Source organism: Nycticebus coucang, chromosome 19 (assembly GCF_027406575.1).
Source record: "Nycticebus coucang isolate mNycCou1 chromosome 19, mNycCou1.pri, whole genome shotgun sequence".
NCBI lineage: Eukaryota > Metazoa > Chordata > Mammalia > Primates > Lorisidae > Nycticebus > Nycticebus coucang.
Genome location: NC_069798.1, coordinates 62,357,191 through 62,429,279, shown reverse-complemented (window position 1 = coordinate 62,429,279; position 72,089 = coordinate 62,357,191). Strand labels below are relative to the sequence as shown.

Sequence of the window (72,089 nt, the reverse complement as noted above, 5' to 3'; positions counted from 1 at the left end):
AAAAAATTATAAAATTGCCATATTATTTTATGGGATTGCTGCAGCTTACATTTAAGTCTTTTATCATTCTTAAATATATGTGTGTGTGTGTGTGTGTGTGTGATACATATACATGTATTATAGGTCACATGTGGCTATCCAACATTTATGGAATAGGGCATCCTTTTCCCAATGTTTGTTGTTTTCTGTTTTATAGAAGATTAGTTGAAAATATTAGAGTTGGTATTGGTGACATTTTCTTTGAGTAGTTTTGTAGTTTCACATCTTATAGTTAAGTCTTTAATCAATTTCAGCTTTATTTTTGTATATGTGAGAGATGAGTCTAATTTCATTCTCGTGCATATGAATGCACAAGTTTTCTCAGTTTTCTCAGCACCATTTATTGAAGAGATGATCCTTTCCCCATTGTATGTTCTTCACAACTTTGTCAAAGATAGGTTCACTGTAGATGGATTCATTTCTGGGTTCTCTATTCTGATCCATTGATCTATGTGTCTGTTTTTATGCCAATGCCATGCTGTTTTGGTCAGCACAGTTTTGTAATGTAATTTGACATAGGTAATGTGATGCCTCTATGGTTATTTTTTGCTGGAGATATCTTGGGCTATTCTCTGTCTTTGTGGTTCCATGTAAATTTTAGGATTATTTTTTCCATTTCTGTGAAGAATGCCATTGGTAGTTTGATGGAGATTTCATTGAATCTGTAGAAGCTTTGGGTAGCATGGGCATTTTAGTAATATTGATTCTTCCAATCCATGACTATAGAATATCTTTCCATTTTTTTGGTTGTAACCTCTTCAAATCCTTTCATTATTATTTCATAGTTTCCATTATAGAAATCTTTCACTTCTTTGGTGAAGTTTATTCTTATGTATTTTATTATTTGTAACTATTATAAATAGGATTACTTTCTTGATTTCTTTTTCAATATTTTTTACCATTGGCATGTAGAAATGCTCCTGATTTTTCTATGTTAATTTGACATCTTGAAAGATTATTGAATTTGTTCATCATTTCTAATAGTTTTTTTTTTACAGAGTCTTTAGGTTTCTTTAGATATAGAATCATATTGTCTACAAACAAGGATAATTATCCTCTTCCTTTCAAAACTGGATATCCCTTTATTTCTTTCTCATATCTGATTGTTCTAGGTAGAAAATCCAGTACCATATTAAATAGTAGTGGTGAAAGTGGGCATTATAATTGAAAGTTAATAACAACATACTATAAATAATATAATTTATATTGCTTGTTGTGCATGATTGAATGATGAGACACAAGAATTTGTAATATTATGGTAAAAATAACAATAACAATTAGAATAAAATGTAAAATTCTAAGTTAGCTGCAATTGTGTCTCTCTTTTGTAGGTGTCTCTCTTTGCCATCTTTTTTCCATTTAACTTGATAATTCAAGCCAATGTTCTTGATACTTAAATGTATTATTCTTTTCTTGTTCTACATTCTTGATATTTATTATCTGTTCACTCCTTGATCTCTAGGATCACACATATGAAAAACATGCCTCTAATATATGTTCTATAATTTGCTCTGAGACATCATTAATTACAATGTCAAGATCTATGTGGAAACAAAAACAAGTATGACTCATTCTAAAGATATGATAAGAATAAATATTAAAATTTTCATATCTCTTTTCTGTTTAAAAAATTTGTGGAAATCACATCTAGAAAAACTCTGCCACGAAAATGAAAGTATGTAGACTGTGTCAAAGTGAGGAAGAAGATAGATATTTTATCTACAAGCAGCAGCTGCTGCACCAGAGTCCTGAATCTTGCTCTCAGTTTTTCATAACCCGAGAGCAAATGTACCAGAAGACAGAATTCAAGAAAATTGAATCACACTCTGTCAGGAATCCTTTTGGTTACACATACGTGCACACGCACATATACACACATTTGGAATTACTCTACCTTAACAATCTGTTCAGCACTAGTATGCTTATTTAATTTGTAAAAGACCAGATGTTTGAAGACTGATTTATTAGCATTTTGGTAAACAATGACAGTAAGTATATATTTTTAAATCCTTTATAATTTATAATCTTATGTTCATTGACCACAATAGAGGGAGAGAGGAAAGAGAGAAAGAGAGACAGTGAGAGAAAGAGATAACACAACGATTGTTCATTTTTCCCCACATTCTCCTCAGGGGAATGTTACTCTTAATGTTTCCACAACCTGATGTATTTTTTAGGAAACAAGAGCAGTCTACTATTTGAGTGCACAAAACGACCAGAGTTCCTTTCAGCAACATCTTTCTCCCCCTTTCACTGCACCCTTTGGACCTGCTTTTGGGGACTGACAGGGAAGGTACCATTTAAGAACATAAAACCACAGACCAATATTTTCCCATCTGCCTGTGACCTCCTGCTTTTTTGTCACACAGACTTCCACATCAGGGTTTAACAGTTCCTGGGCTCAATAACATAACTATTTTTCTAAAAGAATGTATTTTAACTGAAATTATTTTCATACATGCAAACACACCCAAAATGATCATAGTTACCTGCAATAACTTTGGAAACCTGTATCACATGAATATATTAATTGTCCTCAGGGGAGTCCAGAAGCATTCTGACTTACTGAAGAACTTCAATGAACTGGGCAGTGTTTGTTTTTTTTTTCTCCTACTATATAGACTTCTTTGTTCAAACCGCCAATTCCTATTTGCTGAGGTAATTTGCAAACACAGGGTTCAACTAATTCTTTCTCAAATGACTAATCTCCTTCTTCCTGAAACTCCCCATTCCTACCCCTCAGGTACCTGGCATCTCGGATTCCTTGGTACACTCAAGGCTGCCCTGCAATCATTATATGTTTTCAACTTTTTTATTACCAGTTACATTGCAGCTTTTTCATATAGGGTAAGATATCCCTCTATTTTGTAGATGCCAAAATTTATTATTTTATTTTTTATTTTTTTATTGTTGGGGATTCATTGAGGGTACAATAAGCCAGGTTACACTGATTGCAATTGTTAGGTAAAGTCCCTCTTGCAATCATGTCTTACCCCCATAAAGTGTGACACACACCAAGGCCCCACCCCCTTCCCTCCGTCCCTCTTTCTGCTTTCCCCCCCATAACCTTAATTGTCATTAATTGTCCTCATATCAAAATTGAGTACATAGGATTCATGCTTCTCCATTCTTGTGATGCTTTACTAAGAATAATGTCTTCCACGTCCATCCAGGTTAATATGAAGGATGTAAAGTCTCCATTTTTTTTAATGGCTGAATAGTATTCCATGGTATACATATACCACAGCTTGTTAATCCATTCCTGGGTTGGTGGGCATTTAGGCTGTTTCCACATTTTGGCGATTGTAAATTGAGCTGCAATAAACAGTCTAGTACAAGTGTCCTTATGATAAAAGGATTTTTTTCCTTCTGGGTAGATGCCCAGTAATGGGATTGCAGGATCAAATGGGAGGTCTAGGTTGAGTACTTTAAAATCTCAAAACTGCAGATGCTGGCGTGGATGTGGAGAGAAGGGAACACTTTTACACTGCTGGTGGGACTGCAAACTAGTACAAACTTTTTGGAAGGAAGTATGGAAAATTTATTATTTTTTTACATTTTCTTTAATTCCTTGACCCTGTGGTTTAAGAAAACTTATTTCTAAACTCCATTAACATATCATCAGAAGGGAACACATTAGGCATTTGTATTTAATCTCACGCCTTTTCCTGATATACCTGGTGATTTTTTTTTTCAACATACAGTCTGATAGATATCATTGTAAATATTCCTGTAACACTTTGGAGTTCAACTTTACCCAACACTCACTGCAGTAACTAATAGCAAGGCCTCTTCCTTTTTTATTGCCATTGATAAAACTAATTAGAATCTTTGCATATGGCCTTGTGTTAGATTTTATTTCTTGTAACATTATTTACACTTTTAGCTTCTGTATTAGAGGACAAAAATTGCCAGCTCACTAGCCAAATTGCACTTCAGTTTAGCCAGCAGGGTATTTGAAAAAGAATATAATCTCATGGAGTGTGTACTCTTACCAGTTAGAGCATTTAAATATCTCACCCCTGGAAGTGAGGTCCCTAAGTAGTTTATTAACAGGAAATGAATGAAAAAGGAATAAATAAATGAGACAATAAATCAGGCTTAGTCAACTTCTTTCTGTCACAAAATAATAATTTTTGATCACTTTCCTCTGTTATTTATACATTCCCTTGGTCAAAACACATTCTCACCTTAAGAATTATTTTCAGTTTGGTGCTGTGTCACTTGAATTTCTTTGGCAACAATTATAATATTCTCTGTTTATATCTTATAAATGCAGAAGAGCTGCTACTAATTTCAGTGTTTGCATTATTTTATTTGTATCATTACTCATGTACAATACCTATATCCACTCCCAGAACACAAAGGTTAACTCATCACTTTTGGTTTAGATTTTTAACATAACAGTATAACATATATGGTAATTATTTATATTTCTGTCTTTCTGAATCAACTGTGACTTTTTCAAGGACAGTAACCATGACTTACTCATTTTCTGAAATCTCTGTGCTAACTCTCTTAGTCATAAATTTACAATGTTGTTTGGAATATCCTAGCCACGCAGTAAATACGGAGTAAATCAACTGTTTAAATGCCCTTTTGCCTCTGCATCAAACATCTGCACAGACATAGTTTTCTTTTTAACTGATCTGACTAGAATATATACTGTTATATAGACAGTTGCTCTAGAATAAAAAGAAAAAAGCATCTTGTCAATTTGGTGAACACACACACACAAAAAAAATGTTAACATTATGCATGCAAAATTTCTGGTGTCATTGGTGTCTTTGTTTTTCCTTTCAAAAGGATGTTGTGGCATTATAAAAAGGGAAACACATAGTGCTGTGCAAATCAGACGGCAATTAGTCTCTATCCCCATTCCTTCCTTAATCTCACTAGGTAAGTTGACTTCCCTTGCTCAGAAATGGATCTGATATAAAAAATATTACCAGCTTCACAATGATACTGGAATATCCTCTATAGTAATAATTAGCATGGCCTTGTTTTTATAATTCAATTATCTCCAAAAGAACAATTTTCTATAATAGATTTCACCTCTATTATCCCTGATAACGTGGACCAGGCAAGGCTCTCAATGGCTCCATGCGGGAGTTCATTGCTTTGCCCTTGAGCACACTTGCTTTAAACAGGATGGATGAGGGATCAGAGGGTCTGGGGTGAGAATCAGTTTTGTAGGAAGGAGTCTTTCCCTCCTTTCCTGAAGCCACTTGTATCATACATGTGTACTCTGATTCTCCCTAATCCCTAATAATTGCTTAGCTAAATATATATTGCTGTTATTATTGCTGAGGTTATCTCTTCTTTTATAATCTCTTCTCCATCTTTTGCATTTCAAGAGCAGCCTTTGAGATAATAATAGTAATAGTAACAATTTTGAATTTTTGAATTCCATAAAGAATTTAGGATCAGTACATGAAACAGTGATTATTTCCCCTAGGGACAAAATTAGGGGTTAGCTTATATTACCACTAAAGTCACTTCCCATTCCTTTTAAGATTAAGAATCAGCAACAGTTCTAGGGCTTTTTGACACAGTCCTGCAAAGCACTGTCATGTACTGGCTACTTTCAAGGCACCTACAAACAAATCCTAATGCTTTTGACCCCAGAACCGTCCCAAGGCCAGCAGCTCACTGTCAGTAAAGTTAAAGTAGACCTTTCCTTAGAGCTCTGGCTACAAGGGTTCTCATACAGAATGAGTTAATTAAGTCTAGTGCTTGGGGAGTTCATTTAGTATGAGCCCATATAGAGGAACTAAGTTAGTTGCTAATGTCAAGAGTCAAAGGAGCAGATCCATAGATGGAAATAAAAAACAAAAAATTCAAATATAAAAATCACATATCTTTATGGTATCTTGAACAAAATTACATTTTTCTATGGGGTTCGTAAAATGCTTTCTGAAGTTTCAAATTTATATGTGCATATATATGTGTGTGTGGGTGCACACTTAAATTTAAAACACACATATATATATCTGCACACACATATATAAACACATACAGAAGGTGACAAAAAATGTATACACATTTTAAGAAAGGAAAAAAACTATATTACAATTGTAATACTCTGGTCATATTTGACTTCTGCAATTTTAAGGTGCTCAAATGTAACTTGCACTCATCTTTTGTTATCAGTACATATTGAGTATTACAGTTTTAATATGTTTACACACATATACATCTACACACACGTATAGATGTACAGATCTCCCAACTAAGTCCTTAACATTTGCAGTAATTTTGGTAGTTCAACTTTTTGTGTGAAGTAAAGATTCTAAAAATATAAATATATAAAACTATTGATTTTTTAAATAGATAGAACGGAGGATAATTAATAGATGTTCAATTTTTACTTTTGATTCGGTAAAATGTTAAATTTGCATAATTCATATGTAGTGTATTTACACTGTTTTCTTTTTAATTACCCGTGCAGTTTTGAAAGAAACGTTCATATAATTTTGACCAAACAGAATTACACAAAAGCACTCTTTATTAATTAAATCTATTTCACAAATCTCTTTCCTTTCACTTTCAAATAAACTACATAATAGCAGAATAAGCTGATAGTTTTAAAAGTACTCAGTTTAGTTTAATTTTTCAAAGAAAATATCTATGGATATAGTTTTCTTCAAATGTTTCTGAAGATTGATTTGATTTGTTTCTCACTCACTTGACTTTTTCCCATCTATTTTAATTCCACTGAAATACAAAACTCCTGAATCCTCACAAGAGCAAGCAATGTAATTAAATCAATGGTAATAGAATATAAAGGTCATCTGATTCAAGGAGATTACAGACTAGGAAAGCTTTTATATAGAAAAAGAATATATGTGTAGAAAATAAGGAAATTATAGCTTTTCTCCTCTACTGTAGGCTTTTTGGTGAATATATAATACTAAAAGTTTTAAAATTTTAAACAGCAATTAATGAACCTGGAATGAAATATTTGAAGCTATTGAACTATACTGGGTTTCATGCTTTAAAAAATAATATGTACTTAAGCAAAAATGAGTCCAAATTAAATGCACATTAAATAATACTATTCATAGCCCAAGTATTAAATGTAAAGATAAGGGCATCTGGAATGAGCAATGGAAATTAACTAAATGAATGGAAAAGGAATGACCATTTGGACCCATTTGTAAGTTCCCCTTAGCTTGGTTTTTAAATTATGCATTTGAGATACTTTTATTCATAATTTTAATGACTTTTTAACATGAAAGAACAGTGTAAAAGCAGAAGGATAAGAATAACAAAGTATATCTTCTCTGTAAGAAGTGTATTGTTTTCCACAAGGCAAAAGAACTCAATAATTAATAGCATAGTTCCGAAGAAATGGTCCCCTGTTGGTATAAAGTGCTTTATGTGCTAAGAATAGTTTTACTCTTCCCCCCAAAATGAGAGGTGCTTTATAAGTTGCCAAAAAGAGAACGATAAGTCAGAGATATGTGAAAAACAATCTCAAAATTTAGAATTCACACATGATTTCTGGTTCTACCCTTTGGACCTCACCACTCAGAGACACTCATCAGATGCTCTGTGAATCAGGACGTCAGCATCATTGACAGTGCTGACGGTGATGGACTGCAGGCCATGCCAACCTCATTCAAAATTTTGGTGGTCTTCATACTATTTTGGTAAAATTAGTATTCTTTTCCTTTTTAATGATGTCTGAACATCTTAAATGGCATTGAGGATGATATTAAAATAAACTGTGAGAGAAACAAGGAAACTGAACTATATAAGCTCAATCTCCATTTTTTAAATAGCATTTATTACTAAATACAGCTAGTTATTAAAACTAAACATTTACATCTTCTTTAGAGAAAACAAAGTTGAAATGTTTGATGTTTTGAGTCTAATATTTATCAAATATTCACAACGTCTTTTACTAAGGATTCTTTTTTTCCCCTCTTTAATGGGAAACAAACCTAAAATTGTAATATAATTTAAATATACTGCTTCATGTGAAATCGTGTACATGTATTTGATAAAACAGTAACATAAATAGAATTATTGTTAACTTAGGGCTCAGCTTTTAGCATCTAAATAACCCCAGGTCACTCGCTTTCCCTCTCTGTCCCTCTCTGTCCCTCTCTCTCTCTCTCTCTTTAGCAGGGAGGCATGTGTTCTAAAGAGACAGAACTCATCATGTTCCAACATTATTCATTATTTATATATCTTCTCCTGTTTATTTAGTTCTGAAATAGTACTACTGAGTCTATGATTGGCTCTAGAACAGTCTGTTTAAACAACTTTCTCCTTGAACCTTTGCTTTCAACCCTATTACTTTCTGCCCCTCCAGACTGTCATTAGAGCCTTCACTCCGATTCCGCCTCACCTGTGGAAGACTCCCATACAACTCCTGCAAATGTCTGTATGGATGAACCTGTCATGGCCTCTTAGCAGCTTGAACATCACATTCCAATAAATGTACCCTCTACTCTACATATGGTCATGCACTGGACCTTGTACAAAATAACTTGATACAAAATCTTGTACAAAATCACTTGATACAAAATCACTAATTACTGTATCCTGTTCTGATTTTCCAAGTACCACTCTTTTTTCATCATAGTTTATTCTTCACATGGTTGTTAAAGAAATGTTTTTGAAATGGTTAAGATCTTATCAGTCCTCTGCTCAAAACTCTTTAATAATGTCCTATCACACCAAGGATATAATCTAATATCTTTATTAGGGGACATTATCTGGTCCTCAGTTACTTCTCCAAATCCTCATCCCACATCCTCTAACTGCCGTCCAGGTGTGCTGGCTTCCTGGCTTTATCTCGGTCCTACTAAGTTCTCCTGTGTCCACAGGCCTTGCACCAGCGGGTGCATCAACCTGAAATTTTCTTGTCTTCTTCTGGCACTTCCTTTGGTCTCTGATGAAATATTGCTCCCTCAGAGAAGGGGTTAGCATTCCAGTGCCTCTGTTACCACTTAATCTTTGTATTATCTTCTTATTTTTAATCCTATGCATTAATAATACGAGATATGCACGAGATATGCATTTGTGTATGTATATTTATTGCATGTTGCTTTTACTCTAAGATAAGACTCTGTGGTGGCAAGGGATTTATTTCTCTGGTTTACTTGTGTACCTTTAAAACTGGGCTTGGCTACAATGAAAAAATAAAAAACAGAAAGGGTAAGAAAAGATAAAGATTCTTATTTCCTGAAAACATCTCCTCTCCTTTCAACTTCCTTGTACAGCTATTTCTAAGGCCATTTGTCTGACACATCTGAAATTTAACACATAAGTTTACTATATTCATAGTTCCTTCTGTGTGCAGCTAGATTCATGATATATCTTTTCAATAGCACTGCTGCAAATACCACAGCCTCCCTGTACTGTGTGCAAAGTAAAACCTAATCTTGTATTGACTTTATAATCTGCTTTCTCTATGACTGTACCCACAAAATTTATTGCTACTATAAAAAATAAAATAAATGTAATTATTTTAAATATTTAGGGGATAGAATTTACAGAACTTGGTGAAAAATAAACTGTGGGGAGACAGAAGCATAAAGTTGACTGGCGTACTGATTTATGTGAGTAGACGGACACAAGGCTTCTTTTAAACACAAGGAAATGGAAGATGTCAGGAAGGTGGAGCACACAAATCTGAGCATGACTGTGAAATTTCAGTTCCATTATTGAGGGACTCAAATGGTACTATTAAGAAGGTGTTCAATTACCTTGATCTCGATATATAAATGTGGGAAATTAACAAGGTATGGATGATTATTAAAGATATAAGAATTTAATGGTGGAAGGGTACTGCAAGAGTGTAGATATAGTCCAGGAACTTTGAGGATCCTTGGGGTTCCAATGCACATATGTAATACAGCTAACAGCATAGAGAAAAAAGTAAGAACATTTTCTCTTCAGGTGCCAGTGTAAATGATGGTTTCAAGAAAACAGAGTGAACGGCAACATCACAGTCTCAAGCAAGATGAGATTTGGGAAAAAACTCATTGGGTTCAGTGAAAGAGACCACATGGTTGTCCTCGGAGAGTCCTTTCAGGAAATGGTGACAGAAGACAGCAAAATGGCTTGAGTTATGTGTGTGATGGATGAGAAAACTAAGGCAACAAGTGCTCTGCGGAGGAGAGAGGATAATTTTCAGAATCGAAATCAGAGATGTATTATTTAGGTAGTAATCATGAGACTTCCTATGGTGTGATCTGTGAAGAAGGGGAGCTTTGTGCAGAAGTAGAGAGATTTGCAAGTCTGATAGCCAAACAGGAGGATGTTCCTGTCTACGGATACATATATATCATAGTACAGCTATTTTTAAGGGCACTACAGTGGCTTATATATTTAAGTTTTCAAGAATAGAAAGAACAAGTTCTCCCTCTGCCCTTCTGAGAGTAAGGAGAAAGACATTTGGGAGTGGAAGTGTGGTCCTAGTTTATAAGAGAATGGAGATGGCTTTTACATTGAGGAGAGATTCGCGGAAGGACTGCAGTGCAGGGTTGACAGCCCCTTTCTGGAATGAGGCCACATCTGTCCATCTCCGCTGCCACCAGCCTGGTTCCAGTACCACATCTTGCCAGAACTATAGCAACTGACTCAATGGGGCTCTCTACACTACCTGCTAACTTGTTCTACTCATTAATAACCAGAGAAATACATAGAAAACTCAAATGTGATATTCATATTACCTATGTTTAAAACTCTTAATAATTTCCTATAGTTATTAAGAAAAAGACAAAAATATTTTAACACAGATAGGGTGATCATAAAAGGTATCATCCAAACTAGGAGATGTTCAACACTGCCTGGGAGTGCTTCTAATAATTGTGCTGGGAAAGCTAATACAAGACATCACTGCCCGGAGCAAAATGGAGTTGATTTTTATCCCACATATTGAGTACTTTAACATTTCCACTTTTCCTTCACATCACATTACCCTAAGCTTCCTTCTGTCCAGATAAACATTTCTTCTTGTTTTCTTGTGCTTGCCTACTTGCCTCCCACTATAGGCATCTGCACCTGCTATCCTATCCCCATGAAACTTGTCACTCTCCCAACCCCTTGCCGTGAAAACAAATTATAGGCTCAGTCTTTGAAAACTAGTCATCATCATACTTAAGAATTGCACTATAGAAAAGGTGCAGGTCAGTGGCCACAAGTCAAGGCCTAGACCATCACATTGAAGTATCCTAACCCACAGAAAGGCAGATTTTGGTCAATAGGTAAGTATAACTAAAATTCTCTTCCGTATTTTTCTTGTGGCTAGTAGAGAAGCTCACACTCCAGGGCTCTCAAGAAGCAAGAAAGAGGTTCTGCAAAGCTCAGGGAAGTCAGGGGAAAAGGACCTTGCTGTTGTAAGCTAGGAACTCTTTATATGGTTATTTTATAGAAATTCTGAAGGTACATTGAAAGAAGCCATGATATTTGCCAGTAATATAGTAACATTTATAAAAAGGCCATGAATGAGATAATGGAGTAAAAAATATTGAAGGTATTTAAAAGGATGAAAATATTTTACAGAAGTAAAAAGACATTGATTGCCTCTTTATAAGTCAAGATTTTTAATTTTTTTAAATAAATAACATAAACTTCAATGGATTATAGAGGGTTTGATACTCCCAACCCTTTCACAGCCTGTTCACATTTTAGCTCAAAGATCAATTCTACTCTAAACAGGCAGGATCCTCTAACAATTCCTCCACACTTCCTGTCTACTTTCATTGTGTTAGGCAAATGTTTTTCACTGCAATTCAGTTTTTAATTATGTACGTATTAGTGTGACTCTGTCGGTAGAACTTTGTTTCCTGCACTAGAACATAAACTCCATGAGAGTTGGGGCCATGTTCTTGTTACTATTGTGTAGCTGATGCTAATCGCAGAGTCTGGCATATGCCAAGACCTCGAATAATATTATATTTGTTGGAGAATGGAATGAATTAACATGAAATGTGCTGGGCCACGATTTCACATATTTCTAACGGATATTTTACTAGAACGAATTGGGACTTCAGCTGCCATGTTGTATGTACAATTAAGCCACCCGATGGCGTAGTCCAAGTAAGGAGGAACTAATATTTCGTGCCAACAGTCATTGTGTGATCCTTCTCGAAAGTGGGTCTTTCAGCCCCACTCAAGACCTCTGGAGATTGGAACCATGACACGTTGTAGTAGAGTCTTTTAAAAAATGGTTTTGTGGGGGCTGGGCGGCGCCTGTGGCTCAGTGAGTAGGGCGCCGGCCCCATATGCCGAGGGTGGCGGGTTCAAACCCAGCCCCGGCCAAACTGCAACAAAAAAATAGCCGGGCGTTGTGGCGGGCGCCTGTAGTCCCAGCTACTCGGGAGGCTGAGGCAAGAGAATCGCTTAAGCCCAGGAGCTGGAGGTTGCTGTGAACTGTGTGAGGCCACGGCACTCTTCTGAGGGCCATAAAGTGAGACTCTGTCTCTACAAAAAAAAAAAAAAAAAAAATGGTTTTGTGACCATTTTGAGATCCTGGCGTGAGGACAGTTTCCTTCTTGAGCAGCCAACTAAGCCCACATCCCAACCACCTTTCTTCTTGGTTCTCATACTCCAAGTTACGATGCACCCACTGGAATCACCCCAGGGTCAAGTATCAGAGAACCAGGGACACCCCCTATGACAAGGGGCTAGTGAATTCAGTCAAGCTGGCTGATGGTAAGCCTGCTTACACTGCCTCACCTGTTCCTTACTGCAGAAACCACTTTGAAGACACTTGCCCACCATTCCCCTTTCTCCCACTGCCTCCCGACTGACCCCGGTGCTTTCTTTGTGCTATACAAGGCGGGGGCTGTGTCCTTCTGTGTGTGCAACAAAACTGCACAACTCTTTCCAGTTTATATCTCTTGATCTGCATCTGGACATAACACACTGCCCACCTAAGGTAACATGGTAAAAATATAAACATCTTGACTAAACCTCCTTAGATACCCTGACCAGAAACATTCTGGTAAGTTTCTTTAATTGTTAGTCCCTCTGTGTGAGAATATGAATATTTGCTTATTTTAGCTGCCAAGTTCTAGGATCACTTGTGAGGTAGCATAGATAACTATATTCCAGTTAACATTCTTCAAAACTATCTTAAAAGCTAACTTTCCTCTTTTTTTTCTATCACATGTATATATATATATATATATATATCATATCTCATATGTACATACAAATATATTTTCCAGACAAATATATCTGGAAGAAGAATTATGCTTGTAATTAAAATAAACATATGCAAATTGTGTTTGGAAATGAGTTGTCTATAGATGTACTTCAGAGATTTTTATATAATCATAACATTTGCCCTTAATTTGATTCCACCGCAGTTCAGTTCTATGAGTTAACTAAGTAGAAAGCATAGGCCTAAACTTCTGGCTGGACCTGATGAGAAGACAAAAGAGAAAATGCATAATTTCTGGCCTCGAGGACAGAATGGTTTAATTAGCTCTTTCTCAAGCTTTTATTGGTAAACTTCATAAAAATGCAAATTTTTATGCCCTGATCAGCATTCTGGTTCAAAAAGGATCCCAAATGGACACGGATACCTGTTTTTAAAAAATGCTCCTAAAAGATTTTTGGTGCAAATAAAACCTAGAAAACTCTTTGGAAACTGCTCTACTTTAAGCCGCACATAGAATATTTATTTTATGAGTTGTCTTAACATCAGAAGAAGCAAATCTGAAATACGTATGTTTGGCCGCGCTTCCAGACAAACAGCAGGATCAGCAAAGCTTTGGGAAGGCTGCAGACGTCAGTAAGGAAGCCGCGTTCAGGTCCCCATGGTCCCTCTGTCTCTCACACATTGAACAAATCAGTTTGCTTCACTGCAGCTCACACTCTTCGCCAGAAAAATGAGGGAACCGACATTAAACGTTTCCTTCAAATAGTCACAGTTTTTTAAATTAGACAATTTCGGAAAGCAAGTCAGTAGATCCAGTGTACTATTTTTGTCACACTATCCTAACATATGATACTTCCTATCGTAAAATGTCTCTCCCCCAGTAGACAAAATTTCAGTATACTAAATTGAGTTAGTCATATATGTGGGTCATTACGTAAATTCTGAGATACACAAAAATCAAGCAACGTAAAATCTTTATGGACAATAACACATGAAGCCCTCCCACCAACACTGATAATCTGAGCCAGGGGAAACTTACACGGGCGAATCAAGAAGGACGCTGTCAACTGTGTTTCTTGGCAGTGAAATAATGGACTATAAGATAGTCTGTATTAAAACTTTCATAGTGACCCATGTATTCATCACATGATTATTAAAATAATTTAATAAAACAAAGAATGCAAAATTGCTTGTCAACTACAAAGAGCTCTCCCTGAACAATCCCCAAAACTCAGCGATGAGAATTTTACCTGCTGCTTTTCATTTGAACTTCTCAACCGCCTTACACAGTTAGGAGTATTCTGGCTTTATTTTACAGGAGAGGACACTGATATTCAGAAAAGTTAAGTAACTTGCACAACATTGTATAGTAATTTATGATACAGTGTCAGGGCTTAAATTCAAACTCAGGACCATCTCACTCTGAAATCCATCCTGTAACCATAAATCTGTAAGAGCTGACCCAGAAGTAAGCTTAGGAGACACATAACAATAGGTAATTGGGAGTAATACCATTACAGGGAAAGAGTAATTCTTTATTCTTTTACTTTAGGATTTCCTAAACGTCTCAGGTGATAAAAACCATTTGACATACTTGCTAAGAACATCAAATCCTAGATTTGATCTCCAACCAAGCAGCCTACATTTTCTGCTTGGAGAATCATTAAGAGCCCTAGGTGATTCTTAACATCGGGACTTTTTGAAAACAAAATTCTGTCCATTTCTTTTTGACTTATTATATATAAAATGATTCCCAACAAGAGAAATGATTTTCATCTTTATTTTGGGTTTGAATGAATCCCATGATAAAAAGCTCTGGGCCAAGATGAGGAATGTGACAACATCATACCCTGTTCTTTCGTAATGAGCCTTCTCTGTGATTTGCTTTGCGACCAGCTGTAGAAAAAATGGCTCAGTCTTACCCCCAAGAGCTGATAGATAAACAGCTGAACTACCACATCCGTTGTTTTTGAGTTTTCTCATTGTCTATAAGAAGTCTCTGGCGAGCTGTGCTGGGAACTCCGGAGGCATAGCAGCAAGAGAGGTTCCAGGATTCCTTTCTGCAGTAGTGGGTCAGCTTGCTTTCTGCTTGGCTGGACTCCAGGTCATGGAACAGAAGGGGTGCGGCTCTGAAAAAATGCAAACACCGTAGAGATGTCTTACAACGTTTAGATTTCTATCTATTATCCAAGCTCCTGAGTCACTACTAATCTTTCACCCTTATCAATTTAAATAAGTGTACTTTAGAAAATAATGGAACCAAGATATAGATGAGCCTTCCAAGCTATTTAAATCTGATGAAGTAATGATTACAATACCAGAAAGAATGGAGTAATAATTCATGCCTTTTATGCATTTTCTATCCACAAGATTATAGAATCTATTTGGCTAAGGTTTTTATTCCCTTGAGGGTTCTCAGTGTCTGGCACAGTGTATTACTGAGCACTCAGTGAATATTTATTGAATTCATTAAGGAAATAAAATTTGATATATTTCTGCAGATAAAAATATGATTATTTGAATATATCATCAGTCTGTAACTGTTCCAGACTGAGAGGAATTATAGTAGTAGATGACTTAAGAGAAAGGACAATACTTTTCTCACTTTAATATGATAGTATTAAAATGGCAAGTTGAATTCCTGGGGTGTTGAGATAAACATAGACAAAATCGGGACATTTATTGTTGTGCATTCAGCTTCTCAATCAAAAATCAAAACCATGAAGTTTATGATCTCAGTCTGTCTCACGTACATATTTTATTTGCCCTCTATGGAGTTTTCAAAAATTTTAAGCTCTTTGTAAAAGTTAGATAATTTTCCAGAGAAGTCCAGATTTGTGGCTTTTCCTTGCAAAACCAGACTATCAGGGTGCTGGGGCCCTAAATTCACCTGGTAACAATCCACTGGCTGACTTTACCTGCTTGGTGGGACAATGTGCGTCTGTGGTTAGCATTCACGTTGTTTGGATAATTACATAGAACATGCTTAGAAAACACTTTTGCACATAATACGTGCTCCAGTGTCTGCTATTATCATTAGGATCAGTCACCAACATCATCACAAACAGTATGATAATTACCTACCAAATACTGTAGGCCTCTAACTGATGATCCCCAGGATCAATGGGACAGCATCTTTCTCTGCTGTCCTCTTTTCTCTATGGCAACATAGCACAGTATAATTTTCTAAAACAAAGAAAGTGCTCTATAGCTGTGTCATTCAACACTATAACCACTGACCACAGTGACTACTGAACATTGGAAATGTGAATGGTACAACTAACCAGGTAAAGAGTTCATTCTATTTAATTTTAATTTCATTGGCTATACATGGCTATTGCTTATACTGTCTTGGAATGCATAACTCTATAGCTTCACTCCAGCACACTTTTTTCTTCCCATCTCTCTCTATCATACTCTGCTTTGTGAATCTGAACCTAATTTATGTCCTATTGTAAGTAGCTGGAAATACTTTTATTATTTCTTAAATTGACTAGTAAAATAATACATATTTATTAATGTGCAAGTTTTGAAATATATATATTGTGGATGGACTGAATCTAGCTAATTAACATGTGCATTCTTTTGCATCATTACCTTTTTTTTGTGGTGAAATCAGTATGTCAAAGAGAAATCCACACATCCCTTTTCTTTACATCATTATACACAATAGCCAAACTGAAATCAACCTACGTATCCAACAGGGATAAATGGAAAAAGAAAATGTTGTGTATATGTACGATGGAATACTAGTCAATCATAAAAAAAAAGGGAAATTATGCCATTTGTGATGATGTGGATGAACCTAGATGACATACTTCTAAGTGAAATAAGCCCAGCACAGAAAGACATGACCGAATGCGCAGGGTACATTTTTAAAAATTTGATTTCCTAAACTAGAGAGTAGAATGATGGTTATCAGGGATTAGGATGGTTGGGTGGGGCAGATGGTTGGAGAGATGTCGGTTGCCCACAGTATTTTATTTATTTACTTTATTATTTTTTAAATTTCAGATTAATATGAGGGTATAAATCATTAGGTTATATGGTTTGCATTTGTTAAGTAAAGTCCAAGTTGTAGTTGAGCCCTTTACCCACACTCAAGGGGTGTGCTATATACCCTAATATTGTGCCCATTAGGTGAGAGCTTACCAGTCACTTCCTGCCTCTCTCTCACTTGAATTTAATTGTGTTTTTCTCCTATGTAGGCAAGTAGCTAGTCAACTATTAGTTTCATATTAGTATTAAGTCATTGGATATGTGCTTTTCCATTCTTGTGATACTTTAATAAGGAGAAAGCTCTTCAACTTCATCCAGGTAAATATAGAAGATGTAAAGTCTCCACATTTTTAGGCAAAACAGTATTCCATGGAATTCATATGTCACAGTTTGTTAATCCATTCATGGTTATACATACAGCATAGTTTATTTATCCATTCATAGGTTCATGGGCACTTGTGTTGGTTCCACATCTTGGCAATTGTGAATTGAGCTGCGATAAACATTCTAGTGCAAATGTCCTTATGGTAATTTTTTTTTTTTCACTTCTAGTAGATACCTTGTAATGGGATTACAGGATCAAATGGAAGGTCTACTTTATGCTTTGAGGATTCTCCATACTTCCCTCCATGGAGGATGTATTAGTTTTCAATACCATCAACAGTGTAAAAGTATTCCCTTCTCTCCACATCCACAGCAGCATCTGCAGCTTTGGGACTATGATGTGGGCTAATTTTCACTGCGATTAGGTGGTATTTCAAGGTAGTTTTGATTTGCATTTTTCAGATGTTTAGAGACAATGATCATTTCTTCATGTTGTCTGTCTTCTTCAGAGAAGGTGCTGTTTAAGTTTCTTCCCCAGGGATAGACGGGATTGTTTGCTCTTTTTTTGTTGATTAGTTTGAGTTCTCTGTAGATCTAGTTATCAACCCTTTGTCAGAGTCCTAGCGTATAAATACCTTATGCCATTCTGAAGGTGGTCTGTTTGCTCTAATTGTTGTGGCCTTAGCAGCACAGAAGCTTTTGAACTTGTTCATGCTCCATTTCTCTATGTTGGTGTTCCTTCAATTGCCAAGGGGTCTTCTTCATAAAAACTCTTCTGAGGCTGTTATCATCAGGAGTTTTTCTCACACTTTCTTCTAGAGTTTTTAATTATCTCATGTCTTAAATTTAAGTATTTTACCCTGAATGAGTACATTTTTGCGAAGTGGTAAGAGATGTGGGTCCGGTTTCAGTCCTCTGCACATGGTTAGCCAGTTCTCCCAACACCATTTATTAAATAGGGATTCTTTTTCCAGTGTATGCATTTGCAAAAACAAAAACAAGATTTTAAAAGGTACTTTCTCTAAGGGAAAATTTCACAGGATCATAAACGGCATTTAAAAATACAGATTTTTTTTTTTTTTTGTATTTCTCTCCTCACCCTATCACCCTATCTTCAAGTGGGCCTTAGATCTTGTATTTTTATTTTTAATAGGCAAATTCTGGTTAATTTTTACTATTAGATAAGCTTAAAATATGCTACAAAAATAATTTTTAGAGGGTAACAAAGAGGAATCAGCTTGTTTATATAACTTGTGGGCATTTTCAAACCTACCCTTCCACTCTACCTTCCACTACCATAACCCACCTCAACTGCTCACCACCAGACACAGTTTTTTGTTTTTTGTTTTTTTTGAGAGTCTCCTTTGTCACCCTCAGTAGAGTGCCATGGTGTCACAGGTCACAGCAACCTCCAACTCTTGGGCTTAAGCAATTCTCTTGCTTCAGCTTCCCAAGTAGCTGAGATCACAGCCATAATGCCTGGCTGTTTTTTGTTGCAGTTGTCATTGTTGTTTAACTGGTCCAGGCTGGGTTCAAACCTGCCAGCCTTGGTGTATGTGGCTGGTGCCAGAAACACTGTGCTACAGGCGCTGAGCCCAGATACCCTGTTTTCAATGTGCTTTTCAAGGGAAGCACCATCCTCTGGTGAGTGCCACTTTATAATACATAATTTTAAGGTATAAGTCATCTCTATTCTCCTAGGATAACTGATACACAAACTTGCAATATCAGCTCCTGTGGTGATATTCAGACTGTGTAATCCTAAAGTACTTTCCTTCACCCTCTGAGTCACGATGGACCCCTGACCCCGCTAGGCCATCATCTTTTCTGCAAATTTAAGAGTTGGACTTCACAAAGGAAAATTTATTTTTGACTGATGTCAGAATCAAGCCAATGTAAACTTGCACTGAGGGAGACTCATGTTGAGTTGTATCCACAAGAAGGAGCAGGTAATGTTGATCTTTAGAAAAAGAGAAGAAGGAAACAAATGCTTGAAATCAAAGAGAGAAGCCTCCCCGCCTTGGCTGGATGGAGAAAGGAACCTGACCTCAGAGTGGCTTTTCCAGCAAGAAAGTATATGGTCTGGGATGGATGTCTCTGGGGTGGAGGCCGATCCTGGCCGATGGAGAGTTACTGGCTGACTTTACACAAAGAGAGCTTGTCGCATGTGCTCCCTGCTAAACTCTCGCTGTTTAGGGAGCAACAACCTGTTCCGTTAATTGTCAGGTAATCAATTTGCCCAAAAACATGTGCAATGAAAGTTTCGTTGTTTCTAGGTTGTGTTCCTTTTTTTCTCTTTTTTGTCTCATAAATTGTTTACCTTTATTGCTTAACTCTATCTACCACCTCACTCTCTCCTACGTGAACAAAAAATTTACATATAAAATAATCAAACTAACAGCAAAATAGTTTCCCTGAGTTATTTTACTACCGTAGTTAGACCTTGCCAGCCTGGAGGATGGTTCTGTTACATAGACATACAGGTGTGTGGGGTAGGAGAAAAGAATAAGAATTATCTTAGAACAATGTTAGGTGCTTGAGGACATTTTAAGGTACAGATTACCAGGATAAATTTGAGAGAATGAAAAATACCATGGACTTTTTGATGCTGGTAGACTAATATTTTTAATATGAAAAACCCTGTCCTAGAGGAAAGAAATCAGATAATAAAGTTGGGTGAAGTGTATGTAGGGGCCTGAGAGTTAGGGGGTGTGCTTTCATTTAACATCAGAAGGGCATTTCTGATAATCATCAAAGTCACATCATTCCAACTATCAGGTGACAATAATTGGCTTACTGTAAATTATGCTGGTAGGGAGAGCCCACGTTTTTGTAGGAAGTGAGGCAGGTGGGTTTAGGAGTATCCTAATCAAGTGAGAGAACCGGACCCAGCTCCAGGTAAACAGAAAGCTATCTTCAAATAATGTAAGTGAGAGCTGGTGTCTGTCCCAGTGCCCTATCAAAATGGCACAGACTGAGTAATTTATATATAGTAGAAATTTATTTCTTACAATTCTGGAGGCAGGAAAGTGCAAGTTCAAGGTGCTGACAGAGTCTCTGTCGAGTGCAGGCTCACTCTTCTAGGTGGTTCCAAAACAGTGAGCCTTGTTGCGTCTTACACGGTGGAAGGAGCAAAAAAGGTATGAATACTGTGTTGTCACATGAGCAAGAGATGGGAGGGAAAGTGCTGGGGTCTGAATGTGTTCCTCAAAATTCGTGTTTCAGAAACTTAATTCTCAATGCAATAGTATTGGGAGGTACGGACTAATGAGAGAAGAATTCAGGTCATGAGGAATGGATTGATGCTGCTATGAAAAGGGCTTGAGGAAGTGGATATTCCCCCTCTTTCTTGTTCTTCTGTTATTTGAGCCACACTGCACTCCGCCTCTCTGGGATGCCTTCTTGATGCATCATCTTTGAAACAGCGAGACCAGGCCCTAACCTGCCAGCACCCTGATCTTGGACTTCTCAGCCTCCAGCACTGTGAGGAAATAAATTTCTATTGTTTATAAATTAACCAGGTCAGTTACTTTCTGTTATAGCAGCACAAAACAGATTGAGACAGAGGAGCAAAAAGGAACTGGGGCACTTTCTTCAACCTCTTTTGTAAGGGCACCAATCCCATTCAGGAGGGCCGAGAACTCATGAGGTTAAGTAATCATTTCTCAGAGGACCCACGGCCTAATATTATCATGTCATATTATCTTCTGACACATGAATTTTGGAGGGACACATACTTTCTAAACCATAACATCTGACTCTGGAATAAACTGCAAAGTAGTAGTAGGGAAGTCCCGGTGATACACAGGACTTGATTTGAACCATCAACAATTCACATAAAATCAATTGTGACAGTCAGTGGGCTAGGCCAGATTTTCTCAACCTCAGTAGTATGGTGCTCTGGGATGAATAATTCTTGTTTTGTAGGGGAAGAGAGGTTTTCCTGTGCATTGTAGGATTTTTAGCAGCATCCTTGGTCTCTAGTCACTAGATAACAGTAATCTATCCCCCCAACCCTAGATCAATTGTGATAATCCAAATTTCTCCAGACACTGCCAAATGTTCGCTGAGAGAAATACTTTACTGGTGTAAGCAGAGGAGGGACAGAGGGAAGGGAAGGAGGAAGAACCCTGGAGAAACCATCCTGTGATCCCTTTGTGAGTTGCACTTTGTTTAAAATTTTCTTTCATAGCAAAAACAAAACTGTACGTAAGCAGATAGAGCAGCAATAAAGCTTCCCATTTATGAATTCAAGGCTTTAGTAGACTTATGGGGAAACTCCTTTCCTCAGAATTTGGCTTTTGGTATTTTCAAGTTTTTATAAACCTAGTTACTGTCACAGTGACTGTTGTACAGCTGGATAAACAAACTCAAGGAACACTCTCACCCACATCTTCATTAGCAACTCTGCAGGCAAAATGCCTGTCATTTGAGATGTTATGTATTCAAAACAATTGCAAAAAGAGTATTTCCAGATTCTACTGCTTGCTTTAACTCTGTGTTTTTGTCTTTATTATTGCTGTGGCCTATTTCTGCTGGCCAATTGTATAATAAGATTTGCAGCTTATGTTTGGAGTCTGTTTCTAAATTCACAGCTGCTATATCCCTTAACTCGTGGACAGATACTAGTTCTAATATTGCTAGAGGATCAATATAGCATACATCTGCCTCCAGTAAGGGGTTCAAGAAATCTGCATCTGAGTGATCACAGCCAAAGCCATATCAAGGAAGGGCTGTGTTATGAGAATAACAAACCTCCTCCCAGACTCCAATGCCTGTGCAGTGTGAAAGGATGTATGTGGTCAGTTCTTGGATATCTTGGCCCCATTTATTAAAAGTCTACAGAATAACTGATCACAGACAAATAAGATTTTAAACTAGGGATTACTGATTACATCTTATAGTTCTGCAAGGTGATATGGTACATATTTACTTTAAGTTCCAAGGCTCAAAACTTGAATCTGCCCATCTTAAAACTGTGGCTCAGCAGGTAGGGCGCCGGTCCCATATGCCAGAGGTGGTGGGTTCAAACCCAGCCCCGGCCAAAAAAAAAAAAAACATAACATTTGTGCAGAATTCTTCCTTACAATATTGTATGACTTTCCAGTCTCAGGTTTTATTTGAATGAAGTCACCTCCAGACATAGTTTCAACTATAAGTTGGGTGGTAACAAGCTTCAAAGAAGGTGGAGAAAAAGCATGTGAACTTTGTTCAGAATTTGAGGACCTACATTAGAACTTTATAACTTTTCTCATCTGTCATAATGAGGGTGAGGATTCATGTTAATAATTCAACAGATATTCAATAAAAAATGCTAGGCTCTGGGAGAGATAATGAAATTTATTTTTTACAGAAACAAATATAGTGAAATGGAAGAAAAACAAACGGAAAGAAAGAAAGGAGTGTGGGAGGAGGGAGGGAGAAAAAGAAAGGCATCTGATCTGGAGAATCTACTCTAGAAACCATTGTTTCTGTTACAAGTTGGGTGGTTGGGGCAGGTTGAAAGATTGCATATAAAGAAAATAGATATTCATACGTGCTTTGATATCACTGAGTAAAATTTCATGTAGATTTAAGATCCTTTTATATAGCGGGAAATCCCCAGAGCAATAGACCGAACTGTTCTTCACTTGCATTAAAATAAGATACGGCTTCAGGATTCTGAATTTAGCAGCTGTGGTATATGTGTCTCTTGCCACACTCATAAGGTTTTTAATGTACAATAACATAGCAGATAGCTCATCCCTTCTATGGCTGGCTGCATTATTTATAATTAGCTAACTTCGTACCATCTTCATGTGTAGAAGGAGCAATAATTGGAACTATCCATTTTTAGTTCACAGGAAACAAGACTATCTTCATTTTTAATAGTGCCATTTACCTACCACCCTTTCTGCCGATGATTTGAATCGTTCAGTTGTAGCTCCTGTTTTATTTTAATGTACTCACATTTCTCCAGTGTGAAAAGATGCCTGTTCACAATGAATTAGGCCCAAAGCTCCTCTGAGAGTGCTGAGGCGAGTTGCTTCCCCAGAGCTTCGGCACAGACCCACGAGGCAGAAGGGAAAAGACTCACCTGTACTTGAATTCATTCATCTGTAAAGTGAAAATATCACATTGATGTTAAAAAAATTATAGGGTGGAAATTAAAATACTGGCCTGGCTGATGTTGGTGTTTATGCACTAATATCGGAATCACCTTGTCCTCCCAGCATGGGACACTCTGTGTCCAGGAATAGCCTTACCCACACACTTGGCTCTGAGAAATGGTCTCCATATTCACTGTATTTGCTAAATACTAATTCCTAGGCTCCTCTCTGTAGAAACTGTAGAAAGACCTGTAATTGGGCCACTCTTTCCCCCATCTCCACTCTCCTCTAAATGAGAATGGTGCCTGTGAATCATCCATTTTTATCGGGAGCCATGGGGAGAAGAACCATCCAGACTTCACAGGTCAGAGGAGAACCCTCCTTTTGGAATGAATCTCAGAGGAGAAGACAGGCCTCTATGTGAGCCCAGCTGCTAAAGGTTCAACTCATTTCAAACACTAATATAGTCCTTACAGAGGAGACTGAGTAGCACTCATGGATCAAGGAGTTTAGAATAGAGTCTTAGAGTCAATCAGGTGAAATAGTACGCCTAGTACCTAGTACCATCTAAAGGGCATAGTGCTGCCTGGGTTAGGAAACTCACAAATTATTTACAGAACAATTTAGGCATCTGAGCTGAGACTAGGACAGTGAAAGAAATTTAATAGACACTTTTCCCTAGAAACTTGAGGTGGTTGGGTTAAGGACACTGTGATGGAAGGAATGCGGTAACATAGTTACTGGAGGGCCAGAGCAAAAGCAAGCTTGGCCATTTGGACTGGGCTAAAGATTCCCCAGGACAAAGTGAAAGGATGATGAACAGGCCAAGGCCACATTTCATTGTCTTAGTCAAATTATTTGAAATTCATTCTGCTAGCAATGGTCTACTCTTTCATTTTTACCAGGAAGTGACATAAATAAGACTCAGTTTAAAAACATTTTAATACATCTTCTTAAATGTTACCAAAACAGTATGGTATAGGAGGAGACTAACATGTCCCTAATCCCTACTTATGGTGGAACTGCACATTTGTGAAGCTTGATCCTTCAGTTACCACTTGTGATACGAGAGGTCAGAGGTTGAGGGGACTCACGTCCAAGTGTAATCCCAGCTGTCTGTGAGAAGTTCCACATGCCCCGTGCAACAGGAATGACAGCCTGCTCTAGGATTAACAAACCCCGGAATCGCACGCACCGGGGCCCAAGGCACTGCCTTCTCCTGCTCCTTTGCACGTCTTCACTGAAAGCCAATTTTCAATTTTTTAACAAGAGGCTCCTTCCACCTATCTCTCCCTATCTTTCCCTAATTATACTGCTGCGCAAATTATTTTCACTCAGTAAAGCTGATTACCTTTATGAGCATCTGGGCTACTGAAGTGGTTCTCATAGATTAATCCGGTTATTCTGATTTTGTCTTTCTAAATGACAGCCCCCCAAACTCTCCCCAAACACGCTCTCTTTGCCATAAAGGGCAACTCCTGTCATCCGCACCCACCCCGGCTTCTCCTATCATTTGCAATCAACCCCACATCCCCACCCTGGCCCTCTTCCAGTTGTCCTTTTCCTTTAACGAAAAGGTTTGAACTAACGCCGGCCGAGGGAGGTCTGGGCTCGCTTTCCCAAACTTCCCCTCTTCCAGGTCCGCTAGTCCGGAACGCACGGCAGCCCCTGCAGCCGGGAACTCTCGCGCCCCAACCTCCTCCCTTCGGAATCCCGCGGGCGCCGGCCCCGCCCCGGTCGCTCGCTCACTTCTCCCCAAGGACCCGCCCATGTCCCCGCCCCCCGGCCGCCTGCCCTCGCCTCCGGCTCTCGCCCTCTCTAGGCCCCGCCCCGTCTCCGCCCAAGCCCCGCCCCTCACCGTTCGCGTCCCGCCCCCGGCCCGCCGGTCCGCGTCGCGGTCTCTCGCCCTCCCCAGGCCGCGGAGCTGGCACAGAGGAGCTGCGGCTGCGGCTGCATCGCGGCCTGGGGACGCGGAGGCTCCGCTGGACACGGAGACCCGGAGAGCGCCCGCTGCCCGCGGATCTGCTTCCCGCAGTCCATGGTTGCCCCCGCAAACATCTGGCGTTGTAGGGGGCGGGTGTGTCCGGGCGGTGCGGCGCGGGTCCTGGCGCGGCTGAGACCGAGCCGAGAGGGGGGTGTCGCCTGTTGGGGCGCGGGGCACGCCGCCAGGGCGCGGGGATCCCTGCGGAGCCCGCGGGGGCCTGGTTCCTGTGCAGAGCAGTTTTCTCGAACTCTCCACCCCAGCCTCTCCTGGGGCGCGTCGTAGCCCGAAGACCCCGTCGGGATCAGGCTCAGGTAAGCGGACTTGGCCGTACGGGGGGTTTTCAACCCCAAACCACAGCCATAGGTCGGGGAGTGGGGAGCGGAGGACGAGGAAGCATGTTGGTAGGACACGAATGAAAAAATGCAACAGGCAGGGCGGATCAGGAAACTCCTAGCGTTAATGTTTCCTGCAGAGAGGAGACTTGTCCAAGACTGAAACTTGCTTAGGTTCCTCCAAACCGGGGACGGGCGAACGGGAGGCTGCTCCCTAAGTCTGGGTCTGAGCTCCCTCTGGCGGCGCCTCTGACGGACGTTTAGAGGAGGCCACAGGTGAGAGGTTGGATGGAGCTGCTGCTCCTGGGCCCCGACACTTGGTCGTGATTCCTCTTCTGAGACGAGTGACTAGTCTCAGTAGTTGTCACTACCAACATGCTTTCTGATCCTAAGAAAGCCAGACCTTCAACCGGAGTAAAAAGAAAGGTCCTTTTCGCTTTACTTTTTTCTGTTCCTGAGTCTTTTGTAACATGAAATAAGAAATACATTTGAACTGCATTTGAATCAAAATATTTTTAAGTGACTAACACAAGCCACCATTAAAATATAAATATTGTCAGGAGATTTACATCGTGTAGTCGCTTGCCATCTGCTAACATTCATTGAGATTCAAATATGTGCGTTGAAAACTATCAGACAACAATCATTTGAGCTAATTTCGATTGTATGTGATGTCGGATTTTATTGTGATTCTAAAATTCTACAGAGCTTGTAGACTATTTCAGTCCTTGGTATATGTGCACTGCCAGCATACCTGTAGCCTCAGAGAATTTCTTTGTTTTGTTTTTTTCCCCCCAGAAAGGAGTGTCATGAAAAAGGAGCAGAAAAGAGACATCACTGTTGGTGAAAGGGGAGTTTTCTTTCCCAGTTGGTGGTTACTTCATGATTGGAAGAGGAATAACTAGGTGGCTGCAGAGATTAGATTTTTATAGTTGTACAGATGAAGCTGACAAAAGACAACGAGGAAATGCTTTCTGTGTCCTAATAGGCTGATGAGTAAGCCTGCAAAAGACAGATTTGAAACGAGGGCAGGCGTTTTGTTTTCTTGTTTTTTCAAACCAAGTAGGACTTTGAACACTTGTTGAGGATGTTTTTCTCTCAAAAACGGAAGAAGAAAACATTTATGAAACAAGAAGTATAAAAATCAGAGAGGTGTCCAACTGCATTCACTCACTCCATGAATGTCAGACCTTCCTCATCTTTTCTGGCAATCACACATAAATGCATTAGCCATGGTGGTTTTGTTTATGCTAGGAATGACCTCATGTGGAATGAGTGATTTTGAATTTTGGGGTGATTTTTCTCTTTTTTACAATATGTATTTTGACTCTTCATGTTGAAAAGATTTATTTAAAGGAAGTAAAGCTGAATCCATAATATTTTTTAACTGTACTACTGTAGCCTGTACATTATGGAGAAATTAGAGACCTTACAATTCCCTGAAGTTTTACTGGAAGCAAAGCTGTGCCAGGGACACAGAGACACAGTGTAAGTTTTCTCCTCTTGGCAACTGCACTTGATTAGAATGAGCTGAACATCAGCAGCATTTCTCAGCCTGTAGGATCTGCGTTCTTTGTTTTATGAAGGCTTTAATGTATGTTTTGTAACTAGCACAAAACTAATGGGAGACACGTTGGGCACTGCGTTTGACGTGTACGCCTAAGGAGAGGAGCACTCCAATGGATCATGGCGTTAATGTTTACAGGACATTTCCTATTCTTAGCATTATTGATGTTTGGTTTTTCTACTTTTGAGGAATCTGTGAGCAATTACTCTGAATGGGTAGTTTTCACAGATGATGAAGAGCAGTTTAAAACACAGAAAGTACAAGATTTCAGACCTAACCAAAAGCTGAAGAAAAACATGCTTCATCCAAGTTTATATTTTGATGCTGGAGACATCCAAGTAATGAGACAACACTCTCACACAAGCCATTTGCATCTTTTTAGAGCTATCAGAAGCGCAGTGACAGTTATGCTGTCCAACCCGACATACTACCTACCTCCACCCAAGCACGCTGATTTTGCTGCCAAGTGGAATGAAATTTATGGTAACAATCTGCCTCCTTTAGCATTGTACTGTTTGTTATGCCCAGAAGACAAAGTTGCCTTTGAATTTGTCTTGGAATATATGGACAGGATGGTGGGCTACAAAGACTGGCTAGTTGAAAATGCCCCAGGGGATGAGGTTCCAATTGGCCATTCCTTAACAGGTTTTGCCACTGCCTTTGACTTTTTATATAATTTATTAGATCATCATCGAAGACTAAAATACCTGGAAAAAATATGGATTATTACTGAGGAAATGTACGAGTACTCTAAAATCCGCCCATGGGGCAAACAGCTTCTCCATAACCACCAAGCAACCAATATGATAGCATTACTCACAGGGGCCTTGGTGACCGGGGTAGACAAAGAATCTAAAGCAAATATATGGAAACAGGTTGTAGTTGACGTGATGGAAAAGACAATGTTTCTATTGAATCATATTGTTGATGGGTCTTTGGATGAAGGTGTGGCCTATGGAAGCTACACGGCTAAGTCAGTCACACAGTACGTTTTTCTGGCCCAGAGACATTTTAATATCAATAACTTTGAGAATAACTGGTTAAAGATGCACTTTTGGTTTTACTATGCCACTCTTCTACCAGGCTTTCAAAGAACCGTGGGTATAGCAGATTCCAATTATAATTGGTTTTATGGTCCAGAGAGCCAACTAGTTTTCTTGGATAAGTTCATCTTAAAGAATGGAGCTGGAAATTGGCTGGCTCAGCAAATTAGAAAGCACCGGCCTAAAGATGGACCCATGGTTCCTTCAACTGCACAGAGATGGAGCACTCTTCACACTGAATATATCTGGTATGATCCCCAGCTTACCCCACAGCCTCCTGCTGAATATGGCACTGCAAAACTGTACACGTTCCCTAACTGGGGTGTTGTCACTTACGGGGCAGGGCTGCCAAACACACAGACCAATACCTTTGTGTCTTTTAAATCTGGGAAACTAGGAGGACGAGCTGTGTATGACATAGTTCACTTTCAGCCATACTCCTGGATTGATGGGTGGAGAAGCTTTAACCCAGGACACGAACATCCAGATCAGAACTCATTTACTTTTGCCCCCAATGGGCAAGTATTCGTGTCTGAAGCTCTCTATGGACCCAAGTTGAGCCACCTCAACAATGTACTGGTGTTTGCTCCGTCACCCTCCAGCCAATGTAATAAGCCCTGGGAAGGTCAACTGGGAGAATGTGCACAGTGGCTCAAGTGGACCAGTGAGGAAGTTGGTGACGCAGCTGGGGAAATTATCACTGCCTCACAACATGGGGAAATGATATTTGTGAGTGGGGAAGCTGTGTCTGCTTATTCTGCATCAATGAGACTAAAAAGTGTGTACCGTGCTTTGCTGCTCTTAAATTCTCAAACTCTGCTCGTGGTTGATCACATCGAGAGACAAGAAGATTCCCCAATAAATTCTGTCAGTGCCTTCTTTCATAATCTGGATATCGATTTTAAATACATCCCGTATAGGTTTATGAATAGGTATAATGGTGCCATGATGGACGTGTGGGATGCACACTACAAAATGTTTTGGTTTGATCACCATGGCAACAGTCCCATGGCCAGTATACAGGAAGCAGAGCAAGCTGCTGAATTCAAGAAACGATGGACTCAGTTCGTTAATGTTACGTTTCAGATGGAATCCACAATCACAAGAATTGCGTACATCTTTTATGGGCCCTATGTCAATGTTTCCAGCTGCAGATTCATTGATAATTCTAAATCTGGGCTTCAGATTTCTCTCAATGTCAATAATACCGAACATGTTGTTTCCATTGTAACTGATTACCATAACCTGAAAACAAGATTCAATTACCTGGGATTTGGTGGTTTTGCCAATGTGGCTGATCAGGGCCAAATAACTCGATTTGGTTTGGGCACTCAAGCAATAGTAAAGCCTGTAAGACAGGATAGAGTCATTTTCCCATTTGGATTTAAATTTAATATAGCGGTTGGATTAATTTTGTGCATTAGCCTGGTGATTTTAACTTTCCAATGGCGATTTTACCTTTCTTTTAGAAAGTTAATGCGATGGATACTAATACTTGTTGTTGTCTTATGGTTTATTGAGCTGCTGGATGTGTGGAGCACTTGCACTCAGCCCATCTGTGCCAAATGGGCGAGGACAGAAGCCACGGCAAGCAAGAAGGCTTTGTCTTCAGAAGGGCACCAGAGAGATCTTCCCGATGTTGTTATTACCTCACTTCCTGGTTCAGGAGCTGAAATTCTCAAACAACTTTTTTTCAACAGTAGTGATTTTCTCTACATCAGGGTTCCTACAGCTTACATTGATATCCCTGAGACTGAATTTGAAATCGACTCGTTTGTAGATGCCTGTGAATGGAAGGTGTCAGATGTCCACAGTGGGCATTTTCGCTTACTCCGAGGCTGGTTGCAGTCTTTAGTCCAAGACACAAAACTGCATTTGCAAAATATCCACCTCCATGAACCCAGTAGGGGCAAACTGGCCCAATATTTTACAATGAATAGGGACAAAAAACGAAAGTCGAGAAGGAGAGAGTCTTTGCCAGAACAAAGAAATAGAATGAAAGGCTCCTTTGATAGAGACGCTGAATATATTAGGGCTTTGAGGAGACACCTGGTCTATTACCCAAGTGCACGTCCTGTGCTCAGTTTGAGCAGTGGGAGCTGGACCTTAAAGCTTCATTTTTTCCAGGAAGTTTTAGGGACTTCCATGAGGGCATTGTATATAGTCAGAGACCCTCGATCATGGATTTATTCAATGCTGTACAGTAGTAAGCCAAGTCTTTACTCTTTGAAGAATGTACCAGAGCACTTAGCAAAATTGTTTAAAACAGAAGGAGAAGGAAAATGTAACTTAAATTCAGGCTACGCTCTCGAGTATGAATCATTGAGGAAAGAATTATCAAAATCCAAATCAGATGCAGTCTCCCTGTTGTCTCATTTGTGGCTGGCAAACACGGCAGCAGCACTGAGAATAAATACAGACTTGCTGCCTTCCAGCTACCAGCTGGTCAAGTTCGAAGATATTGTACATTTTCCCCAGAAGACCACTGAAAGGATTTTTGCCTTTCTTGGAATTCCTTTGTCTCCTGCTAGTTTAAACCAAATATTGTTTGCCACTTCCACAAACCTTTTTTACCTTCCTTATGAAGGGGAAATATCACCCACTAATACTAACATTTGGAAACAAAATTTGCCTAGAGATGAAATTAAACTGATTGAAAACATCTGTTGGACACTGATGGATCGTCTAGGATATCCAAAGTTTATGGAATAAATGCTGCAGGTCAGCAGAAATTTGCACTAATACTTCCCAACCTACTTCGTGGACATGAATTAGAAGAGTTTGTTTATTCTTGTACTGCGTGTGTGTGTGTGTGCGGTCTGTTATTTGCACAGAGAGATTATTTTAAAAATGGGCACCATATTTGGCCTAGCAGGATTTATTTTTGTGTCATCATTTTCTTTGCCTTGTTTCTAAATTTTTTTTCTGCCAAAATGTTTCTGCTACACAGGTGTAGATGAAGTCACGTCTTGGGGGTCAGGGGAGATGGGACGATTGTAAAGGTTTTTGTCTGACTCTTCTTCATCTGTAGCTGTGCTGATCTATCTTGGGACCTCAGACACTGCTAAAGACCTTGGAATTCCTGCTTTCCCCAAGCATCTTTTGCTTCCAAGATGGAATAAAAAGTTCCTTATCTTTTTGAAAAGGTCTTCTAACACACTTACCTTGCACAAAGAAAAAGAATTTCTTTTACTGTGTGTAATGTTCAGTGATATCACTGGGGAAATGTGAAAGCTCCTATCAGAATTATAGGATTTCTTCTGCACAATCTGTACGATGGAAGTACAGACTCGATATGCTTTCTTTTTTGAGGTCAGAAACACTGACCCGAAAAGCCTACTTAAAGTTTCTTATTTAAAAATAATAAGGAATAAATATCTGAACAATCTGAGTACCGAGGGTTGATAGGTTATTTTAGACATGTTTGTTTTAAATTCTTTCTTTTTTGCCTCCCTGAAGCTACAGCTGTTCACCATCTTACCACTGCCATCCTATCCTTTTACTGTCAAGCAAAACAATCGGTAGTTACTAATTGCTAAACCCCCAATATTTGTGGGGATTTCCCCCCACATGATTAATTTTTCATTAAAGACTAAAACAGACTTAGAATCAAATTTATTTTTGTGGGAGTAACACTGTATGACTCAAAGAAAGCAGTGTGACTGTTGCCAGTGTTTTTTTAGACTAGAAACAGAATTGGAAAATTGCCTGGTTTATCTTGCATCCCTTTGAATGAGTTTACAGACTGCCAGTGTCTGCAAAAGTTAAAAGCAAATGGGAGATGATGTCAGAGGCATCTGTTTCCTTTACCATCTGCATCTTATTATAAATGTAGCCGTCATAAAATGTAGCTTATTTTATTTTGGTAGGCTCTGAAATCAAAATGCTGTGCCATCGTAAGCCAGTGGAATAATGACAATGTACTGGATGCGAACTATTAGGCAGTACGGAGACTTGATGAAAATCTCTATAAAGATTGCAGTCTTCTTGATGTTTCAAACCGTAGTTCCCCTAAGCTCTCTAACACTCGGGAGTCTGTCATTCTGACCTAGATAAAAGTGGTTCTTTCTCAGTGGTTTGTTATTATGTCAAAATGTGCTTCCAGGGTGATAAAGCTGTGGATTTGTTCCATTCCAGCAAAACCGAACTTGGCTGTCATTTTTCTTCCATGACGGTGTGAGTGGAGATTGCTACCCCTCCCCCACGTTTACCTCTCATAGCTCTCAGGAGCTTTTCTTTATCACGTCAGAATGCATGAAAATCATGTGACTATCGGTTGAAAGGGCACTGAAGACCTGAATCCACACGACTTTTCTCAAGGGAGATTATTCTCACTATCTCAGGGTTGTCAGTGAGCATGTCAATCCTACACGGATGATAACAATATTTCCTTTACTGGTTAGAGTCTCACTGTTTACTTTCAATTCTCGGGATGTGTGGCCTTGAATTAGATCCAATGAAAAGGTTCTAGATCGGAAGCCATGCTTGGTCAGTCTGATCGTGGTAAGAATTACAAATATGTGCAGGTAACAAGAAAGCAGAAGCTACTGCTGAATTTTAACATGATACAGAATTGCCCCCATGGCCAGGGAGAGCCAAGTAGAGTATGTGGAGGAATGAGGGGTGGGGGGTGAGATGCAGAAAGTGAGAAAGATAGTGATTGATTCTGGGAATGATTATGGAAGGATGTTATGGATCGCAAAAGATAGGCTGAGGCTTCCCCAAATTTTCTTCTCAGTGTTTCCTAACATTCATGCCCATAGAGAAATAAAGTTGGATTTACCTGTCTCTATACAAACCTATCCCACTCCAAGGGAGAATTTCAGACAGGAGCCCTATTATGTAGTTAATTCTAAAATAGGAAGTTTACTGGAGAACACTTCTCTATACAGATTTCCTTGTGATGAATATTAGTGACACATGCATATGTAAGATCTTGTCTGAGACCACCTGCCTTGTAATATGAGCACATAAGAGAACTGATTGTCTCCCATTCCCAGAGTGATCTTGGAGAAATCCAAATAACCTCTACCCTTGCTTTTCTTCTGGCTCATCTTGAAAATAATTAAAGGATGGATTATCACTACCTAACACTCCCAGAAGTATTTATAAAATGTTCTATCTATAAAATCAATCCTTTTTTTTTAAAATTAACTTCCTCAACTCAGCTCTCATTGAGATAAAACTGTTTATTTAAAAATAGTATTATTATTATTATTCTAGAGTGCAGTGGCATCGTTAGAGCTCCTAGCAACCTCAAACTCCTGGGCTCGAGCAATCCTGTCTCAGCCTCCTGCGCACCTGGGACTGCTGGTGCATGCCACCATGTCTGGCTAATTTTTCTATTTTTTTGTAGAAATAGAAGCTGACTCTTGCTCAGTCTGGTCTCCGACTCCTGGCCTCAAGTGATCGTCCCACTTCAGCCTCCCGAAGTGCTGGAATTGCAGACATGAGCTACTATGCCCAGCCAAGGATTAAAATTTTGAAAGGATGTATTAATCTTGCTGATTAAAAAGTAAAATCAATAAATATAATGAAAAGCTGGTTTTCAAAAATTTAGAACAATGCAGTTGTACTCAGGATCAAATAGGCCCTATTTAGATGCGAATTTACTGTAATGAATGTCTGGACAAGACAGGAAAACTGAGAATCTGTTGAGAAGGAAGACAAATCTATGGATTCCTTATTTTTGTAGAATTAAAGCCAATAACATTTGCTGATTTTTAGATAAAGAAAAATTAATTCCTTAAAAGAATGGGACAATTCTCACTTATGTCAAATTCCAAGGAATGGCAGAGGAACTGCCACATTGCCTTCTGCAAATTTGTATAAAGAAGAATCCTCTCCTCCAACACAAACACTTGTCTTAAAAATTTCCTTTTCATGAAAATGTTTCCCTTGCTCCAATTTTGGTTGGTATCATTGATCAGCAGAGGTATTTGTACATCACCAAACATATGAGACCTTCTTGATAAACAAAGCATATTGCCTTGAATTTACAAGTGTATAAACATCAGTGATAATCTTTAAATTGCTATGTTGCTTGTTTTGATTAAGTGGTCATAAATGCAACTTTTCATTGATTAGGAAAAAATGGATGTAGAAGGCCATATATTATAACACCACTTCCGGAGGTAACAGTACCTAACATTCTAATACACATCAAGACATTTCATACGTAGACTATTTACTGCATATGTAAATTTTGACTAAATTCTAATGTGTCTGACTAATCATTATTTCACTTCATTTTGGCAGAGAAACTCTAGATACAGTAGAACTTCCATAGTTGACCACCTCTCTGCATTGACCACATCTTCAAGTTCAGCTAATTTTCATGGACGGACATGCATCACATGGATGTGTCAGTACAGTAGGCCTAGCTCCTGTGTCAACCAGTTTGTTACAGACCCTAGGGCATAAACATGACAGAGGTTCTACCATAATTTTTAAGACTCAAATAACTGAACTTTTGCACAGAGTCTAGACACTTTAAACAATAGATTCTAACATTCTTAAACTTGAGATAGTTGAGCTACCATTTACATGGGCTTATGTTGTATTACTCCAAGTAACACATGCATGTTCCATTGATTATTTCTAAAAATAGACTCAGCTAAGTTTAACAAAACGTGAAGTATTTTGATTGCTTTTATTTCACATCTTATCCAGTTATTCAACAAAGAAAAAGATAGTGTGAAGATTATAAACTAGTTTGTGAGACGTATATGTACAGTAAGATTCCTCTGTTAATACAAAAATAAAAAACTAAAAGCAACTTGGCTATGATTGGGATAATTTTGCCATATCCCTTTTTTTTTTAGGGCTTTGGGTCATGGTGTTAGGATTTTTTATGGTTCCAGGGGAGCAGAAGTTGGAAACTGATGGGCAGGTTAAATACTGATAACCAGTCCCACAATTTCAGCTGCTAAATTTGGGCACCCCTCACCTCTCATGTCAGGCAATTCTTGTCTCTGTTCCTGTAACTTAGTTTCACGTCCTGACTCTGAAGCTTTCTAATGACCAGGATATATCTATACTAATAACCGGTGTACTCTGGTAAGTTGCTTTATTTAGTCTTTATATGGCTGAAAAGAAGAAACTTCTAGCAGATTTCTTCAGGTATTCTAAGTAGGTAATGCACAGAGTTGGCACAGAAAAGACACGTATTTTTAGTAGGATAAGGACCTATCCAATATGAATTAATCATTTATTTTCGACATTTTGAATCATAAGATTTTCGTGTATCTCTTTACAATCCTTAGAACAACCCTTATAGCTATTTTTTACATATAAGTGTGAAACCCCAAACAAGGGATTAGTCCAAAGTAAAAGAGCTGATGAGTGATTTGACCAACATTTATTCATAATTTTCCAACTCTAATCAGAAAAATTCTAATGGATTCATAATTCATTCATCACTTCTCCCATTCACCATATTTTGGAGGTTTCTACTGTCAAGGTGATGACTGGCATGAAGGTAGAATACAAAAAATCAGTTAACTATGAGCCTAGCCTATGAGGATTGGTTCATCTCTAGAGACTCCAAACCACTAGGTTTTCATCCATAAGAGGAGAGGAGAAGCCCTGGAGGTGATGATTTGGTGTCAAGGAAATGCACCAAAAAGTGGTAGCTGACTTGTACTAGAGACATGGTTTATTTCTGAAACAGGGGGTAGTTATGAGGACGAGGCACAGCTTATCAAGTTAGGGGGAGATTGGGTAAATTTGGGGGGAGCTGATCACTCATCTTGTTTTCTTAATTAGGTTTTGAGTCCATAGTTGTCCTAGCACAACCCCATCAATGAGTAGATCTTTCAAAATAAATCTAGGGTTATCCATGAGTGCAAATGAGATCAAGCCATTTACACTCACCTGCAATTCCCACCTGCTAAGCTACCCCCAGCACATTTATAACAAAGATATTTGGTCCACAGTTGAATATCTAAGGCTGCCCTGAAGACAGAATGCCTGGGTGTGGTTTGACTGATAATGAGTGAGCCTCATTCGAAGTAATGGCAGCAGAAAAGGTAACGTGGTGTATTTAAATCAGCCTCCAGCAGGCTCTTCTTCTCCCTCTTCCCTCCCTAAGTGTGTCTAGGCCTGGAGTGCCAGGCTGCTCTCAATCCTGGAAATGCAATGGGGAACAAAGCATGCCCTCAGTGTCACTGCTAAAAGAGCAGTATAGACTCTCCCTTTCCTGCATGAAAATCCGGCATCCCTCTACAAACAAGACGAGTGCTAAGACTCATCTTATTCATCACATGATGATCCCAACCCTTTACTACCTAAGGCAAAAGATTTCTGCTCATTTTTATTGGTATTTGTTTATTTTTTAAATTATGCATTCATTTATTTATTCCTTTCATCCCAAAAGATTAAATTTGCTGTTGATTTGTTCAAATTACTTGTGTTTAAAATATAGCTATTTTAACTTTGTTGATACGTTTTAATGTGATGCCTTAAGGCAATATTTCACAAAACATTGGAGGGAGATTTATTTCTATGTATAAAAGTAAATGATACAACCAAGAAATGATGAAATTCCTTTCATTAGATACTGTTTATAAGACAGGTGCATTAAAAAAGCCCAGCTATTCAAAGTTAACACCATGCCAACAAAATAGATGATTTTTATGTTCATTTTAAACATTAGCCTGACCCCCCTGGCTAATTCAGTGCTAACTGGAGCACCACATGCTTACAGCTGACCGCTGTGCACCAACTAACTTGTGGTTATTTCTCTCTAGATTTATCAAAGAAAACTGAGATGGACACACATGCAGCTGTTTCTTTCTCTTTTTCTGAAGAATAACTATAAAACTATCTAAAATATTGCATCATTGAACACGTGAATGGAAAGATCAGAGTTTGTATATGCCTATAAAATTTGACACAATTCCAGTACCTTAAGAGATATTTGTGATTTTCTCTGTCTGAGCGGGTTTTACTGGTGGGTTTTGCACACGTCTCCATTTTACCCTTCCCCCATTCCCTTCCTTTATCTGAAGGGAGACATTTCCATTAAATACATTACCTATTTAACAAGTTTATATATGATATGAGCTTTGGAATTAGAAATGTGTACAAATGCCCTGGGTCATTATCTGCTAGCTCTGAGATCGTCGGCAAGCTTCTTAATTTTAGATCTCCAGTCTTTGATACGAATCTTCCTCGAAGTTGATGTAAGGATTAAGTGTGAAAATTAACAGAAAAGTATTTATTTCCTCTTTGTGACCACCTCCAGTTCTCCAGTCTTACTGACTTGGGGGGTAGGGTAGCAGAGTATGTTTACTTTAATTCTATTACTGTATGTGCCCAAAGAGAAGGCACACTCATATGTAATGTGATGTATTTTTCTGGTAAGAAAATGTTTTCAGTTAATGTGACTATATGTAGTTAAGATATGTAGACAAAATAATCAGACATTACTTTAGTATTTAATATATTCATTGAGTTTCACCAATCTGTAAATTAATAGTTACACAATTAATATATTAATTTAAAAATATTGCTTTTTCATGCTCATATTTTAAAAAACAATTTTATTCAAACTTTATTTTAACATCTTTGTTTCTAGAGCTAATTTTTTACTTTCAGTGCATAGTTTATTTACTTCCGGAATTTATGGAACTATGGAAGTTTCTGAATTCATCGTTGATGCCATTATTCAATTTCATTTTATGTCACAAGTGCCATTTGCATAACATTAGACATAACTTCATTGTCACACCTTCATTTGGTAGTTATTTGTTATCTTCTCAATTATAAATTAATTGTATTTTTTCTACATTAATTTTCCCACTTATTAAGTATGCATAAACCTGGGTGTGTCTAAGAGTATGTGTGAACATTGTATTTACTCCACTGGGTATGATGATGGGATAAATGGAAACCAGTTGGAGGAAGTGTATTCATATTACAAATTAATGTTCATGTCCATATTATTACTTACCTTAAGGTAAAATTGTCTAATACATCTATAATTAATGTTTGTTAATTCACATGTCATTCACACATATTCTTTTGGTTGATGTAAAATTCCATAGTACCTCATCTTCTGGTTGGTGCTTTTTAAGTTTGGATGCTTTCTTTCTCCTATGGCTGTTGATTGGCACCCAGGTACAAATTCTGGTGCCTCTAGATTACAGTGGAGAGAATGAGAGAGTTTGTTCCCCTGCCATAGGACCAGTTGTTGCCATAGTGCTATGATAGTAGGTCACACACCCCAGTCGCCAAGACTCCTTCTCTTTTCTTGGATATTTCTGTCCACACCCTTTATTGGTGATCTGTAGACAGTTAGAAACCATTACTGTATTCACACTTGTATAAGCCAATTCTACTACCACTACATATTAAATTGGAGGTATTTGAGTGTGCAAAATGGATTGTAGTAATGTGTTGACAATGAAAGGTGTACTGACCCTGGCAGAGAAGTTGGATTCTCATCCCTATATTATTGATAATTTGCTGTGGTCAGATCTTGGATTCAGAATTAGAATTCATACACTCACACATTATGCAATATGCTACAAAGTATATGTAATATAAAATATGGTTAAAAAAAAAAAACATTAATGTACCCTCCCAACAACCCTAAGAAGAGCACAATTAATACTAGTGGTTGAGCCATCCACCAGACATACCATGCTGACATACTCTGCTTCTCCCAAACTTCCCAGAGAGAACGTGTCCTGGATATTGTGTTCACCACTTCCTTGATTTTCTTTATAGCTCCATCATCTCTGTCTTAATCAACATATTGTATAATTCTGCATGTTTTTAAACTTCATTTAAATAGTAACGTGCTGCATATATTCTCTTACAACTTGTTTTTCTTTGTTCACGATTTTCTTTTTCTAATGCATGTGATGTTTGTAGGTGGAGGTCACATAGTTCCACCATGTTTCAGAGTATGCCATTGTGTGAACATATCATACATTATTTATCTTTTGGCTTGTTGATGGATTTGGGGGATAGTTCTAACTTTTGTTGACTCGAGCATGTTCTATTAAAATTCTTAAATATCTTCTATAATGTACATGTACAAAAATTGTTCATGTACAAAAATTATTATATGTGCAATAATGTTTTGGTTTGTACCCAGAATATTCCCACCCACACACAACCCACTTCATCTTCCTTTCTAGAATATATCTCTAGGGCTGAAATGTTCAGGGTTAATATGATGTAAACATCGTCAACTATTCTAGGTAATGCCAAATTATCTTCCACATTGTTGGTATAAATTGAAACTTCAGTTAATACAAAAGAGCTTCTGTTGCTCTAGATTTTTTCCCCCAGACTGGACATTTTTGGACTTTTCAATATTTTTCTGTCTAGTGGGATACAGAATGTCACATTTTGGTTTTCACTGATATCCCTCTGATAATTGACTTAGAGCATCTAAGCACAAGTGCACATGCATATGTATACACACGTATCCCCCCACCAACACAGTAGTCTTCATCTTTACCATTTGTGTTTCTTCTGTGAAATGAAATTTAGGTCACATCTTTTAACCCTTTTTATTTGAGTTAAATGTTTTGTTGGTGCATTCATGTTTGTCTGATATTATGAATACCAATCCTTTTTTGGTTATATGTATTGTGGATGAGTTTTGGCATTTATGACCTTTGTGATTATCTGTAGATACTCAGATATTCTTAATTTCAAGGTAATCGAATATGTCAGTGTTTTCCTTTATTATTTATACAAGTACAAATATTTTCTAAAAATCTTTCTCTAGGTGTTGTCCCTAAAAATACTCTCTCATATTTTCTTCTCAGCACTTTATTTTTTTTTTTAATAGATGTCTATTGCTGCCTGACCTCATTGCTATAAACTTAGTGGCTTAAAAACCATATGCCTTTATAGTCCCACAGATTTGTGGTTCATGAACAAGCCAGGGCATAGTTGGTCTTGTGGTTTAGTGTTGTTCAAGGCTGTAATTATGCTGTTGGCAAAGGTAGCAATCTCATCTGAGACTCAACTGGGGAAGAATATGTTTCCAAGCTTACATGGTTTTTGACAGGATTTAGTTCCATGTAGGTTGTTGGACCAAAAGTCTAAATGTTTTTATGGCTGATGCCTAGAGGCCACCCTCAGTAGCTTATGTGTTGCCCTTTCCATAATAGCAACTCACATCCTTAAAGCCAGGAAGAGAGAAATTCTGCTAACAATTTACTGTAATTACAAAAGTGACACCCATTATCATCTCAGTATTCTGTTCATTACAAGCAAGTCACAAGTCCTACCCACACACAAGAGGAAGAGATTATACAAGAGATTAAATAACAGGAGATGAAAATAATTGGGGGCCATTTTGAAATTCACCTGCCACGGATTTTCAGTTTCATATTTAAATATTTGATCTATTTCATATTAATGGTTGTGTCTGTAGGAGTTTTTTTTTTTTTCCTGTATGTACAACCTATTGTCCTAAACTGAAAAAGACTGAATAACCTTTTCTTTCCTACTGACCTTCAAAACTGTCTCTACCAAATCAAGTCTCTCTATCCTGTATGAGCCTGTTTCTGGGCACTCTGTTCTATTCTACTGGCAAATTTTATAATGCCAATGACAACACCACACAGTCTTAATTACTGTAGTTTTATTGTTAGTCGTGAAATCTGGCAAGGCAAATCTTTATTTTCTTTTTCCTAATTATTGTCTTGAACTGTATGTTTTGGCTTTTCCATGTGCATTTTAGACTTTTTTGCACTATTCCTCAAAACAAACCAACAAGGTAGTGAAACATTTTAATTGTAAATGCATTGACTCCTTTGGGAGAATTGACCTCTTTGCATTGATTAGTCCCTATTCATGGGCATGATATGCCTGACATTTTATTTAAAATACTTATTAATTCATTGCTAGATTTCAGTCAGAGCACTTTATGTATTGTTGTTACAGTGGATGATATTTATTTTTAATTATATGTTCTAACTGTTGCTAGCACATAGAAAATGCAATTGATTTTTGTCTATTTGTATTGTATCGGGGACCTTAATAAATCTTCTTGATAATTCAATAGTTTACTTTTAAATTCTTTTGAAATACTTGCGCATATGGTTTTGTAGTGTGTAATTAGTAAGAATTATATTTCCTTCTTTCTAATTTTATAAATTTTTAATACTCTTACTGCACTTGTTAAGCTCCAGTGAATAAGTAATGGATTTGGTAAAATACCTGGATTGGATGTTCTTTTGATATTCCTTATGTTAATAGAGTGCTTCTAACATTTACCCATTTACAAAGTGGATGTCATATGTATTTCTTAGGTAGGTCTTATTATGATGTGGTATTCCTTCTATTGCTAGTTTGATAAGAAGCATTTATCATGAATGAATGATGAGATATACTTATTTTATTGAGATAGTCATATGATCCTTTGCCTTTATCAAGTGAAAATATTTTTTGAAATTAAATTCAATTTGATTTGCTATGATGAAATCAGCCTTGGAGTGATTCATTATATGGGTTATATTTGTTAATAATTAGTTTGAGATGTTCACATCAACATTTGTACTTGTGATTTGCATATGATATTATTTTCTCAGACTATACTTTTCTGATTTTTAAAGTCAACATTGTATTTGTTGTATAACATAAGTGTAAAATATTCTATTTGTATGTTCTTTAAAGAGTTTATGTAAGATTGTAGTGATCTGATACTCAAACGTTCATTAGAATTCATCTATAAAATCATTGCACCATTGTGTTTTCTTTTTGGGAAGATTTTTAACTGTGTAAAATTTTATTTAATGCTAATAGAATTATTTATTCATCTCACATTGTTATTTTGAAGTCTGTTTTGGCAAGTTTTAAAGAATTTATCCTTTTCTTTTAGGTTTTCACAATTATTGACCTACATTTGCTCAAAATATATTTTGTTGCCTCTCAATTCATCCCCCACATATTTTTCCATATCTAATATTGAGTATGTGTGCCTTATTTCTTTGTATTTCTTGACTGGAGTTTGCCTTTTATATAAGTCTTTTTCAGTGATTAACTTTAGCTCTTTTTATTACTAAAGTCTACTTAATGTGCATTTGTTATTGAATTAACTTTGATCTTATGTATTTCCTTTATTCTATTTTATTTTTGTTAATGTGCTATTGATCTCATAATTTGTATCTTCTTTAATGAAGTATATGACCCATTATTTTTTGTCAATGTCCTCCAGCTCAAAACCATTGGAACAAGTTATATTTATTGCTTATTGCGATGAGAAGCTATTAAGAAGCAAGACTTTACTGTGGGTTGGCTGCCTTCAGAAGGTGGGGGTAATTGTCTGACTGGGTATCTGAATACATCTTGTCTAGAAGAAGGGAAGATTAGAGAGAGGCCAATGCTGTAATTAGCCAAAAAGTAGCCATCATTCATATTACCTGGGAGACAGGGATGTACCATTGTTTTGTGGTTTAGAAAAATGTTTATTATACTTTTTCTGTATACAAACCTACTAAAGAACAGTCTTATTTTGTTCTTGGTCTGTCATGGGGACAGAGAAGTTGTGTTCGTGTTCAACTAGAGGACGCTAGGTCTGGCTGAGATTCACAGGCCAGCTTCTCAATGTCAGGAGCTTTTTCTTTTCTTATTCTCATTTTAAAATTTTTATTCTTTTTATTTAGTTAATTTGAGGCTATTAATTTATCTTAAAAACTGAATTGCTTGTAGTCCACACATTTTAATATGTAGTTTTCCATTATCCCTTCTCAGTATTTTTTGAATGCCAGTGTGGTTGCTTATGTAACTATGAATTCTTACATTTACAGAGTTTTCTAGTTATCTCTCATTGTGACATTCTCTTTTCAGTACAGTTAACTTTCCTTTGTTGTCACTTTTAGCCAGACATGTAATTGTTTATCAGATTTTCACACATTTTGTGGCCTGATGTTTCTAGTATACATCTTAGAAATCAATGGGCCCCAACCTTCTTGACACTACAGACTGGTTACATGGAAGACAATTTTTTCATGAATGGGGTGGGATGGGGTGGGGAAGTGGTGGGGCAAGAGGTGGTGTTCAGGGGGTGATGCTGTGAGACTCCATTCCTAACAGGCAACCATACCCTGGGGTTGGGGACTTCAGTTATAAATAGAATATAGCTAGATTTTTATTCATATCTTAACAATCATTGTCTTTTCTCTGGAGTGTTTCATCTATTTATATTCATTATATTCATGGTTGCTACTGATGTACTTGGATTTATTTTTAATTATTAGCAGGTACTCTATTTAAATTTCCTTTAGCTGTATTCTCTTTTAGTTTTCTCCTTTCTTCAAGTATTTTGAAATGATTAATGCTTTCCACCATTTTACTAGTTTAAAAGCATTCATCCTAGTTCTACTTTAGGGCTTATTATAGGAAAATACATTCGATATTTGCTTATTTATATTTATTCATACATTTACATTTTTATTTCTATTCCATAACACTGACCAAGACTTTCTTTTATGACCATTTTTTTCTACTTTAAGTATACCTTTAATATTTTCTCTTTTTTCTGGTTAAAATGTGCACTTATTCTTGCAAGATTAGTTTGCTATACATGTATATACAGTTTTAGGTTAATAGCATATTGAATACATTATTCTATTTACCTCTTTTAAGTACTTCTGTGTTCTCAGTGAAATAGGAAGTGCAGTCAACAGCTCAGAAAAAAAAGTTGGGAGAAGAGATTGGAGGAGAGAAAAGGTATAAAACAGTCATCTAGGAAAGTGAGAAAATAAAGGAGATGAGGAAGGAAAATGTCCCATTGCTGCACAGCTCTAATGACCTGCTTTTTTGCTGTGCATGTCAAGTAAGAGACCCGGTTTCCCCTAGCTTTACTCAACTGCATCTATGCAAGTGTGGAAAATAGAGGGACAAGATTGCCTTTTTTTCTAGGAGTGGGATGACAGAAGAAAAAATATATACGAGGTTAAATGCTAGGGATTGATTGTAGAGTGCAAAGAGGCTTGTGAGGAAATGAGGATTAAGAAACACTGTTATAAAGGATATTAGATTCATGTGGCATCCAGGATTGCTGGAGTGGAGTTACTATACTAGCTGGTAAGTCAAACTAAACTATTCACAGCTTGTCATTTTCATAATTGCCTCATGAACCAAGTTGGTTAGTAAAGTTCAAGGCACCATTGTTGCATTCCAGGGGACTGAGAGGAAGGAGGATAGGGCCATATCCCGGCTGCTGTCCTCTTTTGAAAAAAGTCTTCCAACCAACACTTCTACTTTGTTGAGTCATAAAGTTAGTAGGAAAGAAAAAACATTGGACTTAGATGAGGACAATTAAAAACCAGCACAGCAGAGGCATCAACCTCTAGATCGAGATTTTCATGCCCTGGCATGGTCCCTGGTCTCTGCATTTTTTAAATGTTCATCCTTCAGAGGATCCCTCTGTATCCATGGTGGAGGGCCACTGTGTTAGGCAGGTCATATTCCAACCAATTATAGTTGTATCTGGTTTTTCAAAGTACTTATGATCTATAAAATTATTGCAGACCCTGAACTAGTGAATAAAAACAGCAAAAAATTAGAAAACATGAGTTTACTACAAACATGTAAAGATTTATCTTCAATGTAGAAAACATGTTGATAAATCTCCACTGCACCATTGTTCCCAGGGGAAATAGAAAATGCGGGTTCTGGAAACCATTCGTCACTACATTTTGTTTTTATCAGTCATCAATAGCTAACCTTGTTTTATGTGTGTTTCTTTTTAAAGACATATAATAAATATTTTGATTCATTATCAACATTGAATTTCTGGACAAGAGCACTGTATCTCATACCTGAACAAAGCGTAAGACACATCACACTTTCTTTGTACCTAGGAAGACAGAACTTCATCATTATACTTTGGGGCCATTTTATTCAGTAAAATCCCCAAGAAAGTCACCAAAAAGTGTGAAAACTATGGCACCATATAGGTCCTGAAAAGATCACTCACAGAAAAGCTGAAGGAAGAGGGCAGAGAATCACCTGGTTACCCTCAGCCAGAGAAGTGCTTGTCAGATGACTGAAATTACTTGCCACTCTGTGTATATCCACACATGACCATTCACAGTCATTATTGACTTGGGGGTAACAAATTTTAATACATACACAAATTAGCAAGTACAGAACCTACAGATAATGAGAATCAACGATACTTGTAGGCCTTTCTCCTAATCTAGTGCTTTGCTTTTCCACGGATCACCACCCTGAACACCAGCTCCAACATCCACTTCCCATCTGTGTACCTGAGCTCACTCTGTCCCACTTTAACAAACAGAATTATTCTGTCTGCCTCTACCTTTAAATAATTTACAAAAAGTTTTTTTTTTTTTCTAGTCTTGTCCTTTCTCTTATTTTCAGCATTTTTTAGAGTGACTTTCTTTACTCTCTAGTACCATGTTGAGGGAGGGGAGAAATGTTAGAAAAGTTTTTTTGCTGACTGAAAATACTATGTATTCTTTGAAGAAAGTTTTGAAAATACAGAGAAATATGAAGAGAATTCAGAAAAATCCTTCTCAGAAATATATACTAAGATTTTATGGAATATCTTTTCACTGGCAGGTTTAAAAAGAGACGTGTAGATAAAGTGGTCTGAAATTGGATAAGAATCATAATCTACTTTTCAGTAATAAAGTAAATGTAGACTCGGTAATATTAATTCTAGTGCTGCTATTGAGCTAATTGCTAATTTCTTTAGATATATTTCAAGTTGATTCTTCTAATAGCTATCTGAAGAAATTATTAGTATCTCCAATTCAGTAGTTAATGTGTAAAGAATTCTGCACAATAAGAATTAATCTTATTTTTCCCTATATGCCCTAAAATTTATTGCAGATAAACTAATAGCTAAAATGTAAACACAGGCATTTCAAATTGCTCTGAGGAAAAAATATTTTATATAACATAATGGTAAAAAGACAGGAACAATTAAGCTTTATACTAAAGCCAGGAACCATGTAGGACAAGATTTAAAAAGTTATTGACATATTTTTAAATCATTTTTTATGTCCAAAACCAATAACAACAAAATAGCACTTAAAAAGAGTGCCAAATTAAAAAATATGATTTTATTACAAACATAAAAATTTAATAACTTAAATGTAGAAAAAAATTACAAATCTTAAGTGACAGATTAGAATGAGAATATTCCAACTTTTAAAAAGAGATAAGACCTATATAAGGCAAATAATCTTTGATCAAATCAAGTAAAAACACTATTACTTTTTTTCTATTCTAAAACTTGTACCGTAAACTCCAGATTATTTCTCTCTGAAGTCTATTCTCCCACTACTAAATGGAGGGAAAAGAAATAACAGGAAAAAACAAAGTCTGGAATTCCTTGGAAGTGAACCAAAGTTTTCAGGGCCTCTTCCAAACACAGAATAAAGAAAGACTTAAAATTTCCAAATTCACTGCTTCTCACTGGTATAAAGTATCACTACAGAGGACTGGTTCTGCTCAACTAAACAAATGACAATTGTCTACAGAGGCCAGAATCACATGCTTATGTTATTTTTGTACAGTTCACATTGATGTCCTAAACATAAAAGGCTATTTCACTTACTTCACTTTTTTTGCTTCTTTTATTTCAAAAGCACGGACCACTGTTACTAGCTGTGGAAGAGCTGCCTACGTTGTTATGTTCATATTGCACAGAAATCAATGACTCCTCACACCTCCAACTTCTAAAAACCATTTGGCTATTCTTTTGGGTTTGAAGTGGCAATTATAGCAAAGTGAAATAGTAGTAAGGACATTAATTTACATTATTCCAAGAAATAATGAGAGAAATAACCTGAGCAGAGAACAGCTGCTGGGTTTGTCAGGGACTGGACAAACCAAAAGCCAAAAGTAAGCACTTAACAAACTTAGAAAAAAACACTATTTTGTTTGTGTGTTTCTGTGTTTTAAGATAATTGAGAATGAGAAATTGTAGTGTATCAAGTAGATATTTGTGAAGCGGTGTCAATCTTGATATCCTACTTCAAATTCTGTTCTGTGGACAGCATTCTTCTCCCGATGGTGGTGGGCAGGGACTATGAATGCAAAGACAGTTGATTTCTCTAAGTACATCCTATTAACTTTTGGGGGCCCTGTTTTAGTTGCTTTTATGAAGGGAACACTGCAGGATGTCTACACATGTCTGGGAATAAATGCTGTTAAGCACTCACATTTTGTCCTTTCCTCAGATGCTAAAGCAGACCCACATATCCATGTCCAAAGTTAACCAGAAGAGGGGCATTTTTTATTTTTATTTTTTTATTTTTTTTTTATTGTTGGGGATTCATTGAGGATACAATAAGCCAGGTTACACTGATAGCATTTGTTAGGTAAAGTCCCTCTTGCAATCATGTCTTGCCCCCAAAAGGTGTGGCACACACCAAGGCCCCATTTAAATGTGGCTCAGTATAAGGAAAGGTGTTTGGGATGTGAATTTTAAAATCTTAAGAATGTTTTCTTAACTTTCTGTATTACAGTATTTCCAGAGGTCATTTAGTGAGGCATCAAGAAAAAATTTGGAAGTCATTATTTCACAGGGCATTTTATGTTTTCCCCGTCTTACAGTTCCATTGACCTCTGTGTGTAGTATCAAAGAAAAAGGCAAAAGACAAAATGGGCACAGTCTCCACCAGCGTCTGCCTTCCTAGCGTCCTTCGTAGATCAAAGCATTTTACAGTCATCAATGGGAAGTCAGAATTCCTTAGCATATAACAGAGAGGTGAAGGCAAGGCTTGAGTGATATTACTAAAAAAGAACAGGAAGCCTGGGAAAAGCCATTAGGTCATTAAATCTGAGAAGTTCGATTTTGAATAAAAAGTTTATTTTATTATATGGCAAAGAAGAAGCAGTACAATTAACCAAAGTATGCACCTAAAGTGTCAACACAGTTTTGCCATCTTAGCAGTAGCCTGTTCATGTCAGCAGAGAAAAAGCCTGGAGAGCGATTGGTAATGAAATTGGTAAATGTGTTTTACACAGCTTGTTGAGAATCAGATATTTTTTCTTGCAAGTAGTGGTCCAAAGCCTGGAAGAAGTGGTGGTCAGTTGGTGCAAGGTCTGGTGAGTGTGGTGGGTGATGGAGAGTCTAAAGTCCACCTTCTGTCGTTTGAGCAGTGTTGTTTATGTGACAGGTGGTCTTTCAAGAAGAGTAGCCTGGCTCTGTTGACCAATCTCGGACCCTCAATATCAAGCATCCTCCTCATTTCATACAATTTGTTGCAGTCAACATCTCCTGTTATCGATTGACCAGGTTTCATGAAGCTGTGGTGCATAACACCGGTGCTGACCACACAGACACAATTACCCTTTTTGATGAATATTTGGTTTTGGACTGTGTTTGGCACTTCATCTTTACCTAGTCATTGTGATGAACTGATGAATGCTTGTTATTGTAAAAAAGGAATCCATTTTTCATCCCCCTTTATGTCATGACAGCAAAGAAAGGCGAGCTTTGAGATAATTTCTCTTTTGATGCTCATTTAATTTATGTGGAACCCATCTAACCAGATTCTTTAGCTTGCTGATTTGTTTGAACGATTCAATATTGTTGGAATAGTAATGTCAAACTTCCCTGCTCTTTCACACCTGGGTTGAGATGGATTCTCCTTTACTGCAGTTTTCAGCTCATCCTTATCCACCTGGGTCTCAGGTAGCCCACATGGCTTTTGTAAGATTAAAATCACCAGAAGGGAACTTCTTAAACAATCCATGTACAGTGCAGCCATTAGCTACATCCTTCCCAAACTCTTTATTGATATTTTGAGTGGTCTGAGTTGCATTTGTTCCATCATGGAACTCATATTCAAAAATAACACAAATGGAAGAATATCAGAAGCCAAAATGGTGTGTTTGAAAGAATAAGGCACCTTCAAAATGAAAAAAAACAAAAAGTGTCAAAGTAAAATGTCAGAGACATCAACTGTCAAACTTAGTACTTAAAGAAATAAGATACTTCGTATTAATAACCTAATATAAACAAGTTCTAAATTCTGGGAATGCCAATATTTGAGAAATTTAAAAACCAGACCAGGGTATGCAGGGATTTAACTGAATCCCCTAAGTTTTGACATAATATTTTCATTATTACAGATTAAATTATTTTCTAATATTTCAGTAATTTTTTTTTTTTTTTTTTTTTGTAGAGACAGAGTCTCACTGTGTTCCCTTGGTAGAGTGCCATGGCATTACACAGCTCACAGCAACCTCCAACTCCTGGGCTTAGGTGATTCTCTTGCCTCAGCCTCCCGAGTAGATGGGACTACAGGCACCAGCCACAATGCCCGGCTATTATTTTGTTGCATTTTGGCAGGGGCGGGGTTTGAACCTGCCACCCTCGGTATATGGGGCCACTGAGCCACAGGTGGTGTCTATTTCAGTAATTTTTATGCATACTTTACAGTTATAATTCTTAATTTCCACATAAATGGGAATTGGTAGCTGTGGTTTTTGATAGCATTGTGATAAAAAATATGCTATATAGATTTTTGAAACTTACCTTATGATTCTAAATATGTCAATACTTAGAAATAATTAATGTGTTCTTGAAAGCAAAGTCCATTCTTCAGTGGGTGGCTTCAGTCTTCCCTATACATCCATGAGTCAGCCACATTGTATATATTGTGTGTGCGTGCACACGTACCCATTTCTTCTAAACAAAAGAGGTGTTTTAAAAACCTACTAAGGCAACCCTCCCAGACCTCCAGAAGAGCTGCGCCGCAACCCGTGATCGGCACCCTTCCGGACCTCTGGAAGAGTTGCGCTGCAACCCGTGATCGGAACCCTCCCAGACCCCGGTAAGAGCTGTGCCAGGAACTGCTACTCCACCCGCCAGGCCTCCCCATGCCCTCACCAGGAACTCTGGGAGCTGTGCAACCCCATGTCCACTCTCCTGTACCCTCCCTGTCTCCACACCAGCCCGCTCAGGGGCCAGGGACTCTGGTAGCCATGTGCCCTCTGGAGCCATCCCTGCCTCTGCGCAGAGCCCTTCTCCTGGGCAGAGACTGTTAAACACTTGGGCCCTCTGTGCCAAAGTCACTGGGTGCCAGGCACACCCAGAACCGTGTGCACCACCCCTCACCCTGTTGCTAGATCCGGGGGTGTCGCACTCCGGAGCTGCTTCCACAACCAGAACTCCCTGTCTGGGGCAGCCCCAGAAGAGCTGAACAGGGTCACTCCCTACAAATATCCAGCAAAAATAGAGTGATCCCACTGGGGTATCATCTCGGAGAGACACCACCCCAACTCAGAGGATGGCCAGAGGCAACGGTGAAAAACAATCATGAGACAAAATCAAAGGAAAACTCTGGCAATATGAATAATCAGAGTAGATCAACTCCCACAAGGAACAAAGGGGCAGACATAGCACAAGACAAGATCCCACACACAAACAAATAGCTGAAATGTCAGAAATCGAATTTAGAATCTGGAAAGTAAATAAAATCGAATTAGAATTCCAAGCAGTAACCCAAAAGATGTTTCAAGAATTCAACGAAATCAAAGGCAAAATAACCAAAGATTTTGACACATTGAGACACGAAGTTGCAGCCCTCAGAGATCTGAGAAACACAGTAGAATCCCTCAGTAACAGAATGGAGCAAGCAGAAGAAAGGATTTCTGACATGGAAGACAAACCTTTCGAACACTCCCAAACTCTCAAAGAGGAAGAGAAATGGAGGGCAAAACAGATAACTCTCTAAGAGTGATCTGGGATAATTCGAAGAAAACTAATATTCATCTTGTAGGGATCCCTGAAAGTGATGAAATGGCTTCACAAGGTACAGAGTCTCTTCTCCATGAGATTATGAAAGAAAACTTTCCAGACATGCAAAGAGATTCTGAAATTCAGATAGTGAACAGTTTCAGAACTCCAGCATGACTGAAACCGAACAAGACATCCCCCAGACACATCATAATCAATTTCACTAAAGTAAATATGAAGGAGAAAATTCTGAAAGCAGCCAGATGAAAGAAAACCATTACCTACAAGGAGAAGAATATTAGAATAACTGCAGATCTCTCTGCTGAAACCTTTCCAGCTAGAAGAGGATGGTTATCGACTTTTAATCTCTTAAAATAAAATAACTTTCAACCCAGGATCCTGTACCCAGCTAAACTGAGCTTCATTTATAATGGAGAAATTAAATACTAATGACATTCACATGTAGAAGAAATTTGCCACAACCAAACCAGCTCTCCAGGATATTCTCAGACCTATCCTTCATAAAGACAAGCATAATCTTCAACCAGAAAAGTAAACCCGCCTAGAAAATTTTGATTAAATTCCAACTTCCATAGTCGCAAAAGGATTAAAAATGTCCACCCGACTCCCAAAAGGCTTATCAATATTCTCAATTAATGTGAATGGTTTAAATTGTTCTCTAAAGAGGCACAGATTGGCTGACTGGATATAAAAACTCAAGCCAGATATCTGCTGCATACAAGAATCTCATCTTACATTAAAAGACACATAAAGACTCTAGGTGAAGCGATGGTCATCTATACTCCAGGCAAATGGAAAACAGAAAAAAGCAGGCATTGCAATCCTATTTGCAGATGCAATAGGCTTTAAACCAACTAAAATAAGGAAGGATAAGAATGGACACTTCATATTGTTGAAGGTAATACTCAATATGATGAGATTTCAATTATTAATATTTATGCACCCAACCAGGACGCACCTCAATTTATAAGAGAAACTCTAACAGACATGAGTAACTTGATTTCCTCTAGTTCCATAGTATTTGGAGATTTTAACACCCCTTTAGCAGTGCCAGATAGATCCTCCAAAAAGAAGCTAAGCAAAGAAATCTAAGATTTAAACTTAACCATTCAACATCTGGACTTAACAGACATCTATAGAACATTTCATTCCAACAAAACTGACTACACGATCTTCTCATCAGCCCACGGAACATACTCCAAAATCAACCACATCCTAGACCACAAATCTAACCTCAGAAAATTAAAAAAAAAAAAAAAAGAAAAGAAAGAAAATATTCCTTGCATCTTCTCAGACCATCATGGAATAAAAGTTGAACTCAATAACAACAGGAATCTGCATACCCATACAAGAACATGGAAGCTAAATAACCTTATGCTGAAGGATAGATGGGATATACATAAGATTAAGAAGAAAATCATTAAAAAAAAAGAAAGTCATCAAATTTTTGGAACAAAACAACAATAAAGACACGAATTATCAGAACCTCTGGGATACTGCCAAGGCAGTCCTAAGAGGGAAATTTATAGCACTGCAAGCCTTCCTTAAGAAAACGGAAAGAGAGAAAGTTAATAATTTAATGGGACATCTTAAGTAATTGGAGAAGGAAGAACATTCCAATCCCAAACCCAGCAGAAGCAAAGAAATAACCAAAATCAGAGTAGAATTAAATGAAATTGAAAACAAAAGAATTATACAACAGATCAATACATCCGAAAGTTGTTTTTTTTGAAAAGGTCAATAAAATAGATAAACCTTTGCCCAACCTAACCAGTAAAAAAATAGTAAAATCTCTAATTTCATCACTCATAAATGGTAATGATAAAATAACAACAGACCTCTCAGAAATTCAAAAAATCCTTAACGAATATTACAAGAAACTTTACTCTCAGAAATATGAAAATCTGAAAGAAATCAATCAATACTTGGAAATACGCCACCTAAAAAGACTTAGCCAGAATGAAGTGGAAATGTTGAACAGGCCTATAACAAGTTCCAAAATAGCATCAACTATACAAAGTCTCCCTAAAAAGAAAAGCCCAGGACCAGATGGCTTTACGTCAGAATTCTACCAAACCTTTAAAGAAGAACTAGTACCTATATTACTAAACCTGTTCCAAAACATAGAAAAAGAAGGAATACTACCCAACACATTCTACAAAGCAAACATCACCTTGATTCCTAAACCAGGGAAAGACCCAACAAGAAAAGAAAATTATAGACCAATATCACTAATGAATATTGATGCAAAAATCCTCCATAAGATCATAACAAACAGAAACCAACAACAAATCAAAAAACTTATACACCATGACCAAGTGGGATTTATCCCAGGTTCTCAAGGCTGGTTCAATATAAGTAAATCCATAAATGTAATTCAGCACATAAAGAAACTAAAAAATAAAGACCATATGATTCTCTCAATTTATGCAGAAAAAGCTTTTGATAATATCCAGCATCCCTTTGTGATCAGAACACTTAAGAAAATTGGTATAGAAAGGACATTTCTTAAACTAATAGAGGCCATCTACAGCAAACCCATAGCCAATTTCGTATTGAATGCAGTTAAATTGAAATCATTTCCACTTAGATGAGGAACCAGGCAAGGTTGCCCATTGTCTCTGGCTCTTTAACATTGTAATGGATGTTTTAGCCATTGCAATTAGGGAAGAAAAGGCAATCAAGGATATCCACATAGGGTCAGAATAGATCAAACTTTCACTCTTCACAGATGATATGATCATATATCTGGAAAACACTAGGGATTCTACTACAAAACTTTTAGAAGTGATCAAGGAATATAGAAATGTCTCAGGCTACAAAATCAACACCCATAAATCTGTAGTCTTTATATATACCAACAATAACCAAGCCAAAAAAACAGTCAAGGACTCTATTCCTTTCACAGTAGTGCCAAAGAAGATGAAATATTTGGGAGTATACCTAACAAAGGACATGAAAGATCTCTACAAAGAGAACTATGAAACTTTAAGAAAAGAAATAGCTGAAGATGTTAAGAAATGGAAAAACATACAATGCTCATGGCTGGGAAGAATAAACATCATTAAAATGTCTGTACTACCCAAAGCAATATATAATTTTAATGTAATTCCTATCAAAGCTCCATTGTCATATTTTAAAGATACTGAAAAAATAATACTTTGTTTTATATGGAATCAGAAAAAACCTCGAATAGCCAAAACATTACTCAGCAAGAAAAACACAGCAGGAGGAATCATGCTACCAGACCTGAGACTGTACTATAAATCAATAGTGATCAAAACAGCATGGTACTGGCACAAAAACAGAGAAGTAGATGTCTGGAACAGAATAGAGAACCAAGAGATGAATCCATCTACTTACCGTTATTTGATCTTTGTCAAGCCAATTAAAAACATTCAGTGGGGAAAAGATTCCCTATTTAACAAATGGTGCTGAGTGAACTGGCTGGCAATCTGTAAAAGACTGAAACTGGACCCAAACCTTTCACCATTAATAAGATAATGGATAAAAGATTTAAACTGGATAAAAGATTTAAACTTAAGACATGAAACTATACAAATACTTGAAGAAAGGGCAGGGAAAACTCTTGAAGGAATCAGCCTGGGTGAATATTTTATGAGGAGGATCCCCCCAGGCAATTAAAGCAGTATCAAAAATACATTACTGGGACCTGATCAAATAAAAAGCTTCTGCATAGCCAAGAACAAAGTAAGTAAAGCAAGCATACAGCTCTCAGAATGGGAGAAAATATTTGCAGGTTATACCTCCGATAAGGGTCTAATAATCAGAATCCACAGAGAACTCAAACGTATTAGCAAGAAAAGAACATGTGACCCCATCTCAGGCTTGGCAAGGGACTTGAAGAGAAACTTCTCTAAAGAAGACAGACTCACAATCTACAAACACATGAAAAAAAGCTCATCATCCTTAATCATCAGAGAAATGCAAATCAAAACTACTTTGAGATATCACCTAACCCCAGTAAGCATAGCCCACATAACAAAATCCCAAAACCAGAGATGTTGGCGTGGATGTGGAGAAAAGGGCGCACTTCTATACTTCTGTTGGGAATGCACACTAATACGTTCCTTTGGGAAGGATGTTTGGAGAATACTTAGAGACCTAAAAATAGCCCTGCCATTCGATCCTATAATTCCTTTACTAGGTTTATATCCAGAAGACCAAAAATCACAATATAACAAAGACATCTGTACCAGAATGTTTATTGCAGCCCAATTCATAATTGCTAAGTCACGGAAGAAGCCCAAGTGCCCATCGACCCACGAATGGACTAGCAAATTGTGGTACATGTATACCATGGAATATTATGCAATATTATCTTAAAGAAAGATAGAGACTTTACCTCTTTTATGCTTACATGGATGGAGCTGGAACATATTCTTCTTAGCAAAGTATCTCAAGAATGAAAGAAAAAGTATCCAATGTACTCAGCCCTACTATGAAGCTAATTTATAGCTTTCATATGAAGGCTATAACCCAACTATAGCACAAGAATATGGGGAAAGGGCCAAGGGAGGGAAGGGAGGGGGAAAGTCAGGGTGGAGGGGGGTAATGGGTGGGGCCACACCTATGGTGCATCTTAGAATGGGTACAGGCGAAACCTACTAAATGCAGAATACAAATGTCTACCTACAATAACTAAGAAAATGCCCTGAAGGCTATGTTGAACAGTTTGATGAGAATATTTCAGATTGTGTATGAAACCAGCACATTGTACCCCTTGATTTCACAAATGTACACAGCTGTGATTTAACAATAATAAAATAAAATAAACCTACTAAGGTGTTTTTTTTTTCCTGGTAGTTTTATTAGTTTTTGCTTTGTACGTGTCTATTTCTGTTACTAAATTTACTTCTACTCTCCTTTCCTTCCTAGGGTGGAATGGCAGGACTGCGTGGCGTGTTCGTTGAGTTTTTAACATTGTCTTTGTCAGTTTTAACCTAAGAGTATACATGAGATGTTCTTGATCAGAGACAGATTTCTTATTAGACATGTCACTGGAAATCATACACATGCTCCTCTCTTTGCTTTAGTCGTATCCTTAGGAAAGTGTGAGAACTGGATCAATTGTCCTGTGCAAAGAGCTGGACATCCCATAGGCAAGGAATAACGAAGAAATTAGTATAAAGGGGCAGGAGGCGGTGACAACCCACACCTCCTGAAAGGTCTTCCTTACTCCAGCTTTTGGTGTGTATAGGAAAATTTCTTTAAGAACCAGATGGCTCCTTGTGACTCAGTTTTATGACCTTGAGTTGTCTCCAAGCTCCTGGAGCCCATTCTCCTTTGACATATATCAACAAATACTTACAAAATAACTCTTCCCTTCCCAGAACCTTGGAGGTCTTAAACTAGAACCTAGTCCAGCAGTAACCCTTTGACCAGAATGAGAAACCTTACTCTCTCATTGGATCAGAGCAATTAAATAGATAGCTACAGACATGATTCTCATGGTGTATAAAAACATTTCTAGGAGGCTTGGGATTTTTATAGAAATATCGAAAAATGTTGGTAAGGTATTTTCCACAATGTATGTGCTTAACTTCTTAAGAAACCAACAAACAGTTTTCAAAGCGGATATACCATCACCATGGTAGCTTCTCACCAGCTGTGTCATGAGGGTCCTAGTTTTGCCACCGCCTTGCTGGTATTTCATGCATCAGTCTTTTAAATTTGACCATTCTAGTGAATGTGGAGTTTTTATTTGTTTGTTTGTTTAGGATAAAATGTCAAATAACTGATGTTAAAACTTCATACCTCTAATAGAAGAATTTTCTTGTTATAAATTTACTTTTAAGCCCTTTACACCATAAATTTTGATCTATCTTGTTTTCATTATGTTCAATTGAGTATATGTTTCTGCCTGGTTTATGATATGTTAATGGAACACAGGCTATTTAGAACTGTAAGCTTAGTTTTCAAATATTTAGAGTTTTCCTTTCTATTGCTGTGTTATTAATTTTACAGTTTATTTTTTATTATGGTTGGAGAAGATGCTTTGTGTGATTTCAGTCCTGTCTTTACTGAGCATTCTTTTGTGCTAGGATATGATTTATTCTGATAAATATGCTTGAGCATATGGAAAGAATAAATATCCTGATTTTACTGGTGGAGTATTTTATAATTGTCAACTAGGTCCAAAGAGCTGAATGTGTGTGCCTTTGCTAAGTTCCTTTCCACTTGAAGATTTTCTTCAAAATTTCTCGTAGTACAGATCTGCTGAATAGGCGTTCTCTCTCTGCCTTGCACGCTCTTCTGATAAAATAGTTTCATTTGGCTTGAGATTTTGAAAGATATTTTTACTGGAAATAGAAATCTAGTTTTAAAATATTTACACTTTTGAAATGTCACATTGGCTTCTGGATTTTATTGTTTTTGATGAAAGTTAACAGATATTTGTATCACTGCCTCCAAGTAAATAAAGTGTTCTTTTGCTACCTCTACTTTGAATATTTTCTGGTGTGGGTTTCTTTGTATTTAGTGTATTTAATTACTTGATAAACTTCTTAAACCTCTCCATTATGCCTTTTGTCCACTTGGGGATGTTTTATCTATTAATTCTTCACCCCCATCTCTGCTCCCTATTTTTCATCTTTTTCTTCTTGGACTATATGTACATGATATTTAACCTTTTGTTTTAGAAGGTTAATTTGGCTAAACTCAAACAGCAGGTGCTCACTGTTGTCAGCAGCTAAAATACATTTTCTGTTCTTTTGGCCTTATTCTAGTGTTTGGAGTTTTTGCATTAAATATAATTGCGGATCAGCCAGAGATTTGATCAGAATGTGCAGAACTGGGTGCTTCTTTTCTATGTTGCCCTTTTTTTCTGTGCTTTTCCCCCTCTTGAACTCTGTAACATCAGTGATACCCTTAAGATCTGTCTTTTCATTCTTTAATAAACTAGTAATCCAAGTTTCTAGCTAAGTTTTTGCCACTGCTTATAAAGCCAACTTGCTGAAAGGTGCACAGAGGTTTTCAAAAATGAAATATTTTCTTTTCTCAGTGGGGTGATGAGAAAATATATGTTTATTTTCCATTTATAATTGTTCATGTGCATTTATGAACTTGTCTATCTTAATAACATTTTATTTATTAAGAAATTTTCAAATTACTTGACAATAGGAAATAGTGGACATACTTTCAGAAGAAAGAACTTCAGAGCTGGTAGAAATCTTTGTAATCACCTTTCCTGGCTATGCAGAAAATTATCCCTAGGTAACATAAGTAATGTTTCCTGCGCACATTATGAATGATTAAATTAGTATGGGGAAACATACTGAAAATTACCTAATGCTTACTATTAAACAAAAACACATACATTTTTAAATGGTTTTGAATGTATTTTATTTTATTTTATACAACAACTATATCTCAAAAAAGTCTAAATACTTCTTGAACATGAGGGCTTAGTTCTGCAAAGCGATTGGTATTCATTGTGAATCGGAAGGTTAGAAATCAACAATTCATAGTTAAATTTAAGAAAATGAGTCAAGTGTTCTGTCTAAATTGATTCTCACTTGCAACAAACTAGATTAAAAACATTTCTGTATTGTAATTTCTGCTGTTTCTTGAAACCACAAGGTTAATCTTGTGAAAAGCGCCCTCTGGATATTATTCATCCGCTTCCCATTTGACTGCCCTCCTGGGATGAGACTTCAGTAACTTGAAATAAACTCAGATTCCAAGACACACTGCTTACCTTACTGGGCTCTTCCACAGAAAACTTGCAGATAAATGGATAAATGGGAGGGGGAAAAAAAACCTCCCAAAGGCACTTTTTTGATATGCTAATGTAACTATCCACAGCTTTTATAATAGAGACTTTTCAGCATTTTATAGATTTGTTGTGTAAAAGAGTGTAATAGAGGTGCAGACCCATTCCAGAAGATTTCAGTTAAACTAACTTCCCCAAAGAACCCTCACTCTCAGTAAAGAAGTGGTTATCTAATGCAAAAGAAGACAGATCCCAAGTCTCACCATTATTTTTTTCCCTGTTTCCTACTTTTTTTATTTCTCATGAAAAGATAAAAAACAACCTCCAAATTCAAGAACTTCATGATGACATACGTGTCATCTCCTGAGCATAAATTATTATTGATCAAATAATATTTTGTCAAAATGTTTAATAAAGATAAGTCTTGGTTACTTGCTGTTGGTGACTATAATATCTGTTATGTTCACTGAAAACATTTTTATGAGGTATCGTGGTTATGTAATTTACTTTTAATATAGTGTCATGGTAGCTGTCAAAACTAGATTGACCTTTTGCAACTAGTGATAAAAATACCCATGTTTTCACTTTATTGAGTAAAATGTGTTTCGCACTAAAAGTAAGACTTTGTAGGAAATGAATATTTGAGAAAGAAAACAGTAAAGAGCCAGTTAGAATTATCTGATTACACGGGTAACTTTTCCCCAGCACAGTTTTTAGGGTAAGACTTTCTAACTATGACAAAACTTAACCTACAGGAGTTTCCTCCCAGTGAGCTCCAATTGGATCAACTTCCATAGAAAGAACTATAAATTCTAGAGGAAATACAAAAATAAGCAACCGGGCGGCGCCTGTGGATCAAGGAGTAGGGCACTGGTTCCATATGCTGGAGGTGGCAGGTTCTAACCCAGCCCCAGCCAAAAAAAAAAAAAATAAAGAAAAAAGAAGCAACCATTGAAGACACCGAGGAGTATTATAAAGGTAGTAGAAACTGAAATGATTATCACTATTGGTAGAAGACAACGACACAAGTGATTTTCTCTATTTTATCACTTCTGGCCGGGTGAATGCCTCTGTCTGCACCACACAGGCAGCTAAACTCACCAAGAGAAATCTTCACTTGAAAGTGACAGAGAAAATGGACACGGAGGAGTGCCAGAGATGGGGACGCAAATTGTCTGCACTGACTCTTCTGAGCTGTCTGAGTGACTCCTGGACCACAAATGCTCAAGACAGTCTTTGCAGTCAACATGAAGTTAAGGATAGAATAACTTAAAGAAAATTTGACTTGCTACTCAAAAGACGAAATTTGCCATTTGAGAACAATTCAATCCAAGAGAAAACAGTGATCTTTATCACTGAGGTTCAGGCAGTCACCAGGCTCTTGGTTCTTGGTGTGCTCATGGCCTAAAGAGCTTATTTTACATGAACTACTGCATATTAAAACTTGACTTTTGTGGGAAGTTGCATAAAAGAAACTAAGGCTCAGAGATTTGTTCCATGTCTCAGAATTGAAATAATCCAGGATGTTAGCCCAGTATTTTGATTAACAACTTGGGCTCGGTATTTAATATGCCAAAATTAACTTCATGATAGATATTCACAAGAATTAAACATCTGATTTTAAAGCTACATATTTGGGCTTTCATGACAATGTTCCAGTAGTGAAAATTTAAGATATCCAGTTGTATTGGTTTGTTAATATTTTAAGCACAAATACATAAATTGACTTCTGATGCAACATCTGTGCTCTCAGAGTTTCTGATGATTTTCTTCTCCCAGGATTCCCTGGGGATTCTTGTCTGTGTGGGGTTGTAATTACTGTCCTCTCCGGCTACCTCTTCCCAGTGTGGCTGATCTTACCTATACATCTGCAGCCTGATACTTTTCCTCCTTTTCTTTCAAACTTAAACAAAATCTTCACTCAATTCTTTAATGAAGCATTAATAAAAGATCGTGATGTGATATAATCTTTTCTTAATTCTTCCAGTGTATTTCTTTGAGGAGTATTTTGGCATGGTGCAGGGAATGATTTAAGATGGAATGTGGGTCTCTTTCTCTGGCCCAGTCTGGAGTCTTGTCACAGAGCTCTTATTCCCATCTTCACTTTCTGTGCTGTCCCAGAGATCCTGAAATTCCATTTGCTTTTCTATGTCAAAGAGAAGATAAAATGAGCTAATCTTAGACCTTCTACTTCACATCATACATCAGTGGAAAAAAAAAATCTTTAGAGTCAACATATCTAAATTAATCCAGTTAGATAATGGAGCCATAACCATAACCATGAAAGAGTGCCTCCTCCTTGGAAATTAATACAAAATTTATATTTTTGCTGCTCGTGGATTTTCATAGTTATAGACCATTTATCTATCTAGTTACAGAATGATATGAAGCAATTTCAAAGTGAGACACACAGAGATAGAAAAAAGCTAATATTTATCAAATGATTTTTTTAGTGGTATCATTTTTTTTTTCTATCTGAAAGAAACTTCTTTGAACAGAAAGAACCACATGTAGTTGAGAGTTAAATTACCATGGTTTTGTTACAACATGGTCAAAATGCTTCACCTTAGCTTTAAATTCCACTCCAAAAACTCATTATTTTATTTATAACTTAGAAATTCTTTAATATGCTCTAAGTTGGATGTTCAAATATTTTAAATACACGTAAAGAAAACTTTTTTCAAAATTTAAATAGATCTTAAGTGTTAAGTATAGCTAGTCTGAAATTCATTTACCTTTTTAATAATCTGTAAAATACTGTCAAGTTGCTTTGACATCATTTAACTTGCTGTGACAACTCTGGATCTGTTACTTAACTAGACATTTTCAAATTGAAATGTCAAGGCCAATCCATTAGAATCTTTACAATGATGGCTTTATTAAACATTATAGATACTTCAATGTTAAATGTATGCAGAATGTTCTGGTGATTAAAACCAATATCCCTGATCTCTTCATTAGAGAATTAAATCCATGAATTTATTTTTTTAAATCTTTAATTGTAAATTTTCTAAGGTTGAAAGATATGTCAAGAAAATAATTTGTCATCTCCTGCCAGTTGAAGACAGTTATGTGTCAGAAACGTAAGTCCAGTATACGGAATCTGAGAGCAATTTATGCCCAGGATGATTTGACTTGCGTCATCGATCAGCAAACTGTGCCATCTAATCAGCAGGTGTGAGCAGGAGACTGTAAATTAAAACAATATGATTATAAGGTAGGTAGAATGCATGAGAATTTCCACAAATATAATCAGCCTTAAACTTACAGATTCAAGTTATACTTTTATCCAGTTCTCTCCTCTGTATGAGTTGGAGAATTTCTAAACCCATCTTACCCCTTAGCACACGCACAGACACCCATAGTGGCTACCTTGCTCTTCTGATCCTCTCATGATTGGAGTAGACATTAATAGACTGTTATTTGGGTCTGGGCAGACAGGATTCTCATAGACGGCTTCATGTGACTCCAATAGCTCTGCTAATCTCCTGTCCTGGCTCTGCAGTTCTCATAGCGCTAACCTTAGGTTTCTGGTACATTTTTGTGCATAATGTTTTGCTTACATTAGATCATATCAGTTTTATAAATTCAGTGGGCCATGATGGCTTCAAAAAATAGAAAAATACTTCAGTAAATCTGAATAACTTACACCAAGTCATGAATCTGGTGAGTGGCAGTCAGGGGTGGAAGCCCAAGTTGATCTTGCGCCAAAGTCATGTTTGTTTCCACTGCAGCACGGGGCTTCATTCTTTTAAAAGCCATCATTGCACTATTTATTGAGACTCTATGCACAAATTTTAGGGAAGACCCAAAGGGGTTGTAGTCTGGGGGGAAGTCATGTGGATAAAGTAGGAATTAAAATACTGTAATGTCTGTGAGAAAAGAAAGGCCATGGTTAACACAGAGGGCTATGCGGTCCCTCTTAGCACAGGGCTTCAGAGCAGCACTGTGCAAGGCAAAGCTAGATCTTAGGAGCCAAGAATTCCTACATTTAAATACTAGGTCTGCTCCTAATGTGACTTGGGGCAAGATACTGAACCGTTCCTAGATATAATTTCTTCATCCATAAAATAACAAAACCACTATCTGCTTTACACTTTTATTCTAAAGATGACTGATGCAAAAGAGTTAAATAGTATATTCCGTGTATTTGAAAGGCTAGCTTCCTTTTTAAATCTATTTTAATGATGATCACAAATAAATTATTCCTCTTTCAATATATGTATCTACATGTTTTCTGTAGTTCAATAAAGCAGTGATTATGTCCACATTAAAAAAAATTGGCAATACTAGTCCCATACAGAAAATGACATGTTTCCTAAACACATATTTGGAGGAACAAGGCTGATCTAAATTATTTAGAAATTAAAAATATATGTTAAATTAGTCTTAATATTACTCTCAAATACAGAATCCTAACAACTTTTCAATATTGCAGCTGTATTCTAGGATGAAGTCACTTTCTAACAGTCTACAGCCCCATTTTCTGTTTGTCTTTTTCTCTTTTCCATAAATATTTCCCGTATTTATCTATTGATCCTCTCTTTGTTTGAACTTATAAAAATTGAGCGTAGTAAGTCTTTTAGTTCTCAAATACATGTTATATGTTAACATGTATTTATATGTGTTATAAAATGTTACATATTTTTAAATGCGTGTGTGTATGTGTGTATATAGTTTGTTTTGTTTTGTATTTTTTTCTTCCTTGCAGTTCTTTAAAAGAATAATTTTTGCTTAGCATAATAATGGTCACATAGCAGGTGCTTTTGACTGACACATAGAGAATAACTTACCTTATGTCAGTGTCTTGATGTAAAAGTGATTGAAATCTATGGTTCACTTTTTCAAGCTTAAATTATTTATTAGTTGTGGTTTTCTTTGGTCCTCCAAAACTCCTTTTATCAATAAAGAGGATCATCTGGCACTCACAAGAATGGAATTGGAGCACATGGAGGAGTGTATGTAAGGAAGCACTCCTCCCAGCCCCCACACATTCACACCTGCTTTCCTCTGATCCTGGGAGTGACATCCTGAAAGGAAAAGTGGGAGCCATGGCGATAATCTGAACTAGGTTAAGCAATTTTGATGCTTGATGAAAAGGCCTGTAATGAGGATTTTAAATCACCAGTGTAATCAGTGTTTGCTTATGTTGAGATCTGTGCATCCTAGATGTTGAATTTTTCTAGTTCTTAAAAAATCTTTTTTTAAATGTTTTCGACTAGCTCAGTAAGTTTCTCTCCTTTACTAGCGGCAATATGTTAACTTTTGGCTGGTTAAGGATTATATTATATCATATCTGAAGAAGTTAAGTCTCAGCTAATGAAAAGTATTTGTTTATCATTTACAACACTCTTTCGCATGTGTAGTCACATGCATAATTAATTATCTAGCATGTAACCATCAGTTAATGTGATATTCTTTGTAACAATGAAATAAGAATATTGAAATGCTCTTTATTTAACTTACATTGAGTGTCACCAGAAATGATCTTTATCCTTGTCTTAAAATTTCAATGATTCTTTGTCTAGTTCATTTCTTGATTTTTGCATATTTGTGGCTGAGCAACTGAGATAAAAATCTAATGTGGAATTAAGGATAAATGATTATGCTTTTAGTTAAGGAGTATTCCTGAGAATACAAGCAATTAAATTTCTAGAGTTGAAGGTGTGCGTATCTGTGTATCTACAGATGATGTAGAGGTTTTCAGTCCTCTTGGGTGGTAGTTGAGGCTGGTTTATCTTTATGGAGTGGAAAGGAAAGAGGCACACACACACACACACACACACACACACACAGGCAGCGGGTGGGGAGAGAGAGAGAGAAGGAATATGACCAATGACTGACAACGAAGCAAGGCTTCAAGCCACAAAGCCAGACGTGGAACTTTCTGCTCATTTAGCTATGTAATGTTGATCTAGCCACCTAATTTTCATGAATTTCAGTTTCATTATCCAAAAGTTTAGGTAACAATTCTTTTTGCTTTTCAGATTATAGAAAGAAAAATCCATAAAATACCTCACCATACTAAGTCAAATCTAACAATTGGATGTACCTCTATGCAGAGTTTAGTGCAATTTTTTCTAAAATGTAACCCAAATAAAGCAAACAGGTCATGAGTTACATGTTAAATGCTCTTCACAACTACGGTAGTAACATGGCAGACAGGTGGAAGTCCTGAGCAGGTGTGGATAGTGAAAGACCAAGTTGCGGAAGGAAGCTACATTATCAAGAAAAGACAACAGGTCCCCCAAAGAAGTACCAACCTGGGTATAGAGTGTCAGATACCAGATATAACAAGAAAGATGAAACAATAGTTATGGTTGTGTAATAGTTACGTAATAAAATTACATAACTAGTTATGTAAAATTCATAGTTATATAATAAAATTGTATAATTTAGCCTATAATAAAACTTACTGCTTCTGAGTTCTCTGGGGGGCAGAGGGTATATTTCTCACTTTGAGATTTAAAAAGGGCCATTGACAATTATTTAAACATCTTTAAGGACCAATATTTATGGTTTGTGTTTTTCTGTATAGAACAGTTGAATATAAGAACGAAAAGTTTCCTATTAACTGGAAAGGGAACAAACACTTGAAATTTGGAGGGTGGAACATTTGAGAGAAGCATCAAGGTCAATTAGAGGCCATGGTGTTGAAACAATTCACCAGTGCTCACTAAAAGTTAAAGAAGGGCCCAGTGACGGCGTGGTAGACCTCAGAAGAGTGATTTTGGCCAGTAGGGCTGACTCCTGGGGTCGGTGAAGAGAAGGGCAAAAGAGGGGAATGTGGAGGCTTAGGAGGTAGTAGGAAGTATCTCTCTGTAAGTCCCCCTTTGGAAAACGCCAGTAATACTTCGGGATGGAATAATAGTACAGGTGCTGACTGTTATCTTGGGAGTCAATCCATAAATACAATTTGAAGGTAAATTTGTAATTAGCTTACTTAGGATCCAAGCTGATGATGGGCACTTAGAAATTTTTTACATTTTCAGATTTAACCATGAGAGAGCGATTGCAATATATTTGTTATGTTTTCAAAAACCTTTCATTAATGAATTAAATATTAATATGTTCAATACTTTCGACCTAAATGTTTAATACTCCAGAATTTAGATGGTTCAGATTCTAAAATCACAATGTGGGTGGCGCTGTGGCTCAGTGAGTAGGGCGCTGGCCCCATATACCGAGGGTGGTGGGTTCAAATCCAGCCCCGGCTGAACTGCAACCAAAAAATAGCCGGACGTTGTGGCAGGCGCCTGTAGTCCCAGCTGCTCGGGAGGCTTAGGCAGGAGAATCGCAGAAGCCCAAGAGCTGGAGGTTGGCTGTGAGTCCTGTGACATCATGGCACTCTACCGAGGGCGGTAAAATGAGACTCTGTCTCTACAAATAAAGAAAGAAAGAAAGAAAAAAAATCACAATGTTATGTGCATGTGTGGGAACATCCAAAGAATATTTCTCTTCATTTTAGTTAAGATGTTTCTTTCAACCCCATGCCAATTCTTTATAAATCCCTAAGCTCAGACTTTAAGTACATACCATTTTTTCTTCCCATAACCAATGATGGAAATACTAGTGTAGCTTGAGCTTTGCTTTCTCAGTGACCAATGAGCTTTCTAACAACTAGAAATGCTTCTGGCTTCAAGTAATAGAAATTGCAGGCAGTGGCTTTAACAAATTTGGTTTTATTTTTTTTGAGATAATAAAACGCCTTGAGGAAGGAAGTTTCTGGTATTTGTTCAGTGGTTCATCAATGTCAGGGGTGACAGTCAGACGTTCTCATGGTAGCAAAATCACTGCCAGGATCAAGACATTACATTCACAGTCCAGATGGAAGAGAGAAAATGATAGCAAGATGCTTAAATGTCTTTACCAGGGAAAGAGAATCTTGCCAGAAATTGTCAGGAAAATAATCATTTATGTCTCATGGGATGGAATTGTAACGTGTGACCACCCTAAGCTATGAGAAAGTGTGGAAATAAGATAATCTAAATTTTTACTTCTTTAGGCAAGAAAACGAGAGGAAAGATGATCAGGAAAAGATATTAGAACAACAAGCTAAATATATTGGCTCTAGCACCCACCCTTACTTCAAGATACACTAGAATTTTTTTTTTTCCATAGTATGTTTGTTGAATAAACCTAGTGTGACACAAAACCTTTGGCATCCTTTTCCATTCCCCTGGCATATTGTAAGCCTTTTCTTATGAATTCTTGAGTCATTATCATTCTCCTTACTGTCAGAATCCCTCTATCATTGTGTGTGTGGGTGGTGTGGGGTGGGAGGGAATTGAATTTAGATTGTAGACTATGTAAAAAAAAAAAAAAGTACTGATATCCCTAATTTCCTTCAGTGACTCCATTTCCTCTCTTAGTTGTACTTGGAATTTACTTCTTGCTTGCTAGGTTTTTCTTCTTGAATGTTTTGTTAAAAGTCCAGTGCACTTTCCCCTCTTTTACCTCCTGGAGATTTCCTAATTATCCTCAGAGTCCCAGAGTAAATGCAATCTTGTGCATGAAGCATTTCTGATTCCTGATTTTCTCTGAGCACTGCCCTCTCCATTGTGCTGTTAGAACAAATTATCCCTCCCCTCCCAGCACTCAGTATTCATCGCTTGGATTTATGCCTGCCTTTCAGCCAGCCAGCAATGTCTCCATGTATCCCTGAGAATATAGAAAGAAGTGAATTTATTTGTTCAACAGACATAAAATGAATGTATATATAAAATAATATTAAACGAACAGAAATACTCACTGCCACAAATAAGAAATATTCATAGAATAGAATAATCCAGAATGTTAGAAACCCCATTACACCATAACCCAACACTGAACATACAGCCCTTACTCGTATCTTGACTTGTGTTAAATTTTACTTTAATTTTATTTTTGCATTTTACGCCTGTGCGTGTAAGCCTATTAAAAATGGGAAATATCATCATTATTCTTAGCTGTGCTTTTTGGATTTTGTGCAAAAAAAAGTACTTCACTCAACTCTTCTCCCCTTGACCCTTTTAAAAGTTTTACAGGTTTTGTTTCATATTTGAGTCTTCCCAGCTGATTGACTTTTGTGGATGTTGTAACATGGGAATTCAGTTTGATTATCCCTGCTTCATAGGGTCACTCTGAGAACAAAATAGGTTAATATATCAATAGCCTTTTAACGTGGTCACACATGTGTTAACTATTCTTATTACTAGTTATTTCTATCTCTCTTTTCTGGTCCTCTGTGTTTTCTGAATTAGTAGAATATTGGACTTTTACCTCCTTTCCGTTTTTGTTTTTCCACTGTTTTTTACCAGCTCTCTCAGGCTGTCCACCAAGCTCTGGGAATCCAGACCACACAACACGAATTAAAGTAAAGGAGCCCCTTAGGGGAGCTGAAAGTGAAAGCCTTTATGTCATGAGTTGTATCAAATGACACAGTGGATTCTTAATTGATTTTAAATAATTTTTCTTTTTTATTTTTTACATTTACAGGATAGTAAAAATTTGTATTTGTAAAGCACATTAGGCTTCTCCCATCCACACTTCTACCTCTGCATACCCCTTCATTCAGATCCTAAAATATACTTTACATAAAATATTAACTATATGGAAATACTTTAGAAATAGATCCATAATAGTTATGCATTATACTATAATTCTTTAAACTTATAATGTGTTATTCAGTATTTTAGGATTAGATGTGGGAGTGACTCAGAAGATTATTTATATGATATAATATGATATGCAATATATTTTTAAAGTATTTTTTTTTTTTTTTTTGGCCGGGGCTGGGTTTGAACCCGCCACCTCTGGCATATGCGACTAGCGCCCTACTCCTTGAGCCACAGGTGCCGCCCAATATGCAATATATTTTGAGTGACCATGATTAACCATAGTTTAAATGTTACATTTTTTTTATTGTAAGACACTACTTTATTCCAATGAATCATGATAATCACTGTACTCCAATACATTGTTCTATGGTATTTTCATCCTAATACTACAAAGCTAAAAGATAGGAAATTCTGAGTAGGAAACAGTGATGAGGGAATAGTGTAGATTATGAAAATGTTCATTTATAAAACAGTATTTGTTAGGATTTTTAATAGATTTTTAATGCCTCTTACTTAATGGACAGTTTAGGCCAATAAAACCTTGTTGGCTAATTAAAAATTAAACTTAAAATACACAAACGTATTTAGTCAACCAACTGGGTCTTTAGACAAACTATTGTGTTAGCTTTTCACACGAGTGCTTTAGGAATTAACTCTCACCTGGAGTTTGATACAATTCTCCATGTTAAGAGATTTTTTTTTTTAATTATTAAATCATAGTTGTGTACATTAATGCGATCACGGGGCACCATACACTGGTTTTATGGGCCATTTGACATATTTTCATCACACTGGTTAACATAGCCTTCCTGGCATTTTCTTAGTTATTGTGTTAAGACATTTATATTCTACATTTACTAAATTTCACATGTACGCTTGTAAGATGCACCGCAGGTGTAATCCCACCAATCACCCTCCCTCTCCTCCCTCTCTCCTTTCCCCCTATTTCAGCCCTACTATGAAACTAATTTATGGCTTTCACATGAAAGCTATAACCGAGTTATAACCATGTTAAGAGATTTGACCTTTCTTCATCTTCTTTTTGAATTCTCAGCTGAGACCAGATGACTAAAAAGATAAAGTGCTACAAGGAAAATGTCTTGTAAGTTTTTGGCAGTCGCCCAGAATGTAACACAGGAAATAAGTCTCAGAATACATTCTATGAGAAGCCACTGAAGCAATAATTCTTTAGATGTTACCCTAGTGGTCTGAAAGACCCGATGCAGGTTTACAAAAAAGGAAAAAGGAAAAATACTTGCCAACTGATGCATCAGTTTTGGGATGCAGAAGAAAGGACATTTGATTTGATCTTTATCTCTTAGGGAGCGAGAGGTCATTTAGTGAAAACACCTCCTTTTAGCCTCATCTCATAAAAGTTCGAAAATGCATTTTAGTGAGGCTCACCACGGACACACTCACGTGTATTCTTACATGTTACAGGAATAATCCCTGTTCTATACAACTAATACCCAGAATTCTGTGCTATTTTTCACGTTAGTGTACATGACAGAGGTCAACCATAAATTGGCTATCTGCAGCTTTGGAATTTCTGTCCATGTCTTATTTTTAACTGTTCGGAATTTATACATGTTTTTCTGTTTCATTTATCATGAAGAGTTTCAGTATAAATTTGATAATATTATGACATTTCTTTCTACTTACATTCAATGATTAATTTTGTACCAATGAATGATTTTTGCCTTGAATTGTATTTATATTGCCCATAATGTTCCCTCTGCTGTTCATAATAACTTTGTTTAAGGCATGACTTTTGTTACATGGGCTAGGATCATTTGTTTGGCCCCATCAATCAGAGTCTATTGTTTGCTTGTTTACTGTTTGATTAGGAGATTTTTATTCTGTTTATATTGTTGTTATAACTTGGATATTTGGCACGATTCTGTCACCTATGATTTCTTTCTTTATGTTTCTTTTATTTTTGTCTTTTTAAGTATATACTTTGTTTTCTTTATTTGACTCTCTCCAAGGGTTTTAGAAGATGTGTATTTTGTTTAAATTCCACTTGTGGTTACCCTTTGCTCTTTCAAAGTTTTTCTTTCTTAAAATTATTGTTTAGCACTTAGATTTAACAGTGAGATTTTTAAATTTTGAAATAAGTTCCTGCAATTTAGAATAATCAGTATAGTGAATACTTTCAGAAGCATTCTTCAAAAGTAATCTTCCTCTCATCTCTCCATTTTATTATAATTTCACATTTGAAATTCCAATTACTGTATCAAGATATTTGAACAAAAACTTGTTTTTCTAGAATATTCTTGACAATTTATTTAGTTTAGAAATTAAATTTCCTAAAGTTATTTTTAATTACCTCTATTTAAGCTGATAACAAGGCCCGTGGCTATTGATAAGATTATGCCAAGTAGTTTTTTTTAAAAGGACAAACTCATTGATGTTATATTTTCTTATCCTTTTTATATGAAAATTCTTAAAATTATAAAACCTACCATTCTTCATATAAGTACAATTTATTGGCTGTTCAAAATTTTTCTTAGGCTGGGCGTGGTGGCTCACTCCTGTAATCCTAGAACTCTGGAAGGCTGAGGCAGGTGGATTGCTGAGCTCACAGATTTGAGACCAGCTTGAGCAATTGCGAGACCCATCCCTAAAAATGGGCAGGTGCCTGTAGTCCCAGATACTCGGAGGCTGAGGCAAGAGAATTGTTTGAGCCCAAGAGTTTGAGGTTGTTGTGAGCTATGTTGCCACAGCACTCCCCCTAGAATGCAGGAGCATCATCAAGCTGTCCCCTGCCTCTGCCTTGCTAGTGGCTGGGAGTAAAGCTTGAGCCACCACCTGACTAATTTTTTTTTTCTTTTTTTCTATTTCTTGTCAAGACAGGGTCTGGCTCTTGCTCAATCTGGTTTCCAACTCCTGGCCTCAAGCAATCACCCTCCCTCAGCCTTCGGAGTGCCCGTGTTACAGGTGTAGGCACATCACCCAGCCCCCTTACGTTTTTTTTTGTTTTGTCCTTCACTGTCCCGACCCGAGAGAAGCATGAGGAATCCCTATAAGATCAGTTGTCAGTGGTCATGTGATGTGATTCAAATCAATGAGTTCTAAGGAACATTAAAACAAGCAAACAAACAAACAAAAAAACAACTTTGTGTAATTGTTTTCCTTTCTTGGAAAATCTGACCAATGCTGATTGTTGGCGTTCCTCTTTTCACTTCGTCCTGTCTGGAAAGCAGATTCAACCGAGGTCTCATAGAGACCCAGATCTGAATTGCCTATCTTTGAATTTATTTCTATTGACTAAAAAACAAATATGAATTTTATATTTACTATTTCCTGTTATGTTTTCCTCTAGAGTATAATCATTCTCAATCCTATGGTTTCCATCCTTGAATATACCTCTTTTCATTTCCGCCATCTCCTCCCTATACGCCTTTTTTTTTTTTTTAACCTGCATAGTTATAATACTTCCTATGGATACATATTTTGACAAGGCCATTTTAATGCCCAGCACATTTTACATGTTCTCTTTGATGTTGCTGTTTTCATGAGGAGTTAA

At 37.1% G+C, this 72,089-nt stretch overlaps 1 protein-coding gene across 2 annotated transcripts; it reads left to right on the top strand.

Annotated features, from left to right (window-relative positions):
• Positions 1-25,540: 25,540 nt before the first annotated feature.
• Positions 25,541-35,348, top strand: DSEL (dermatan sulfate epimerase like). 2 transcript variants are annotated; one of them, XM_053571847.1, is made up of 3 exons: positions 25,541-25,875; positions 26,695-31,227; positions 33,863-35,348. In XM_053571847.1, exon 2 carries the CDS (start codon positions 27,583-27,585, stop codon positions 31,216-31,218), a length of 3,636 nt encoding a protein of 1,211 aa, XP_053427822.1. In that variant the 5' UTR covers positions 25,541-25,875; positions 26,695-27,582; the 3' UTR covers positions 31,219-31,227; positions 33,863-35,348. The 2 variants fall into 2 exon arrangements, with proteins under 2 accessions (XP_053427822.1, XP_053427821.1); XM_053571846.1 differs by having other exon boundaries at positions 26,695-35,348.
• Positions 35,349-72,089: the final 36,741 nt, after the last annotated feature.

What these genes read in the sequence shown, in the direction of transcription:
- DSEL (XM_053571847.1), top strand. Translation starts at nt 27,583, where the DNA reads ATGGCGTTAATGTTTACAGGACATTTCCTATTCTTAGCATTATTGATG.